General features: G+C 37.1%; 1 protein-coding gene across 1 annotated transcript; it reads left to right on the top strand.

Moving 5' to 3' along the window:
• The first annotated feature begins 16,694 nt into the window (after positions 1–16,694).
• On the top strand, positions 16,695–57,210 carry LOC306888051 (semaphorin-3D-like). Its single transcript, XM_079446153.1, has 18 exons — positions 16,695–16,956; positions 30,429–30,631; positions 36,791–36,951; positions 38,663–38,725; positions 39,247–39,366; positions 39,507–39,600; positions 40,483–40,611; positions 42,235–42,377; positions 44,622–44,736; positions 44,852–44,921; positions 45,142–45,286; positions 45,767–45,989; positions 47,096–47,184; positions 47,304–47,345; positions 48,184–48,341; positions 49,678–49,742; positions 49,945–50,081; positions 56,125–57,210. Exons 2-18 carry the CDS (start codon positions 30,460–30,462, stop codon positions 56,500–56,502), a joined length of 2,304 nt encoding a protein of 767 aa, XP_079302279.1. The 5' UTR covers positions 16,695–16,956; positions 30,429–30,459; the 3' UTR covers positions 56,503–57,210.
• The last annotated feature ends 14,879 nt before the right edge of the window (positions 57,211–72,089 follow it).

Raw genomic sequence — 72,089 nt, 5'->3', positions numbered from 1 at the left:
AATAAATATACAGTGAGATCTGAAACTCTGAGACCACACCGAAAACTGAAAAGCAAAAATCTAAAATCTTAAGTAAATTAAGTTTTAGGACCAATATTGGAAAGTAAAATAATATGATCTAAGATGAAAAAGAAAAATGTAAGATTCTGCACTGTTAGGTTGCTAAACAAATAAACATATTTGAAGCACAATATGCTTGTTTACATTTACGTTAATTCTATTTTTAAATACATTCATTTTTTTGTTTAATTTTCAATTTTCACTCAAATATGCTGATACGATTTATTGAAGCATTATTAAATTGTCAAATAATTTGACAAGTGGTATCAGACTGTACCGTATGTTAATCACATGCACTTACAAATAAATGTTTTTCAGTGCTACTTTGTGGCACAAAAAGAGATCAAATGTAACTAACCCTTAATATATTTAAGTTTATTTAATGAACCTAAATATTTCTAACTTAAAGTATATAAAATAAGTTATTTAAAAGTTACCACATAATGCAGATTTCAGGTTTTTATAAAAAATAAAATAAAAAAATCAGCAAAATTCAGCAAACACTCAAGAAAGAAAATAAAAATATTTAGAAAAAAAAAAAAGTTTAATGTGGAAACATTTAAATTAATTTATAGAGAATTTGAACATGATGAAAAGAAAAAGTTCTTTGTGGAATTTAAAACATTCTCAAAACAGCTGTAAAAAGTACTAATTGGAACCTTTATTATGTGCAGAATACACGACATGCATACAATTGTTTACAACCTTCTCTTCAGAAGAGTAATAATGGCAGTATATTGCTGTTTTCTAGGGAAGCGCCTCGGGATGCACTGGACTGTGTGTGTGTGTGTGTGTCTTTGAGCTCTCTTCCCTGGGTTCACTCTTCACAGGTGCACTGAGCTTAACCCACTTTGACCCTCTTAATGAAGCACTCTGGGGCTTCCTGTGACCCCTCACCTCTGTCTTTAACCTCTTTCTCTCTCTGCACACACACAACGGACATTAGCATGAGGAGCCTTGAGGATACAATAGCTTAAAAACAGCAGGACAGGAAGTGTGTGTGATGCGGCCAATGAGATGTTCCAAAAGAGGGCGGAAATGCAAAGAAGTACTATTGATTGAGTTATTTGAACTTGGATTACAGTGGAATACATTTTTGTGGAATAATAAATCTTATTATTAGTCTTTAATTATTAATAAGTCTTAATGGCATGTGGAATTTCAACAGTTTTTAATAAAGAAAACTTGAATTATGACTGGTGCCACAGAGAGAGGCATTTAATGTGGGTTAGTTAGGAGTACTGGTCTGATTAGTTTGTGGAGATTTACTATGGGACTGCTAGTGTTGTCAGACCGTGTGGCCCTTTCTTCCCAGGGTGCACAATGTTAATAATGTTCCCCATTTCTAACGAGGCCGGATTGTTTTAGATCTTTCATATACTTTCCTTCAATGTGTGGCACACACACACACACACACTTAAACAATTTAATAGTTTTCCTGCCAGATATGGCATCAGTAACAGAGGTTTAGAGAGGTGACAGTTCACCTGGATATAAAAAAAAAAGTTCAAACATAAAAAACAGTCCATTAATGATAAGTGGATATCAGGTTTCACACAGAATGTGTCATTAGGCAACTACTGGCCATTTTTAATAAAACCAACCCAAATCACACTCACATGTTCGTTGGCAGATGTATAAGCAATTATGGCATATTTGTTTGCACTTTATTTGACCTACTCCATGCAGAATATGCAAACTGTTAATAATTTGAATAAAATAAAACGGATCATGCAAATGGTATGTTATACTGTATTTACTACAGTCCAGAATAAGTTATTTCACACAACAGATTTTTTACATGGGCTACTCCACAAAACAAAATAACTGCATTTATAAAAATGACCCCGTTCAAACATTTACATACACTTGAATCTTAATACTGTGGTTTGTTACCTGGATGATCCATGCCTGTTAGTTGTTCATGAGTTTTTTTGTTTGTCCTGCAGGTCAGCTGCCCGCTTCTCTTCAGAAAAGTCCTCCAGGTCATGTGCATTCTTTGGTTTCCCAGCATCTTATGCATATTTGACCCCTTTCCAGCAGTGATTGTATGGTTTGATGTATAGATTCATCATTTCAAACTGAGGACAACTGAGCGACTCAGACACAACTATTACAAAAGGTGAAAACATTTACTGATTTATCCATCTATCCACCCTCCATTAACACCTGTAAGATATAAGATACGCAGTTAACACAGTTAACCAAAGGTGCGTTTTAAATTATATTATGACATTACAGTACAATTACTTTTGCAAACAGCAAAACAAAAAAAATGTGCCTTTTTATACTTGTCAGTGACTCCCAACAGCATATACAATGAACTTAGCAAGAGAGATGTGAAATGTGAAAGTTGTATATGTGGTGATTAAATGTGTAAAGGGAACTTTAATGGTTGTAATATATTTCTGTAATGAGGCAGATAACAAGGTTGTGTTTGTGCCAGAGCACTGCAATACCTGTACTGTGACTTTAACAAGACTAAATGTGGCACCAATTTAAACCACAGTGCTAGAAACCCTTTCATTGTATTTGCCTGGAAATGCCATTATTGAGGCACTTTTTATTTTTCACAGATGCAGCTGTAAATGTGCTGCCCACATCACAATGCATGTATTCTTTCCTAATTGATGTTGAAAAGTGTTTTATGTATGGCAGCAGTCAGTAGGCCTGGTATACACCACACCTTCTGTGCCTGCAATCAGCCAGTCCTCCAAACGTATGGCACTGAGAGTGTTAACACACACCTTTACTAAACCAGCCTTTCAGTAATGACCTCCTTGGAGACACACCGGCACACACACTCACACACATCCACTCTGCTCCCATGCCGCTAATGAATTTGAATTGTTCACAATTGTTTTTCCATTAAAGTTTGCTTTTCAAATGACTGCATCCTGTGAATGGTTTCTGGAGCAAAGCAGTCATATGATTTATGGAATTATTTTTATGGTGCTGCTTGGATTAGACCAATTCATAAAAATCTAAGTTTATAGAAGCATGTTAAAAATATCTATAAATGCTGTCTGGAAATAGCACTGTTGTTTTATATCTTTTCAGGACAGCAGCTAAATGCTACTATATCCAATTGTGATGTATCATACTTTTACATTTTAACATTTAATTGACATAACAAACATAACAGGCCTTAAAATAACTAAGTGCATACTTTCTCCATTACTTTCTCATTTTTATTTTCTTGATAATTACTGTTTTATTTTCTGTTTATTATTTTCTACTCCTGATTTGCAGATTTCTTCTGTATGCCATGCTTTTGCCATATTTAATAAAAAATAGACCTAATTTCCACTTCAAATAATTGCAGATATTCCTGGTTTGTTGATTGCTTTCAGTGAGTTTACAGAAGTTTGTACAAGCCTAACTGCAGAGGATCCATTGTTGAACAAGTGATGCAATGTTAAATTTCTCTAAATCTGTTCTGATGAAGAAACTAAATCATCTATATCTCGGATTGCCTGAGGATGAGTAAGTTTTCAGCTAATTTTCATTTTTGTGTGAATTATTCCTTTAAAATTCATGGGCCGCCACTGCTTTAAAACAACACTTTTTGAACATGTGCCTATAATTTCAATTACATTCATCAAATGTAAACGTTAAAATCACAGAAGCAAAGGGTCTAGTGAGATTTGACAGTGTATTATTATATATACAGCACACATTCATCATTGAATGAAATGTTAAACAACATATTTTCCACCATTATTTGCAATAAATGTAGACAAATTCCATTAATTATTCAGCTAAATGAGGACCTGAAGGTCTAAAGCTCAGCATAAGTCACTTGGCTGACTGTCAGGGGTTGTACAAATATCAATTGGAACACAAGCCACATAGTTGCACTGCTGCATACTTACACATTTACATGCACACATAGACAGACGTGCAGTCTTTAATGGCATTTTCTGGTCAGACAGAATAGAAAGGGTCATCTCTAAAATAATTCCCCCCTGACCTGTTGAGTTTACTTAACCAGGGACAGACAGTTTATCGCTGAACAGTTCTCCCCACTCCACTGAGCACAATTACAAACTACCGTCATTAGAGCCTCTCACAGGATACAGCTACAAGTCCAACTGATTCATGTGAGGAATGTGGAACACACACACATGCATTCAGCATGCACAAACCCACGCAGTCATTTGTATTTATGTCAAGAATACACTATAAAAAAGCATTGACAAATAAATATATTAATACTTAAATAAACTGTTTAAATAAAAAAACTGATTTAAATACACAATAAATACATATTTTATTAAAAATAAATACAAATGTTTGAAGTTGTAAATAAACAGATTAATGCAGGACATTTTTTCAAGAAAATACAGTTTTTCTACTGCAAAATTTCATGCTTAAGTGCCATTTCTTTGTAATTGTTTGTTAAATTTACTAGCAATTTCTGAGTGAAAATTGTTTCTACACCATTTTTTCAGTGTATGCATAGTCAGCAGTCATATGAAATCTGTTCACAGATTTGTTACTTAGAAATATCATCTGTGTTTCAGTAATGTTCTTGCTTCATACATAAATAAACGCCTGAGATATACCTGTGGGATCAATGACATTTTGATATTATTTTAAGAAAGAAAACACAGCGAGTGAGTTATCGCACTCAACTTACAGATCTGGTTACAGACCTGATAGGTACGCAAATGTATTTTACTGGCAGGCAGCAATATGGACAGCCTGTGGGGTCCTGTGCAGTTTCCCTCTAGAGTGCAGATGTCCGATAAGGCGAGAGAAGCATAAAGCTGTTAGACTGGACCACAGGCATTGCTATAACCCTGAATATACTACAGTATGCTTTATACTTGCTCCCTTTCCCACTGATGCCAATCTCTGCGGACGGAAGAATACAGTAAGACACATATTCTAAGGAAAGAGAGAGAGAGATTGGTCTGTGGGCTGGGTCACAATGTTCTTATCTTGCTAAATTATTAGTAGAGTTGACTATGTAATGTGTATATTGACTATGTCTCAATGCTGAAATCCCTCCACAGCAAAATTCCGGCAAATGACAGCTTGCCTTAGGCAAAAACTGTGTTTGCAATGAAAAATTAATTTGTACTCCACATCCTTGGCAATACAGAACATTTTGGCCTTAAAAAGATCCATAGTTTTTAAATGTGGGGTGTAACTCTTGTCCTGTAGATCATGGAGGATTATTAGGAGACATAAGAACATCTTTTTGATCGTAAGAGTGTTGTTTTCAGATGAGACAATTGAATGGAAAGTATTGAGGTAATACATACAAAGCATGTATTGTTTCTGTATGAGTATCTTCCAGGATTCACACTCACTTTGTGAACTCTCTGACCATTCTTCCTTACGTAACTAACACTTCTCTTCCTCCACTTTCTTGCCCTGCAGCCATCATTTAATGCTGAAACTTGACTCAACTTGACTTGGTATATGGTACATTACAAAAAAAGTTATTTTCTTATTTGTATCTCTGCCTTGTTTTCCAGTTTTGGGCATTTGTCAGCTTGACAGCATTGAAGAATTGTTGTATTATCAGCTGATCATAAGCCTGGCCAGAAGTCAAAACACCTGGTTTTAAATTTTACTATGCAGAATTCTTTGACTTAGATTTGACATCTTTGCTTTAGCTTCCCCTCCTCCCTCTGAGTTTAAATGGCTATCTGTCCATCATTGCAAAGCCCAGGCCACAAAAGGGCCAGCAGACAGTAAGTACCAGTGGGAGGAGGACAAAGCCCATTAGTGTCTGTCAGTCACTAGTTAGGCAGGAAGTGCCAATCCCATGCTTCTCACCCTCTTTCCTCTCTGTCACAAGCTGTGGGACTTTGACCTAGTGCCACTGCAGCCCTACTGCCTCAGCTGCCAGTTCAACAGAAGAAAGGACTGGAGGACAGAAAAGGAGGATACTGTGCAGTACATTTTCATGATTCTTTATATTCAGGATAAAATATTAAATTGATGAAATAAAAACAGATGGAATAAATAGATATGCATTTTAAATCATTTTTTATTTTATTTCAGTTTTCAGATTTTAATTGTTAATTAGGTTTTTTTTCTGTGCCTTATATATCACTGTCATTTTAGTATTTTGTTAAGTTGATGTTTCTTCTAGTGACATCATCCTTCAGGAAGTGACATCATTTTGGAGGGAAAACAACAGCACAAACATTAGTGAGTGAGTGAAGTGACATGTGCATTAAACCCATCCACGTGCACACACACAGTAGTGAACACACACACCTGGAGCAGTGGGGTGAGACTGAGACTCGAATCCGCAACCTTCGGGTTACAAGTCCGACTCGCTATCCATTAGGCCATGACTGCACCTTAGTAAGTATTAGCAATACATTCAGTGGATTCTGTGATGTAGTGGTATCAATTTGTTTGTCTTGCTCTAAAACATTTCTTCATGTTTGACAAATTTACATTTGATATGATAGAATCAAAAGATGGTTCAACATGACCCTCTCTTTTTAGCTAATAATCATCACTAAGAAATAGCTAACATTACCTTTTTATTTTCATCCTGTTTGGTTTGCATTATGCTGTTTGTCTTGCTATTGTGTAAAATGATCAAAATATAATAAACGTTAAGCGTCTGACATGGACCTGAACGTATTTCTGAAGGCTTTATAGAAATGCCTCCCTAAATTACAGCACAAACACACAGTATTCTTTACGTAAAAGTAAGAGAGTTCAAAAGGTACTGCATAATGCAGGAATGACCCAAGAGTTGTCTCATTATTCTGATTTGAAGGGGCTAGGGATATTCAAACTAATATAATGGAGGTGTAGACTTAATATGATTGGCATTATGAGAGATACACACGCACACTCACACACACTAAACTAGTAAGAAGGCAGAAAGGTTAAGTGTGTTATTTTCAGTGGAATACCATTGCAAGCACATCATCTCAGGTTTTGTGCAAATGGAAATGGATACCCTCAGCTGACAGGCTAATTAAATCATAGCAAATATGGCTTTGATATGATTCATGAGGAAAAGTGTCCACTGGGTTTCATGCCAAAGTGGAAAAGTCCAAGGCATGGGTGGAATCAGAGCTTGAGAGAGGACAGGATGGGAAGGAAAGGTGAACACCCTGACGAGTGTGGATTGTGAATGTGGGAACATTGTGGCAAGAAATGTCCATCTTTGTGATTTATTCAAAGGTGAGGGCACGTAAAAATGTGTGGTTTTAAAGGTTAAGTGTGCCATTTCTTTTATGGTAAAATATGCCTATCCTGTTTAAAGGAGTAATTCACCCCAAAATTAAAATTTACTAACCCTCAGGCCATCCAAGATATAAATTAATTTGTTTCTTCATCGAAACAGATTTGGAGAAATTTAGTATTACATCACTTGCTCAGCAGTGGATCCTCTGCAGTGAATGGGTGCCGTCAGAATAAGCGTCCAAACAGCTGATAAAAACAACACAATGATCCACAAGTAATCCAAAAGACTCCAGTACATCAATTAATGTCATGTGAAGCGAAAAGCTGCATGTTTGTAAGAAACAAATCCATAATTAAGGCGTTTTAACTTGCTTCTGGCCATAAAACGAGTCCATAATCCATCCTCCAGTGAAAAAGTCCATCCCCTTTTGTCATTTCACATCAAATCTCACCGACATATTTGTTTAGATCAGTTTTGGTCCGTTTTTGCTTGTAAACAGTGCTTGATCTGTGCATATTTCTCTCCTGATTCAAACAAGATTACTTTTTCACTGGAGAAAGCAATATTATGTATAGAAGACTTGTGTTTTAGCCAGAAGCAGTAGTTTAAAGTTAAACATGTCTTACTGGATTTGTTTCTTACAAATGTACATACTGTAACATTCCGTCATAACGTAAACAAGTGTAAAGCATCCCAGCGAGTCCAAAACACCAACATCGGCTCAATTAGGTTTGGTTGGGACTATAATTTTTGGTTATTTTCTGGACAAATGACAGTCAAGGGGTGTGGTTGGGAAACCTGTCATTATACACTTCACTTTTAAGTATTGTTCCGGGTTCATATTTATAAGAGATTTATAAGAACAACATGTGCATGTGTTTGTATGTGTGTTCCTGCAAATTTCTTAGCATTTTTTGGTTTTGTTTTGTTATCCAGACAGCTTTTGTTAACACACAGTATCTCAGGGCAGACATTCATTTGGGGTGTTCGTCTGGGTGAGACACTGAACACAGCCTTAAAGCAGAATTCAATAAAAATAAACGACTTTAGTCTGAACCAGTGGGTAGTTCCTGTCAGTTTATATTAGGATCCTTCTAAACACCCCAAGCACATATTTAAAGTATCAAAGCCAACATTTTACACACGGTATCCGGTTAATCCTTTCCATGTGAAACATGGAATAGTTTGCCCATATATGATGCATTGCATGCAGCTCATCTCCCGTCTTGTTAACGTATTGCTATTAATGTGAAGGCATTTGTTTTGAGCTTTTACATATGAGTCACATGAAAGCAGGTGTATGGTTGTTGTAGGTCATAGTGATGTAAAGCTAAACACATTTTTAACTCCTGCACCATTACTCAGAACACCTTACAGGTTTTTCTGACATCTTTTAGTGGCTAAAACACACACACACACACACACAAATTGTCGAGGCACATGCAAGAGTATGTCCACCAGCTGGCTGACGTTACACTTTAAACAAATTTTCTCTGAAACTATTTCCCAAACATCTCCTGCAGGTCAGAAGCATGTAATATCCCTTCTGCTGTCCCCTTTTCTCCGTTCCATCCTCCTTAGTTCTCCTTTTCTCATTTTTTCCTAAAAAGTCAGTTTTGCTCCACATGCACCCAGACATCTCATACTGGGGTCTTTATAAAAATCTCTCAAAGTCACTGAAGTATTTGATTTATTCAGCTCAAGTTACATTTGATATTTTCAAAGCTGCATATAGACAGAAAGGATAATTTTATTGTTCACAGGTTGTTCTCTCATAGCTTGGGAGACTCAGAGTTCACAGTTACTGTATGTTTCATCAGCTTTGTCTTAGATTGAATATTCCTAAGGCGAAATAAAGATAGGAACAAATGAGACAGTTGTTGGCATAGAGTCAGAATACAGAGCTATACTGCAAAATCAATGTGGCTCATTCTGGAGTGCATACTGAAATGTTGAACTATTTTCCTAGGAGAAACAATTATAAAAAGATCCTTTTTTTTTAGGGAAGTAGATAAATGAATCCCACATATGATCTCCCAAGAACAAACAAAATGATCTCTAGTGAACGCACAAGGTTTACATTTGGATTCTAGTGGAATGGGAGCTCAGAGGAAACTGGTTTTCTGACAGATATCGACATGTCATTGCTGAGGTATGTGGATAATACTTTATGACACACTGTAAACAAATAAACATAATTGGTGTGTGGAATTCAGATTTATATTTTAGCCAGACCTCATCTGACGTTGCTGTCAAAACACATATGCTTTACATTACTTTCGTGCGTCGTCATCTATTCAAAGATAAACACTCACATATAGATGTATTTCAGTTGTTTATCTGTTCTAGCATGATGTCAGCCAGAGCAGACACACCTCTGAATGTCACTGTACTATATATATGGGTGTGTTTATGTGCCTCGTATGTCTCAGATCTCTGCAAAAAACCTCAGCTGCACCAAAGAATCAAGCTGCCTGGTCAAGAAGAAAAATAATAAATAATCCTATGCACAGACGCTTGCCAATCGTGAAAAAGTGAGGGGTAAATAAACACATTACAGAATGAGATAAAACTTTGCTTGGCTGATTCCATGTTTTCAGTGCAATTGTGGTTAAATGGATTTTTCCCGTTAAGTGTTTACCTATGGAAGAGTGAGACTATGTAGACTGCCACACTGTTTATTTACAGCGAATTCACTCAGGGCTAGTTGGAAAACAAACTTTGCTCGGTTGCATACTGAACGTCGGAAAAAACACAAACTGCAGGTATCAGGGCATCTTTCTGCCTGCTTTTTCAAAACAGTGAGTGTTTTTAATGCAGTGCCACAGACGAGGAGTCGACTGGTTGGGGATTTGAACCGGCAAAATTAAACAAAGAAACTTTAATGTTCTGATCAAGATGGAAAATTGTTCTGATGGTTGTCGGTGAGAATTAGTGCAGGGCGTAAATTTTGCTTCTGGATGGATGGAGTGCATTTAATGGTCCGGTTCGGTCGTGAAGAATGCTGAAATCCCCCTTCAATCTCATGGGTAGTACGAGGAGGAATGTGTAATACTGTATGCCCATGGATTTCTGAAGGACTCATACTGTAAAGTAACTCTTTTTACTGGACACATACTGCGCGAGATTTCTGAATTGCCAAAAATGTCTGGGTTTTGACTAAACTCAGTTTGACATCAAAATGTCTTTGTTTACACTGTGAAATGACCCTCTCCTCATATGCACAAGCACACAAGCGTCATTCACATGTACTTTTAGGGGAAGAGTACTTTGAGTTGTTCAGAGTCCAGAAATCTTCAAATATTAAGATTTATTTAATAATGCTATAGCTGCTATAGCCCATCTGCTTGAGGGTTCGACGTGTTGTGCGTTCAGAGATGGTATTCTGCATACCTTGGTTGTAACGAGTGGTTATTGGAGTTACTGTTGCCTTTCTATCATCTCTAACCAGTCTGCCCAATCTCCTCTGACCTCTGACATCAACAAGGCATTTTCGTCCACACAACTGCTGCTCACTGGATATTTTCTCTTTTTCGGACCATTCTCTGTAAACCCTAGAGATGGTTGTGCGTTAAAATCCCAGCAGATCAGCAGTTTTTGAAATACTCAGACCGGCCCGTCTGGTACCAACAACCATTCCACGTTCAAAGTCACTTAAATCCCCTTTCTTCCCCATTCTGATGCTCGGTTTCAACTTCAGCAAGCCGTCTTCACCACATCTAGATGCCTAAATGCATGTGATTGGCTGATTAGCAATTTGTGTTACCAAGCAATTGAACAGGTGTACCTATTAAAGTAGCCGGTGAGTGTATATATTCCTTGTCCTCCTTGTAATAGTACAAAACATTGACCAAGAAATGCCCATATACTGTAACATAAGAATAGAATAAAGAGAATGTTTTGTTACAATTTCCTGAACATGTTCTTGTCAGAATTTCTAAATTGTCTAAAATGTCCAAAGCCAAATGTTTCTGTTTGTTTTCCTAATGATAATGACTGGAAAGTAATTTGACCAATAGTGAGCAGGCATTGCACATAATCGACCAATCCAATCATGGCATACAAGAAGGTGGGATCAACAGAGAACGGTCAAAGCAATGCAAATACAGGTATAATGTTTGAGGACTTTAAAGAACAGTGACAGGAAAACAAGGCCAAAACCCAGACATTTTAGGCAATTTATAAATCCTGGCCAGTACAGTAGGCCTACATGTCCGGGAAGAAGAGGATGTATGGTAACCCTACTTAAAATCAACACATAGTTTTTTGTATTATTTAGGCATAGTTTCATTATTAGATTTTCGATTATTAATTTAGCATCAAACCATATTATCATTTTCAATCTCTTTTAAGCAACATTCCTGTGTTTTGTTATATACAGAATATCTGTGTGTGGCATGTTTAGCCACCCATTCCCAAACCCCTAGTGGACCTTCATGGTTGATAAACCCCCCACAATTTCTACAATAATTGATACTTATCCTAATCATTGATAAGCCTGGATAACATGGCCTGTTGCATTGTAGGAGTGCTCAGCCAGAGGCCTGGCTCATAGACTGCACTAATGGCATGATTGGCTAATCACTCTTTCTCTCTCTTTGCACTAATAAGTTGTTCTGTGTGGGGAACGGGAACTAAAAGGTCCCTTGGTGTAGCGTGTTGGCTCTGGGCCCTCAGCACAGTAGATCACTGCTACAGATTACAGCAGAAATTACTCACAGATTTCTCTCAGCACTCTGGTTTAGGATAGATGGAAGCTCAGTTGGCTTGCTGTTGGTAAATGAAGACTGTTTTATATCATAATTTCAAAACATTTACTGCGCTTCCTAGATTATACACAGGGCTAAGGCCTAAATCATATTCTATGCAAATGTGAACATGAATGTTTCTATTTACACTCTTAAAAAGTTTCCAAAATGGGTTTTCAAAGATTTTTTTTTTCCTTAGAGAAAAGAACATTGAAAAATCTGAAAAAAAAAATGTTTTCACTATAAAGAGCCTTTTGTTCAATGGAAAGGTTTCATGGATGTTAAAGGTTCCACTTAATGGCAATAAAGAACCTTTTAAGGGTATATACAATCTCAGATGTACACATTGTTCCCAATTCTCTGATTTTTCTCTTGAGAAAAAGAAAGTTATATCTCAACAACGCCTAAAAAAGATTTGCCAAGATATCACAATCTGCAGTCAAATTTCAGAGATTTCAGTCATATGCTGTCCACATTATTGTTATTACTGCATGTCAACAATTGTCTCAGTTGTATTTGTTTTTATTTCTTGATAATACAAAGAAATATAATTCAGAACTCCACTGTGCTCCCTGAGCTATGAAAATCTCCATCTAGAATTTCCTTTGGATGCAAGATATATAGTGCACTGGCCTTTTAAAGGTTATTAACTAAAACTAAAACCATAAAGAATATAAAATTGAAATAAAATATATAAGACCATAAACATTTCTTACTTTTTTAGTTTAACTTGAGGTATTAAAATAAGTAAAACTTAAATTAATATTATGGTCAAGTCATATTTAAAAATAATTAAAAACTTAAAAACAAAAACACAATTATTTCCAGGGGTATAATCCACTTCTTACGTCGTTGGCAGTGTTGTGGGACAGCAAGACACTTTTCTCAAAAACACCCAGTTGTTTTTACACAGACTGTCCTACATTTTATCCAAAGCACATCCCAAAAAGGTCAGTAAGCATTCAGCACTGCCCTTGGTTTTTAGGAGTTTCCAGATTAATCACAATATTCCAGTTGCTTACAGTATATTTTGCCAAATAATACAACCGCATGTTACAGTCCCCAACAAGAAGGCTTTATGATTTGATTACAGTTTTTTTCCAACTACTTACACATGTTTTCAGAACTGTCACCTTTTTTCAAAACTCTACACACAATTCCCAAAACTGCACACACAAAGTGCAAAATACCTCACATCTCCTTCAAAATGTAACACTGCATTCAAAATACCATAAACACATGTCAGAATTAAGCATTTGCATCAAATGGTAAACACTTCTTTCATAATAGTAAATGTTTGGATATACCATGTAAACTGTTGTTCTAAATCTAAAGCTCTTTTGTCTTTCATAGGCTTATATCTACATTTCAATACAATGTTCTACTGCTGAGAGGGGTAACAAGTACACTGTAAACACCAATGCAACGTAGAAACAGAACATATTTATTAGGCCAAACATTACTGTTGTATACAGTAGCATACAACAGAACCATACACCTATATAAACCAAAAGTATATTCTTTAGAATACAGTAAAGAACACAATTGTGTGTGTGTGTGTGTGTGTGTGTGACCTGGTGTATAAGTGTTGCATTTTGATTGGTTGTGTTTGGAAAAGGAAAGCAAGTCACTTCCTGTTAGATTTTTGTGTTTTAGGTAGAGAATTATGTGTAGTGAAAAAAAGTGTTTTATGCAATTGAAAACTGAGTCAAAGGCTGAGAAATAGCTTATGGTTTTGGAGATTTGGTGTGTAGTTTTGCACTTTGAGAGGTTTCAAAAATTGTGTGACATGAAAAGATTTTGTGTGTAAGCAGTTGGAAAAAACTGTAATATACCCAGAAGGTCAGCTGAGTTTAGATTCACATTCTGAAGCTCTTTGAGTGCATGTCTCGATGAATTCATGGGAAGGGGAAAGTATAGCGGAGCACAGATTCAACCTCATGTATGCAATGCTACTCCAAATGTGGAAGTGAAAAATCACATCAATTGAAGAATGTCATTTCTCAGTGCGCTCTCTCTCTCTCTCCCATTCTGGCAGTCTTGCTGGCCAAAGTCTCATACAATGACTGAATTGTACACCGCATTCTGTACAGTAACAGGCTTCTGAATTTATTGCATATGTCAGCATTCATAAAGAACAATGTAAGTCACTGCAAAAATGAATGACATTAACTATCATTAATGACGTTTGTAGCCAGAGAGAAATGACTCATATAGAGACCTCGACCAAGCCTCGAATATACAGCGCAGTAGAGACCCCTTTTTCAGGGGCTTTGGATCCAGAATGATTTTTTCCACTAATTTTCTAAATCGCTGAAGAACTCTAAAACGTAAAACATGGTATAGGCTACTTATAGGGATAGTTCACCCAAAAGTAAAAATTCTGTCATCATTGATTCACCCTAAAATAGTTCCAAACATGAGTTTCTTTCATCTGTTCAGCACAAAAGAGGATATTCTGAAGAATGTTGATAACCAAACAGTTAAAAATAGCCATTAACAAAATAAAAAAATTAAGTATCCTCATAGTGTATATATATGGAATAATTGGCAGGCCATTGAATTATTAGAAAATAATGCACACCCGAGGTGGTGATGCGGCCACAACTGAAGCGGAGTGGCCGTTACACCGGGGGTGTGCATTATTTTCTAATAATTCAACGGACCAGAGTAAATTATTCCACTTATACGGTTACCACACTGCAATAATTTATGTTGGGGTGCAGTGTATAAAGTATTGCAGAAAGGATACATAAAGACATCAATCAGATGATATATGTACGCATATTTACTTTATATAATTACTTATGCATCGCATCCAACGACTCCATTGCTAATTCCAAAACGTCATTTTAGACCTAGTATTGGAGGCTTGAGCCATTGATAGCAGACTAATGCAGTTAACAACTAAGTTATGAGAGAGAGAGATTTAAGAGTGTGAATGACCTTTCTTGTGTCTGTGCATCTCTCAACAGTGTGCTTTCCGTACAAAGCTAATAAAACGTAATTTTGTGGCAAAAAGACTATTCTGTCGTTTTTATCCTATTGTTTACTGTATTTATTTGTTTGGTCAGTGTTGTTGTGGGTTTTGGTTATTTTGCCGTTTTAGGCTTAAGGACCTTTGAAATAACTCGAATCATTTGGCGAAGTGATATTGAGGTGTACTGCGGTCAAAACCTGCCTGGAACTACGTTCACCATGGGTTTCCCTGAAAATAATTGCACACCTTAGAACGTTCGTCAGCCAATCATATTCAAGCATTCAATGGCCCCGAAGTAAACACAGCCTCATTTGTAGAGAGAGATGAGCAGACTCAGTTAACTCACATAGCCTACATAACTGTAATCTCTGTCTTTCTTTCTCTTGGTTGATAATTAGTTCAAATAAATGCTGTAATTCATTCAAATAAATGTGATCTTACTGCACTATTTAATCTCTGTGTCTGATTTGAAGTGGGCAGAATGCTAGAGAGCTGACGTGCCATGACTGATGAAAATAACAACCATTTTTAACCCTTCCAGTCAAATATTGCGCTAAAAACATCATTAACAGATTTAAGTTGTCATTGCTGGCAAATGACCTGTATAAGCAGGATAATGCATGGCTAGCTGTGCATAAAATTTTTACACCCCACTTCAGGTCGTGCATTAAAATCGTTTAATGCACAGGTAGCCATTATCCTTATTCCATGGTCTGTCTGAATACTGGATTCTGATGCACAGGTAGTTCCAAGTCAGTTCAATCACCGTTCCATATTAATGCGCTGCTTTAATTGAGTCACACTAACCAATACTCATAACTCGCACACACACACACACACGCACACAGAGAGAGAGAGAGATAGAGAGAGAGATCGCAGATTGCATACACACACACAAACACACACACACACACACACACACACACACACACACACAAATAAACTTGTTGTCAAAGCTTCCCCACGATTGTAATTAATAAAATAGCTACTAGATAGCTACATTATTCCACAGCAATGATGGTAAAATTGAAAGACGCACAAGCAGGTACACACAACTGTTCTCTCTCTCTCTCTCTCTCTCTCTTTCTCTCGATCGATAATTAATTGAAATACATGCCATAATTCATTCAAATAAATGTGATCATACCGCACTATTTCATCTCTGTGTCTGATTTGAAGCAGGCATAATGCTGAGCTAAAGTGCTGTAGCTGTAACTGTAATTTTTACCCATTTGGTCAAATATTGCGCTGCAAAGAGCACTAGTTTTAACTTTCTAGTCTACTAGTCTATAACTTGGCAAATGACCATGGAATAAGCGGGATAATCAATATAGCTGTTCATTAAAGGATGCACTTAGCAGGTGCATTTAAAATCCTTTAATGCAAGGCTAGCCGTTGATTATTCCTTACATAAAAGTTAAGCCCTATACATAATAAACGTCGGCCAGTGCTCATCAGGTGCAGACATCCTTATACATCAATCGAGGCTTCTTGCAGTAGTCTCGATTAATCGACCTAATTCGACTTCACTTCATAGCCTATTTACATTTAGTCATTTGGCAGACGCTTTTATCCAAAGCGATTTTTTTTTTTCCCCCCATAAAATAAAATATAGTTTAATCGATTAAAATTGTCAGCACAAATGACAGTAGCCTATCTCCAACTCAGGGGAAAAGTATGTAGCCTGCTCTCTCGCGCCCCCCGCCCTCCAGTCTCTGCACGCGGCGCTCTCACCTCGAGCCAGCAGCCACGAGCGCCACTGACGCGGATACCTCAGCCAAATTCACAGAGTCCAGTCACACTCAGAGAACAGTTCATTAGTTGTTTTATTTGTTTTCGTTTTATGTGTCTCCCCTCATTAAGTTGAAGAGAGCTTAGTTTGGGAACAGTGGACACGTCTCGCAGACATTTCAAGCATGACTTTGGATAAAAACGGATCTTGAAGTGTCAAACTCAGACTTCCAGAAAACAACGGCAGACACCAGCTCTCCCAGGTACCCGTTTATTATTAACATTTCAGTATTTTATTGCATTTGATATTGAGCTGTTCAAACACATTTTCATGAAGTTTTTTGAGCGTTACTGAGGATATGACAGTGTGTGTCCTTTAATTTTGACGGATTATTGTCGAAAGCGATAGTCATTCGATAGCTGTGTAATATATAATGATATTATTATCATATTCATATTAAAGATACACCAGCACTACAGTGGCATGTCTGCTCTGAGTGACAGACTCCAATGTGTCAAATGAATTGCTGCTTTCATGAGGATAAATATGTGCAGCGCTGTTGTTTGAGGCTGTTAATCATGCGTGGCTCTCCCCTTTTCTCCTCTCCACTCATTTTTAGGTGATAGGAAACATGTTTCATTTCAGAAGATTTAAATCGCAGCTGCGCTTTATTAAACATTGTCTACACTTTAACAAGTGCATATTGTAGAACAGCATCTTCACAAAAACACATCAATTTTTCAACATGCATGCTTGCTATTGTATTTTATTATTTATTTACATTATATTTTATTTACATATTTTATTATAAACGCAAATATATAATATAATAATTTGAAATATAATTAATATATTAATAAAATTAATATATTGCTTAATGTTATAATTAATTAATGGATAATTAAATAAATACATTATATAGATACCCCTTTATTTACATTATTATTTTATTTATTATAAACATATTTATTTTATTTACATAGCTATTAAATAATACATATATTTAAATTAATTTGTTTTCATCATGCATAATTAAAATATTAAGCAATTTTCTGTCATGTGTCCACTGTAGTTTTATTTAATAGGAAATTGCCTAAGGTTTTATTAGCCGCTGTGAATTGTGTTTTGATTTAGCCATTTCTAGTCAGTGGCAGGTGGTATAAGAGGAATGGGACTTGTGAGGGGTGTATGATGTAATTGTAAGTTTCAGAAAAGTGCATACTGCTGCAGGCTCCAGGACAGAGTCCTGCTTGACAGTCTATGTGGCATTACATCACCAAAGTGTGGATTCAGAGGGCTTAGGGTGTCATTTGGCACAGTGGGTCATTAGTAGGTTTTGTATATAAGTTTCACTAAGTTTTAAGTGAGTTCTGTATATCTGCTCATTTGTATCAACTTTCTAGCATACTGAAGGCCTCAAAACATGGATCATTTTGATTTCATGGGCAACTTTTTTTTTTTTGTTAACAACTGTTTTAAGTTTTATTTTGTGGAAGAGTAGTACAAAACAAAGCAGCTGTACAAATTTAAAACCAACCCATTCCACCCCTTGGTAGACTCAAAAAAAATAAAATAAATAATAATAATAATAAACATTAATTAATATTAATAGATAGACAAATAACAATAAAATAAATTATTTTTACAGCGATTTTAGAAAAGAAGACACAACATTAAAAGCTGAATGCCATGAATGAACCGTTTTCACGTTAGATCCATGTATAGGAGAAGTAGAGAGTTCCATCGAGATAATGATCAGCAAATACACAGTCCAGGTTCGTCTGTCTATTGTGTGAGGAGGATTCCAACGGTTGACTAGCAATGTTTTTGCTGCTGTGAGAGCAGCTAACAGTAAAGATCTTTGTTGGACGGACAAGGTGAAGTCCCAAAAGTCATTCATGAAAAAATGGCACAGAGTCAAACATAGCTCAGTACTCAACAAATATGATAGGTCCAGTGAGAGCTGAGTCCAAAAAGGTGAGAGAGAGGAGCACTCCCAAAAAAATGCAAAAACATGCCTAAAACTCCTTGGGAACAGAGATTACACTTAGGAGAAGACGACAGATTCATATAAAAACTTTTCATTGGAGTCAAGTAAACCCTATGCAGCAATTTCCAATGAATCATTTGGTGATTAGGGTTTTTAGAAGACAATTTAAACATACCCCATACCTGATCGGAAAATAAAACATGCACATCCTCATTAAGATCCTTAGCCCAAACATAATAGATAAAGGTTTGTATGAATGCTCAAGAAGAAAGAGATAGATGACTGAAGCAGAGGGAGATTCCTCAGAAGGAGTTTGAGCAAAGGGTGAACAGGCAGTTGAGAGTTCAAAGGCACCCAATATGCCCGTAGGGCCGATCTAATGCGCAAATACATAACAAAAGGAGGTGCCTGGCAGATTATATTGAGTTTTAAGATTCTGGAAGGATTTTAAACCCCTATCATCATAGATATCTCCGAGAGTGTTTACTTTACTATGAGTCCATTGCGGACAATGAAATGGATTACTGCCTGACAAAAGGTTATTATTGTGGAAAATAGGTGAATGCCTATGCCATTTTGTAACTAGTTGTGAACGTCTTTCAACATCCCTCCATGTGGAGAGGAGAGGTTACAATGGGACCAAACCGAGATTTACACTGCCTAAGCGGATCACCCGAAAAAACAAGATGCTTCAATTTATATGGATAAACGATAGATTCCTCAATTTCTCTCCAAGACACAGAAGCGTCAGGATCAAACCAAACTGATAAAGGGCGGAGAGAAAAGGCTTGAGCATACAGTCTGAAATTAGGGAAAGAAAGACCATGGGCGACTTTAAATTAAGGAAAAGATGAATAAGGTTATAAAAGTAGATAAGGTTTATTTTCAAATGGCTGGCCAGATTTGCTGGTGAGGAATGTGTGATGGGAGTAAAAGCGTGTCTGTGGTGTTTGTCAAGGGAATGAAAGATGGGAGATTCTCAGTCTGCCTCTGGTCCTCCTCACACATCCGCGCCAACAGCTGATCTTGGATTGGCATTAACTCTCGACTCTGTGCTTCTTCAGAAGTGAAAGAGGACGAAAGCAAGCCAGAACGTAGTTCTGAGTGGATGAGAGGGGGCTCTTTCTCTTCCCAGCGGCATTTGCCCCGTGTTAACGGGCCGGATAATACCTCTCTGTGATGCACACAGACTTTATGGAAACTCTCGCTCACACACCCTGCGGTTTTATGGGGTGAGACCAAGAGAAAGTCTCAGTCATAAGCCACAGATGTCGTATACACACTTTACTGATTATATGTGTGTGTTTCTTATTAAGTATTGTTTAAAATAAATATTAGCAGTTCATATACATATATATTAAAAAATACTTCCTTTTTCAAATAGTAAAACAGCTGTTTTTATTTAATTTGCATACACAGGCACACATACCGTAAAGTAGGTCTATGTGTATCTATGTTCCCAATATAATGTTTTGCTTTGCTTAATTCAGCAAGCTGGACCTCTGGCATATATTTGGAGAGGAAAACATGATACCAGTGAGGGTGGGGAGCTGGATTTCCTCTGCTGAAAAATCAAAGTAGGGCAGTAAGTGGCACAGTGATGGATTCTAGTTGCTGTGTGTGTGTGTGTGAGTCCGTGTCTAAGTGTGTTTACTGTAAGTCCATGGAGCATACTGCCACCTGGGTGTTAAAAGGCTCTAGCACAGAAGTGCGACTGATTTCTTAGACTTATGTCTCTCTCTCTCTCTCGTACATTTTCTCTCTGTCTGTCTCGCCTCACTGTCTCTCCTCACTACATCAGCAGTTTATGACCCAGTAAGACAAGCCAACCTTGATTCTTTTAAATCCCAGGTTTCTTGACTCATTTAGAAGGCAGAAGGCTGAAAAAAAGTTTTTTATGAAGAAAAAGTGATGCTTGCCGTACTAAAGTAGCCGTCAAGTGGTTGCTGTGGCATTTATAGGTGGTTGCCAGGGTGTGGTTGGCCCATGTCTATATTATTTAGGTTTTCTCTGTGTTGCTCTTCAGTGTAAATTTCTTTTTTTTTAATCATCCACCATATGAAAATCATCTGATTGTTTAGAAAATGAATGGCACACCTCACAATTTGAAGTATCATTTAGTGAGCCACTTCAATTGTGGTTAGTTGAAGAAGCGCAGTTTCAGAGAAAGTTTAGAGTTCACTTCTTTGCTGAAGAGTAAGCGATCGTTACGAAAAATAGAATGAATTGCAAAAAATTTGTAAGGCAAGAAAAACACAGCAACTGCCACAAAGATTTGAGACAGCAGCTGAAAAATATCTGATTAAATTAATGCAAATTAGTAAACAGAACTAATTTAATTAATTTATATACAGTAGGTTTATAAAGAGCTTAAACCAAAATGTAAGTTTAGCAATTGTAAAAGATTTATGTATTCTAAAGCTTGTACTTCTATGTATGTCATTTAATTTAAAAGTTAAAAATTAATTGTCAAATTGTAATATTATAATAATCATAATTCTATTACTATTATCTGTAATAAATTAACGATATTATATATTATATATAATTTACATGAAATAAATATAAAAAATAATTAGCAGCAAAAGCCAGTAAATTTATTTAATTTGGAGCAAGAGTTACAGGATGAGCGGCTTTATTGCATCAGATGTCACTTTGCTCACAGCTGATCAGTCTAGTTTTGGTTTGCAATCTCTTACCCATAATTAAACCTGCCCTGGAGCAGGTTAGCCATGTAGCGCAAGTTACTTTGACAATGCACACTGCTAAAAAAAAAAAACATCCATCTTCTTGCACAAAGAGTCTTCTCAAACTAAATTCAAACTTACCTAATGCCGAGTTCACACTGCATGATTTTAAGAGTCATCGGATCACCGTTGATTTCACACTGCACGACTATCTGGGGTAGCATTCAGTTGTTGCTGTGTTCACATTGCATGATGGTTCGGCGACAGGAGGTTACACACTGCATAGTCTCGCGTAGCCAGACCTTCAGACTGACGGCTGAAGGTCTGGAATAGATGGCCGCTTTCATTGGCCAAGGCCCGCCCATGTCAAACAACCATGGGCGGTTTCGTTTAGCGTCACGTTTCAGGCCGTGGAAATGTCGCCACAATAACAAACCCAGAGGTGGGTAGTAACGAGTTACATTTACTTCGTTACATTTACTTGAGTACATTTTTTGGGTAACTAATACTTTTAGAGTATATTTTAAAATGGGTACTTTTACTCTTACTCAAGTATATTTTTAGAGAAAAAACGGTACGTTTACTTCGTTACTGTGGGCGACTCTCCTCTCGTTACTGTATCTTAATGCAATACAAGTAAAAAATACTTCGGTTTATTTCAAACGCGCCGTCTACTTTTCTCTGGGCAATGAACGATGCCCATTCGCGAATGATTCATTCTTTTGAGTCGATTCTGTTTAAAGGCTTGATCAAACCAGTTGGCAAACCAGTGAATCGGTTCGCGAATCAGTTCGAATGATTCGTTCAGTTCCCTGCCGCACGCGCTGAGTCTCTGAAGCGGTTCTCACTCAGATAACAGAGAGTTTATGAACATCAAGAGCGCTGAAGACGAGGCTTTGGATCTACAGTCAGGTGAAAGCAAATCTGCAAAGGCTTGTTTGCTAGAGCTATATGAAGATCTTTTATTAGATGAACACCGCGTGTGCTGTCTACTGTTCCACAGGTATAGGCCACGATACCACTATGACATCACCAGTTTGTTGTACATGTACCTTACATTAAATACAATGTATAATTTATACATTAAATAAGCTGTCACAGAGTATGAAATGAACACCCGTGGAACCCGCGTTAGCTCTGTGCAGCGGCGCGCGGCCTGTTCTAGACACAATTAATATTCATATTTTTACAATATTTACGCTTGCAAAAATATAGGCTACATTTGTTTACATTTTGCAGAACAGAAGATCCGTCAATATGCATTTGTTTCGTTATGTTCTGAGCAGTCATGTGAGGCGTTTTCAGAGGTTTCAGTGTCAGAGGTTATAGGATAATACATAATTAATTTACTTTATAATTTAATTCAGTGATTGAAATCAGAATTTTCATCAGCTGTTACTCCAGTTTTCGGAGTCATATGATCCTTCAGAAATCATTATAATATATTGATTTATTACCAGTGTTGGAAACAGTTTTGCTGCTTAATATTTTTTGGAACCTGTGACATTTTGTTCAGGATTCTTTGATGAATAGAAGCTAAAAAGAGCAGCACTGCTAATAAATCAACATGATTTCTGAAGGATTATGTGACTCTGAAGACTGGGGTAAAGGCTGATGAAAGTTCTGATTTGCATCACTGAAATAAATTACATATATATTTAATTAATTATATATACATATTTTGAACGGCAGTGTGTGTGTGTGTTTGTTTGTGTATACACATACACATTACATAAATGTAATCTATATATCTAAATAAAAAGACTATATTCAGTACCTATATGATCCAAAGTAAGTAGTAACTAACTACTTGAGTAGTTTTTTTATCCGATACTTTTTTACTCTTACTCAAGTAACTATTCAGACTATTACTTTTACTTTTACTTGAGTAAATATTTCTAGAAGTACTTTTACTTTTACTTGAGTACAGTTTTTGGGTACTCTACCCACCTCTGAACAAACCGATGTGTGAAACTCTCGGATGTATTTGAAAGTTTATATGCCGCAAACTTTAAATATTTCACCTACTTTTGAAAATCCAGCATCTAGTTGACCTTGATAAGCGTTCGTCGTCATATTTGTAAACACAACGGCTATTTTTGTTTCCCGGCGGACCGAAAATAAACGCGCATCTCCCGGAAATACGGTTTAATTCAACCAGTCAGATGACGACTTCGACATTCCTGAAGTGTTTCCAGAAAAGTGTGCCATATGCATCAGACGTTTAGCCAACGTTCCTTTGGCGTGACGTCTGAGGCTGAGACTACACACTGCATGACTTTACAATAGGAAGAATCGCCGACAACTCTGTCTGGTCCGTAAACTACAGCCAAACGCACACGAGAAATGATAAGGAAATAATGCAAGATCACGCTGATATTGTGGTATAAGTCCTCCCTCGAGACGAGGATAAACTCAAAATAACAGTCTTTAATTCAAACAAGGCAGGGCAAGACACACACACACACACACACACACAGGAACACTGGGAGTAACGAGTAGACCAGACGGAAATTTTATATACACAAATCTAAGTACTTGAAAGTGAAACCAACGTTTAGTGCATTTTATAATGAATTTATTTCTTATAGCCTACAAAAGCCCTCAAAGTGATGAAAAAGAAAAATGCAATAAATCTTTTGTAATTTATAGAGGAATACTGTTTACAGGAAAAACCTGTGTGTGTGTATATATATATATATATATATATATATATATATATACATATATATATATATATATATACATACAGGGCCTAAAACTAACTTTTTGCCACACCTGCCAATGGCCGGTGACGTGATAAAATTTACCGGCCATGAAACTCTTTTTGGAAAAACAGGCAGTTACTACTACAATGACTAAACATATTTACAATGTTTTTAATTTGTCCTTTACTTTACTTACAAGAAAAAAACAACAAAGAGATTTATTGATTTATATTTTTTTATCCTAAAAACGGTGAGATTCTTGTCCTTTGCATGTTTTCAGCAAACGGAGCAGTCTATCGTTTTACACCTGTTTCACACATACTCAGTTTGCAGAACGTATAGCCTCGTTCAGACTGTCAGCCCAAATCCGATTTTGTGCATATCCGGATGGAATCTGACTGTCCACACAGCATATCGCAACTGTTCATATCTGATTTGTGTGTCCATAAGCGCTTTTTCATTTACTGAATGTGCATTGGTTTCTATGGTAATACCATTGCCTTGTTATGCCTATGTGAAAAAACAACAGTAACAGCAATACAGTTTGCTATACAGATGTTGTCTTTCAACTAGCCTAACTAAAAAAAATCATTCTTTTTAAATATAGAAATTCAGATAGGAGTCTAAATGTCAATCAAAAATATTTTCAATACACAAATATCAACAAATATGAAGGAAGGAATTTTATTTCACTATTTACAGGGTATCTAAAAAAAATAATAAAAAAAAGATTTAAGGAAATGTATGACCCATTTTAAGAGCTGCACAAGTAAAATGAACACAGTATGAGCAGAGTTGGACAATGTCTATGGTAACATATAAGCCTGCTGAAAAATATCTGATTAAATTAATGCAAATTAGTAAACAGAACTTTATACTAATTTATATACAGTAGGTTTATAAAGAGCTTAAACCAAAATGTAAGTTTAGCAATTGTAAAAGCTTTATGTATTCTAAAGCTTGTACTTCTATGTAATTTAATTTAAGTTAAAAATGAATTGTCAAATTGTAATATTATAATAATCATAATTTTATTACTATTATCTGTAATACATTAAGGATATTATATATTATATATAATTTTGTACGAATTAGCCACCTCGTAAAATATGTACGAATTGCCGTGAGATCGGGCTGGGCAGAGAGGTAATTCATTTTGGTAGCCCGACTGGAAAACACAATAGCCCCGGGACGTCGGGCTAGCGATTTTGCGAGCCCTGACGCGGATCTGACACATATAATAAAGATGGGAAAAGTTAATCTTCCGAAATTAAGCAGTAATATCTTCTCAGGCAAACATTATTAGAACCGTGTCTAGAGACAAGCTGGCCAGCACACTGTAAAAAATTATCTCGCATTTTAGTTGTTTGAATGAATTTTTTTTAAGTTGACACAACTTGCAGCTTCTGAATTTGTTCATTCAACTTAACATTTTAAGTTTTCACTGTCTCAACTAGTTTGTAAGTTGACTGAACTAGAGTATTTGCCCCCGCAACTTAAAAAAAATTTGTTGAATCAATTCAATAACGATGTCACGTTCTCAACGTCACTTATTGCGAGATCTCGTGAAGACCGCTGAAAGACGTTCGTCAACCATCTTGATGAGCTTCTGCACAAAGTCAGGAAACTTTCTTGATCAACAAATTTGGTAAGTAAATATTTGTATTTATTGGTCTAATATGTGTCCAATTACGTATGTCTTATGCACAAGTGTAGTTTAAAGCGCCGTATTCGCTAGTTATATGTATAACTAAAACAGGCCTCATGAAATAGGCTATAGGTTTTGGAATAATTCTTATGTTTGGACACACCTCACCCCTAACTGGTGTTACCAGAGTTCCTGTTTTTCATTGATACTGTTTTAAGTGTGTGAATGTTTGAATCTAAAAATGATTGACTGACATGTTGCGTTCAGCCTTGTCTCCTTCAAAGGGCTCAGCCTTACACACCTGAACAATCTTGATAAAAACTCAGAACAATGTCAAACACCTCGTCCTTATCCTTCCTTCACACAGCCTAAACCTTACACCATCTGCCCTCTCTTCACCTGTGTGTGGATAACAGTACAGTTTTTAATCCATTCACTCCAAACACAGCTAATCGACAGGAGACATTAGCCGAGCACTTTGTCTGCTCTCCATTACAGCTATGGAGGTTCCTCTCAGGATGTATTGAATTACCCATAATTCCCTAAACCTGTCACTCACAGACAGACAGACAGAGTGTCAGGTATTCCAGGCATATAATGAGGTTTGGGAATGTTGGCAGAGAGGAATTTCTTCACCGCTCTCTGTCATTAGATATGCACCTGGTTCTCTCCGAGCTAAGTGCAGGTATGAAAGCTAAAACGTTTCATCCTTTAAAGATGAGAAGGGGGATTAAAAACTAATCATTAAACATGGACTTGGCTCAAACAAACAGGACTAAATACAGAGTTTCACCCTTTTAAAGTCTGCAGAACATTGAAAGCTTTTTTTACTGTACTCTTTCCTCTGTCTCACAATGTGGCGATATTTGATATATTTTTCAGTTGCCTTTACCATAACAGACAGAGTGCAACAATCCATGCATGATGATGATAACCTTCATGAGCGGCTGTGGATATATATATATAAAAAATACTGCCTTAATACTGCCTCAGACTTATAGACTGTAAGAAACAGTTGTTGAGGATTAGAAATTAAATTTGATATGACATCGTCTATGTGTCTGCTTTTGTGCCGTGTGATTAGGCGTATAAATTGAGGCCAAAGGACTGTCCAAATTTTCATATGAAAACTATTCGAGTTCAAGTAAAGGTCTGCTTTTCCTTTCTCTGCATATGTAAGCTGTCAGTCATTCAGTAATGTCCTGAGGCAAATATGATGTATTCACAACAAATGAGGGACATAAGATTTTACAAATGTTTTTGTTATAAGTATTGAGATGTGTTGTATACACATTACCAGGTTACAGAATCACATATAAACAGATTTTTGTGAAGTTATGACTGGAATAAATGGTGTTTTTTGTAAACAAACAGCTTTTTATTTCAGTCTGAGTAAATGCATGTCATTTTGTTTATTTATTCACTAAAAATACTTAACATTGTTTTACTTTTAACTGATTTTTCTTAGAAATGTTCAGAGCAATTTTCATGTTTACATTACAGACCATGCCACACATTTTGACAATGTAAACTTAAAGGTGCCCTGAGGAGTTTTCAGGTTTTACACATGAAGAAATGAACATCAGTTTTGTTAAATATCATTAAAATTTTACTCACATGAGACATAGACTCCAAACTCCGGTCAGCCTTCTAGAATAAATTTATTTGTGGGACGTGTGCCATGTTGAGATCACATGATCACAGCTGTTACTACTACTACTGTTTCTGATGATACTAATAGAAATGTGAATAGTAAAACATTTACTTTTACACCAATAGGTATAATGTCCAAGACCACTGGGACAAATAAGCCTCAACAAACAAAAACAAAAACATTTACATTTTGTGTGAATAGCATCTGTCACTATTTACACTTAACAGTAGTGTAAAGAAATGTTGTTTGTTGCTATTTATACTTGGTGCAAACAGAATCTACAACTTACACTCTGTGTAAACAGTCTTTGTCTTTTTTATATTTAGTATAAATAGCCTTGGCATTATTTAGCATAATTCAACTTCAGTCATTAGAGTACAATTAGAGTCATGTGAAATAATAAATGAATGCTGCCAAACTAATTTGGCCGCATTTAATTTCAATCAGACCTTTTTTTTACCATCTCTGGCAGCAACAAAACCATATTTCCGTTACTTATAACAATTCAAAAGCTAAAAAAATATTGTTATGTCTTAATGAACAAAACAGTAGCTGTACAGCTTGCAGCCTTGGGAGATGAAATTCTAAGATCCATGGGAGGTAAATGTAATATAATATAACTAAAATATTGAAGCCAGAAAAATATGGAGTCAAATGATAAGATATTATTATCTTCTCTAAAATCCAGTGTTAGTCCAACCGCCACCTTGAAAATGATACGAATTACTTGTAATGCTACGAAGACAAATTTTCGTTGCATGTTATGATTATGAAAACATAACATGGCCTTGGTGTCTGCGTGTGGTTATGTTGATATGAACATTATTTACACAGAGCGAGGGGTAACCCTTACACCCGACTACAACCACAGCGAAAAGATTGACCCATGCCAAGAATAACACAAATACGTAAGCCGAGCTCATAATAATGAACTTGGGCTGACCTTTTGAAATGCTGAACAGTAAAATAATGTAGTGGACTGTCTGTGGTAGGTGTAGGAATCCGTCCAGGAGAAGTTTGCAAGAGACAATAGCTGTGATGTCAAAGAAGAAAGCTCTATTGTTTTTAGAAGAACTTAGAAGACTCAGGCATTACCCAAGAGCCCCCATGCTGATATCCTTGTGACACGTGCTCTCTGAGATCGCTCCCTCAGCTTCTTTAAATCTGCTCTATATGAATGCAGTATGATCCATCATAAGCAAAGCTATCTCTGATGCCGCCTTGTTCTTTAAATAAACAGACAAATCTGACTTATCTTTATGTTAGAGTTAGAGATATGTCTGTCTGCTGTTGATAAATGTGCAGTATTAGAGGAACATTCCTTAGTGACAATGTATCTTTATCAGATGCCTAGATGTGTTTGGGTTTCAGTAGGTCTTTGAAATATATGAACACTATTTGCATTAAACTCAATTTTGGTGATTGATGTTCAATAAATAAATATGCTGTAATCTAAAAAAAATAATCTAAATAGATTCTTGGTTAGAATCAATCCCGTTTGTGTCATCTTTGCTGGGTCAAAAACGGATGAACCTGGTGCTGGGTTGTTTTGACATTCAGGGTTGTTGTTTTAACTCAACTATTGTTTAAAAATGATTATACTGCCTGGTTAAAAATGACCCAAAATGGGTTGGAACTAAAAGTCACATAACACATGCAGAATAATTACAGTAACAACACAGGAAACTGGAAAAAAATACAAGCAATAGTAAAAACAAAATGTGTGTGAGTTAGAAAAAGTGAACAAATGAATGACAAATCAAGTTAGAACTTATACAGTTAATTGAAGTTGATTTTTTATACTTTCAGTGAACACTGCTAAATAAATATTGAATACCTTGGGTTTAAGACTAAATGTAACCTGTTATTTTGCTTATTTTTTCTTTTTCACCAACCACAATAGTCTTTCAGTGGCCAAAGCATTAAGCTTTGAGTGCCATCAAGAAATACACAGAAAGTCTGTAATAAACGCTAGAAACATTTCCAACCTTGCATAATTTGGTTTCTGCTTATAAATGATTATCAACCCAAACTAGGTCTAATTCAATAACCCAGTGTTTTTTAGAGTGTATAACCATGTATTGTACAGAACTGTCATAGTCCTCATAATATATAGAGATGTAATGCATAATAATGGCGACATTACTCAGTAGGTAATTGGAAGTCTGACAGTAATTTATTGTCAAAGATGGTGAATTCGTTCCAAAATTTGTTGCTTTGGGAAAAGCTGTGCTTTAAAAGATGAATTTGAGATGAAACTTCTCAGGGAGGATTTTACTGTCATCATGCCAAAGCACAGCACGCTGTCAGCACGCTCAAACCCTCACTGAGAAGTCTTCTAATTCATTTCCTTTAAAGCAACACTGCTAATAATCTACGTAAATTCACTAGCTGGTTGTTGGACAACATAGTATAAGTCCCTCCATGTCCCCTTTTCATTCATTCTTTCACTCGTTCTTTCATTCAAAATGATAGGACCGTTTTGTTAGCCCCTGATCTGAAGTGTGTGAATCCTTGTTCTAAATGATTCCCTGCTGAAGGAAATCTCTTCATGAAGACAGACTACTACAGTTTTCTCACTCTCTCCCACAATTTCATGGCACTCTGTTGACTAATGAAGCAGAGATTCAGACATGATTGTCGCCCCAGCCGAATACTGTTTGTTGAAGAAGTGAGAAAGGGAGACGGAGACAGGGCAGATGAAAGATGGTGTGAGAAAATAAAGGCATTTGAAAGAAGGCTGAAAGTGTCTGCCCTCATCAAGCTGACCTTTTGTTTAGAGACAAACAGATTTAGAAAGAGAGGGTGAAAGTATGTGTGTTGGTGGACAAAAGAAAGGACTTGAATAGAGCAGCAGCTGATGCAGAGCTGCTAAAATGCATAGACATGCCTGAAAGAGACCACAGTAAAGCAGCTGAACATTTGCTTGGGATTTAACAAGACCTCAAACACACACACACACACACACACACACACACACACCCCTCCCACAGAGTTGCCCTGCCACTCCCTTAGATGACTCCATCTAACTGTCCACTCCATCACAGGTCAGCAGCAGCAGAACTCTCCTCTCTCATCATGAAGACTGCCGAGGAACCAGACAAACAAAGACAGAGGAGCAGACATCAGAGTCTACAGATGGGGTGGTTCTCCAGTGTCGGGTGGTCTACATTGGTGATGCTCTTCTTCTCTCTGCCAGAGGTGAACGCTATGAAGGAGAGCGTGCCAAGAGTTAAACTCGGCTACAAAGGTAAAGTTTGTCCTTATGTGACTTTCAAACTTTATTTAACATTCTGTTTATTCCAAAAAGCTTTTACATTGCTCTATGTAGATGATTTCTTTCTAAAATTATCTATTAAATCTTTAGTGTTTTGCTGAATTTCCATGTATTTATTTTAAGCATTTGCTGGAACATTTGTCATTTTTAAAGGATACATTTTGAAGTACATGTAGGAGTGTGATGAGAGGTTTACAACTCACTTGTATGAGGTCAATATTTAGACTGTGCATGTGACTGATTGAGTGTACATAAGGGATGTGCTGGATATCACAGTAGCTGTATGCACATTTTGAATATTGTTTTTACTGGAAGCACACATATATACACACTTCACTAAATGATATATGTCGTAGACATCTATTGTTTTTATATGAAGGTGATTTTAATTTCTATAGACCAAATGATTTCTAAAAGAAAAACCATTGTCTTTGGAAAAATATTATCTTTGCTCTATTTATTTATTTATCTATTTATTTTGGCCCTTACACTGTAGATATCCCTTCTATATACATATACAATATATACATTGTCTTATTTCATAATGGTGCATAGACAAACCATTTAGCAACGACCTAGCATCCACTTAGAACACCACAGCAAACATATTGCAATGCCTTGGCAACAACATACAACCATAGGATAAAGAGATTAGATTAATTTGAGATTAATCTTTGACAGTTTAAATGCTTTGCCAGTTAATTTAAACCATTCAAGTGCAATAAGTTGTTAACGAGAATTCAATATGGTTTTTTTGCGCCTTATTGCACTTAATTGATCAAATAAACACAAAACTGTCAAAAATGACCATTGTCATTAATCATGTAAACACAGTAGGTTATGTCTTAAGTGAATGTAAACAGTTAGATATGTTTCATAAAATAATGTCTGCGCATTTGCTTTTAAAGAGACAGCGGATAATATTGCCTGCTGCTTTTTGAGTCATTAATGTTAATCAAACAACAAAAGATGGTAATACTTTATTTTACGGTATCCTTGTTACACGTTTCATGTAATTACTTCTATAATAACAATAAATTATTCTTAATTACATGCAAGTAACCCTAAGCCAAACCCTAATCCTAACCGTACCCATATAGTTGTCAGGCTTGTGTTGTTTCTGTCCATGTGTTCCATGTTCTAGTTTTTCCCTGTGTTTCCTTATGCGCTTATTTGGTTGTTCCTGTTCTTGTTTTGTTAATTGATTATTCCTCGTTTAGTTAATTACGATCCCCTGCACCTGTGTTTTGTAATCATCCTGTGTATTTAGTACCTGTCTGTTTAGTTCGTTTTCGTCTGGTCTACTTGTTACACTCCCCGTGTTCGTGGATCTCTCCTGTTCACATGTGTGGATAACCCTTTGTTCAACACTGTTCGTTTTGATACACGGATTCTCGTTCCTCCCCGCTGTGTGCACCGTGACAGAAGACCAGACCAATACAGTTGAGTAAGCAGCGCTCCTTCACCCAATTTGTTTTCCCGGTTTTTAAAGTCTTTTGTTTTGCTGTTTTGTTTTTTTCCCCTCCGTGGCATGGAAGTCGCTGCTCATCATTTCGCCCAAGCCCACTGAAACTAAGCGTGGGTGTTCGGCGGGATCGCCTCGAGTGCTGCGAGTCCTCTGGCCGCTCGTCAGTCAAGTCTGCCGGCCGTTCACCTGTCAAGCCCGCCGGCTGCTGCTAACCCAAGCCTGCCGGCCGCTCATCAGTCATGTTCGCCGGCTGCTATGAAGTCGAGCCCCCGGCCCCGGCTCACTCAAGCCTGCGGGCCAATCCTCTGTCAAGTCTGCCGGCCGTTCATCTGTCCAGCTCGCCGGCCGCTCATGTGGGGGATATTTTCTTGGCACACTTTGGGCCCCTTAGTACCAATTGAGCATCGTTTAAACGCCACAGCCTTCCTGAGTATTGTTGCTGACCATGTCCATCCCTTTGTGACTACAGTGTACCCATCTTCTGATGGCTACTTCCAGCAGGATAATGCACCATGTCACAAAGCTCAAATCATCTCAGACTGGTTTCTTGAACATGACAATGAGTTCACTTTACTCAAATGGCCTCCACAGTCACCAGATCTCAATCCAATAGAGCACCTTTGGGATGTGGTGGAACGGGAGATTCGCATCATGGATGTGCAGCCGACAAATCTGCAGCAACTGCGTGATGCTATCATGTCAATTTGGACCAAAATCTCTGAGGAATGTTTCCAACACCTTGTTGAATCTATGCCACGAAGGATTAAGGCAGTTCTGAATGCAAAAGGACGTCCAACCCGGTACTAGCAAGGTGTACCTAACAAAGGGGCCCGGTGATAGTGTATATATATATTAGTGCTGTCAAACGATTAATCACAATTAATCGCATCCAAAATAAAAAAAAATATTTACATAATATGTGTGTGTACTGTGTATATTTATTATGTATACATAAAAGCACTCACATACAGTATATATTTTGAAAATATTTACATGTATTTACAAGTGTATATATATATATATATATATATATATATTCATTCATATAATTTATATATATATTTATTTATTCATATATATACTGTATATATATCTATATATATATATATATTAAACATAACCTATGTTTCTTAAATATACACATGCATGTGTTAGATATACATAATTAATATACCCAGTGCACACAAAAACTTTTATTTTGGATGCAATTTTTTTTATATATATTTATTATTATTATGATAGTTTTTTTTGTTTTTTTTTTGGATAGTCATTTAAAACTGTCTGTAATATCCTATGCATTTATGTATAATATATTGTTAAGTTTTTCTAATGCATTAACCTACACTTAGCGGGTCAGTTTGATCTTAAAACTTTCTGTTCCGCTCCATCTTTGGTCCTGTTTGGAGAGGATGCAGAAGTACAGTCTTTCACAATCCATCATCTGAGCAGATGCTCTCATAAAAACATCGGCACCATTTCTGTATCACTGCACTCCTTTAAAACAGAGTGTGTCATTATCCAGACGTATGCAGGGCTGTGTGCACACCTCAAGGCCGATCGGCAGTAAGTTCCTCTTGTTTTTTCTCTTAAAGGAACGCTAAAAGGGGAACATCTGATCTGCATTAGATATAGTACATCTCATAATGTTCTCTGGAGTCAACTAAACAATATTCTTTCTGTCGCTAACATCACTCCTAGCTGACAATGTCCAGTGAAACGCATCAAAATATTATATTCAGGTTGTGTAAATATTTATTTTAAAGACATGTCTCCCTTGGCACGGGGGACGGGTAATTGATTGTTTTATGAGTGGTATATTTTTGTGTGTTTGACATAAAATGTACATGCATGATGGTATAGACATGCATGGCTGAGTCATGAACGTGAAACATGCAAACACAAAGCCTTGTTTTGCAACAGGAAAACAGCAATTTAATAACTCACAGTATAGTTTACAATGAATTTATAACTATATGGCTCCCAGTTGGCTGTGGCTCTCTAAACAGATGTAAAACAAGCAGGTCATAAATATGGTCATGTGTCTTCCTAATGTACTGTATACAGAGTTACACTATTTTCCACTAGTTTGGCTCTCTTCTCAAACCACAGGCATGATATTGATTACACCTAAGAGTGTAATCCTTTACCGTCTGAGAAATCTTAAAAGAAGTCTTGCTCTGTGACATTAGTGGTCTGTTTTTGGCGAATAGCTGGGGGTACCTTCATTTGTCAACCCCTCAAATTGTGCATTACTTCATAGGTTTGCATTTCACTCATCAACCTTTATGCTTTGCCATTGCCTGAAGATAAATGAAGTACCTGTAGGGCTGAAATAGCTTGCAGTGTGAAGGTTGAACTGTACAGCACAATGTAAAGATTGAACTGAATGGACAATGCTTTCTTTATGTTTCCACATGGAGTCTGCATTTCTTATAAGAATAATTATTCAGCCACTACTATCAGCAAACCGCAGAAGTGTAGCATTACACTACAAGCTTATACAATTGGACTTATAAGAAGTTCTTGTTGTCCAGAGTCCGTTCACTCTGTGGCCATTTTGGCAACGGCCCGACTAGACATGGAAGTATAGCTTCTTTGTACTTGAATGAGATTAGTCTGAAATTTCCAAAACTGTTTGCCAAGCTTGCATTTCAAAATAGTTAAAATCACAAAGAGTATAACAAGGGTATGTAAATGTTGAATCGTCTGCTGAAATAAACAGTTTATTTATTTATTTTTTAGCTAACATGCTTGCATGTTCCAGGGCAGATGAATGAAAATTGTTCATTTTAAAATCTGCATAACATTCTTTCTTCTGTGGAGCACAAAAGGAGTTATTTATACCAGAATGTCTAAGATTCCCTTGTTCATACAATAAAAGTGAAGGGCGACCGCAAATATTTGGTGAATAATGACTTAAATATGCAGATCTGAGTTGTCTGGACTACTTTTACTACTTTTTTGGAGCTTTACAAACCTTGGTTCTCATCCCCTTCTGTTGAATGGAAACAAGTAGCTCAAACATTCTGCTAAATGTCTCCTTTCATATAGAAGTCATATACTGTAGGTTTGAACTTTATCCCTTTAAAGGCAATTGATCAATTTTCTCCTCATTATATTGTCTCTGATATTACTTAGGAAAGAACATTTAATCTTTGTAATGGAATTGTCAATGCACATCTTAAATATCCTCAAAAAACATTATCTAGCTGTAATTTACAGACTACTACTCTTAGGGGATGCGAGAGTTGATTCCCTGAGGGGTGCAGATAAAGCTCCAGAACTCCAGATAAATCTCTGTAGACTTCATTGCTAAGCAGGGATCTTTCAGCAGGGCTCTGACCTTAAGCTGTTTGCGGAGTAGATTAGTGTCAGCTAGTCAGGCATTAGCATGAATGGGGTTTTATTTTGGAGAGGGTTTTTTGTCTTATAAATATTGATCAGAAATGACCTGTCCTCGACCCTGCACCCCAGAGAATAAATAGTTAAGTCCTAGGATTTATTCAGCTTCTTGACGCTCTAGACTCATAACCCTGACGTCCCTTGACCCACCCCTCACATGGCTGTTTAAACGATATATATGAACATGGCAGACATGCAGGGAGGTAGCTGAAAACTGAGAGCTGGAAAGAATGAATGTGAAATGGTATGTATATGTGAAATTCAGAATTCAAAACAGAAGAAAAAGAGGATCAGAAAACATAAACGAATCTACAGACCTGCTTTCCTTGTTGTTTAAGTGCACACTGCCAGATTTTCTTGCTTTGAGGCTGCTGGCAGATGGTTATATTTGTGTGCAAGGAGAGCAGAACATAGGGTGGAGAAATGTTAGGACTCTGTCCAAGTCTACTAAAACTGTGTGCTTTAGTCCAATGCCATTACGTGTTTCAAAAATATCCTAAGAATTATGTATCTAGAGAGTTCAGCTTGTATATGTACCAAAGAGAGTATGAACAAGGCTTAACAACGTCACCTTTACAGATTTTCCACCTCTCTTATGTTGGTGTTGATAGCCTGGAACTTTTAAACTTATTTGTGTTATCATGACAACTTTTGACATATGTTCATTGTGTGCAAAAGCCAATCTGATCTCAGCTGTCTAAGCTGTTAACCGGCACTCTTCAGCGAGAATTACAGAATGTGTCATTGCTCCCTCAGAGAGCAGAAGAAGTGAAATATGAAACCTACAGCAAATGAACCGTCAAGCTAATCTGCCGCTGTGTCGACGTGTGAGAATTGATAGGTGGAGCGATTAGATCCAGCTGAATTCTCAGACAGCTCAGAAGCTTTTGGTTCATGTTTGGCAGGTGAAGTAAGGGCTAGAGGAGGGAGGTTTAGTAGACAGGCTGAATTTAAAGAGAGGATGAAACCTTATCAGTATAGAATCAGAACACATAGATGACAGATAGCCCCGAGGTTATAGAATAATAATATGGAATATAGAAGTAACGAAGCCTCTCATTATATTAGAAGAATGAGAGATTCAGGAGAGAGGGCAATAGCGGTGATATGATACAATTTTCAATTTATTGCTACACTGTAATGCTTAGACAAATGCACACTCGTGCACATACTCCACACATAAAGCTCTTGCACAAGTCTCTATTCAGATGCACAGGTTATTTAGTATGTTTGTGCATATAATACGTATTCACCTTCTTCAGAGCTGATCCATTCTCGAAGCGTGGTGCCGTTTGTGGGTTCCAGCGAGGGGCAGCGGTTTCAGACAGTCCTATTGGATGAAGAGAGAAGCCGATTACTGCTGGGAGCCAAAGACCACATCTACCTACTGGACCCAGACGACATAAATAAACACCCCAAAAAGGTAAATACACACACCTTAAAAGGCTCACACCTGCAGACATGCAGAATCAGGTCTCCGTGAAAAGGAAAGTAAAGACTTTACACTATGTGTGGTCTGGGGCGAAACATAACACATTTTTCCATAGAATAATTTAGAAGAGCATTCACTCGCTTTCAGACTGGTTGACAGATTTCTTTCATTTGAAAAAAAAAAAAAAACAGTTTTCAACAGATGTGAGAATTATTTTTTCCACAAGCAACAATTATTGTTTCTTGATTGACCATATTGTTTCGCCAAACAGTTTAGAACAGTGTTTTTTGTTTATTTATTTATTTTTCTCTTGTAATTCTAGTAAACCCTCTTTTTTATTTAATGAATAGAACTATATCAAATGCAAGTTTTGAGTGAAACATTGTGTGTAAACTAGATGTTTTGAAGAAAAATGGTGCTTGCCAGTGCAAACGGTACTGTTATGATCAGTGTGGTAATATTTATTGCCAGAGTGTTGTTCGTAGGTGGTCGCTTTACTGGTCCAAGAGCCTATCCCCAAGTCAGATTAATTTAATAAATTATGTTTTTATGTATTTGTCTGTCTCTTGTCAAACAGGTGCATGTTTTATTGTGAGGACAAAACTATTTTCCCTTTTTTTGTTATAAAACTGTTGACTTGTCGACTGGTAATACTCCTATGCTTGGACAACATAATCTGGTTTAAACTAAGAACAAATCAAAACTGTTTATACCTTTTTAATCTCACAAAAATGCCTGATAGCATTGTGTGAGTCTCTGGGTATGTTTAGCTTATGAATACATTCATGGTAGTAGTATGTTTGTGTCTCTGTGTGTCTCTGCCTCAGGAGTGCCTTTAGTTCACTTTATACTTTCACTTTAAGAAGTTCTCACAGTTATTTTACTGTTACATCTAGATATTCCCACAGCATCACCCTACAGAGCTCCTGAGACGGCCCTACCAAAACATTTTTTGTCTTTCTCACATACAAGTAAAGACACCCATACAGCAAAAATATAAATATATTGAAATATATGACCAAAAATGGCAAAAACAGTAAGTGGAGGCAGAGCTTCAAATGCAAAAAAAGGGCCTTTCTGATGTGTTGACCTGTGTGTGTGTGTGTGTTTATGTAATGTGTTTGTCTGTTCATGCACTTGTTCTCATTTGTATAGTGGAGCGTGCGTATTGAGCCCATTTTCAGTTTGCGGTAGGCACGCCAATCTTCAAAGCACCATCATGTAAAGTCGTCTCACGAGCATGTGTAATCATGGGTTGCTTATTACATGTAGAGACGGCTCTGGTAGGTCAATGTCAAAGGTCAGGCCTGTGTGTGCTAAGCGCTTAAGCTTTTTATAACATGTATGCAGAGACAGGGCCTGCAGCCCCTTCATCACTCTTTATCTATACGTCATCCTCCCTCTCGTGAGCTTAACCCAGAACTCATGTTTGTACAGTATTTCATGTGTACAGCTTTTCATCTGTTAAATACACAATGGATACACAACTCTGTTTAAAATCCTACTTTGAGTCCCAGCTTAATCTTTGTCTAAATCAAAGTTTTTGTACAGTTTACACTTCATGGTTGAATTACCTTTCTGAAACAATTCCATGAGAGACAATTGTAAACACTTATGCTGACTATATAAATGACAAGGTATGTGATGCTTGTATTTTTACCTGAATTGACTTTCTTTTTGTGTGTATGTTTCTCACTTCCAGCTGAGCTGGCCAGCTCCAAGAGACAGGGTGGATATGTGTATACTGGCTGGCAAAAACCCTCTCGTAAGTATCAGTAAAGATATATGTCTGTTGAATGAACATTTCAATACACAGCCTGTCCTCTCTAACTCAAACCTGTCTTGTAAAAGAGAACTGTAAACTATTTGCTTCAGACCTCCACTGCATTTCACTGCACGTATCATGATTTCCACAAAAATAAAGCTGCACAACTGTTTTCAACATTGATAAAAATAAATGTTTTCTTACCAAGCTTTAAACAGTAGTGTATATTATATCACTTCATCCCAAAATGTTTTTTTAGTGAATGTATTAAGTCAGTCCCGTCAACCAAGGTATTTTTAAACAGAATATTGATTATATTGTCATCTGCAATCTTGCGAAATTCTTTTTGTGAAACACATAAGAAGTATCCTGATGATACCTTTCATGATAAAGACCACTTTGTTTGATATTCTGCTATCTAATGCAATGACATTGATACACTAAATGTGTTATAAATATCCAAATAGTTTTTAAGACCACTTCACGTGCTCACATTCTCTCTCTTTCTCTCTCTACCTCAGACCGAATGTGCTAATTTCATTCGAGTTTTACACAGCTATAACCGGACTCATGTCTACGCCTGTGGTACTGGATCATTCCACCCCACCTGTGCTTTCTTAGAGGTGAAAGGTCACAAAGAGGCAAGGAATAAAATTATTGACTGTTTCCACTCGTTATATTGAGTTTCTTTTTGTTTGATTCACTGTTATTCTTGAAAATGTGTTTAGTCATTTCTCCTGTATGGTAAATAGTAATGGTGAGTGTTTCATGTAATCATTAGGAAAGCTGGCTGCACCTACACAGCAACACTATGGAATCTGGCCGAATGAAATGTCCTTTTGATCCACACCAGCCTTTTGCTTCAGTACTCACAGGTGAGCCTGAATCTAACAGATCTTCCTTCTCTAAACACAAACCTGATGTAAAGAGCATTTTATTCTTTGCACATGATCGGCTTTCTTCCACGAAAAACCTGGTTCCTCTGTACCGTCTCTCAGACATTTGTTTTTGGCTTCAAGTTAAACCGTTAAACCATTATGTTTCCAATGAAGGGCTGAAGAGAAATGTCACAACCTGTCAAGAGAGCCAGCTGTACTTTTTTTCAACAGTCAACTTTACTTTTTTTTTTTTCTTGCGTTCCCTTTTTGTGGGTTGTATCGAAGTCTGAATTTTTCCAGCTGAACACAGTTTGATTAATTACAGCCATTAGTCATTACAGATCCTTCCTTCCTACCAGAAATTGGATTGCTATAATATAATCTTCATAAAAAGACCTGAACTAGGAAAGTTTAAATAAATAGTTTACTCAAAATGGAAAATTGTCATCATTTACACACCCTCATCTCATTCCAAGATTGACTTGCAAAAAACACTAAAGGAGTTTTGAAGAAATTTAATGCAATGAAAACATTTTGTGACAAGCTCCTTGGAGATTTGCTCCAAACCACATGCATAGAGAGAAGGGTGAGGTAGTGTGGAGGCCCAAACATCAAATGATAACTCAGATAGAAATCGCTAAGTGATTCTAAAAACATAAACCCATTTTAGCTGTCATGGATATTATGGAGACGGTAATTTATTTATGGAACATATTGTATGAGCTCAGTTGGGCTTGTACAGTATATCATGTGTGAGGAAAAGAGAAGAAGAGAATGCTGATGCCGATGACTTTATGGTCAGCTGTAGTAAACGTGCCTACAGCCCGACTGACCGCAGCTCTATGTTTATGCTGAGATGCTCCCTTTTTATGTTTTCAGATCAGTATCTCTATGCTGGCACAGCGTCTGATTTCCTGGGTAAGGACAGCACGTTTAGCCGCTCTCTCGGCCCGCCCCCAGACCAGCAGTACATTCGCACAGACATCTCTGAGGACTACTGGATCAACGGTCAGCGCTCCCCACCAGTCTGCTTCAATACACTCATACCAGCACTCAGTGAATGACATACAACCTGTTTTTAGTTTAGTTTTTAGGTTGAATGTATTGTCATTGAAAAGTTCTGAATGAGTTTAATGAGGGAATTTTGCAGTGATGGTTTACATGTTGCATTTTTGTTTTTGAAAGAAATCAGTTATGCTCACTAAGGCTGCATTTATTTGATCAAAGCATACAATAAAACATCACGATTCTGTAATAGTATTACAATTTAAAATGTTCTATTTTGATGTTTTTTCAAAAAAAAATTTTTTCCTGTGATGCAAAGCAAAATTTTCAGCACATATTAGTCAAGTCTTCAATGTCACATGATTCTATAGTTTTATTATACTAATCTGGTGATTAAAAAACATTTCCTCTTATAATCAATGTTGAAAACAATTGTGCTGTTTAATATTTTTTCAGGATCCTTTTGTGAAATATAGAAAGTAAAAAAAGCATTTATTGGAAATAGAAATATTTAGCTTTTCATAGAAATAATGCATCCTCTCTGAAAAAAGTATTAATTTCTTCTTACTTACCCTAAACTTTTGTATACCCTAAATTCTAGTGAATATAAAAATAGCATTTGGCCACACACATACACATAAGCTCACATACAAAACATAAGTGACAGAATGGGAAAAACCAAAACCACAAAAAATAGCAAAGGCACAGTCATTAATATACTGATTCCACAAACTGATTTATTCTCACAGTCTGTGGAAAAGTTATAACGGTATTAAAATGTGCCACATTTGAGGCGTTGCCTGTGTGTCTAGGATATATAACTCGCATAACTCGCATGATTAGAAGAAAAGATCCTTAAATCATAAAAATTAATGCCTCAAATCACTCAGCACAGAAGATTAAATTTATGGTCAGGTGTGTGTGAGTTAGCAGTGTTTACAAAAAATGCATTGGCTGTTATTAACTCGACTTGAGGTTTTCAGAGATACCGATAAAAGTGTCAAATAGCTCATAAATATTATCTTTGGACATCCAACTCTTAAATATCTTGAAAAACTAAATGTGATGCAGTATATCTTCTGCTTAGACTCTGAATAACTCTAAGAGTAGTAACACTCCAATCCTTTATACCAACTGGTGGCATTTTCCTCTCCTCTTCTCTCCACTCTATTTGGGTCTGAGTCATTTGCAGAGTCCAATATAATACAGTCATTGTCTAGTCACTGAGTTAATGGCTGTCTTTCTTCCACCTTTGGTTTCTTCCTCAAAGAGGATGCAATTTAATGGAGTTTAAACCCACACAGTCTATTTTCAAATCCTAAACACCCATTAACAGTCTGCTGTGAGTCTAAAAGGAAATGCCTAGCATTTACACTAAACAGTAGGATACAGTTTTGTCTTTATACTCTGTCACACACAGACACACACACAGACACACACACACACACACACACACACACACACACTCTCTCTCTCACACACACACACACACACACACACACACACAGACAGACAGTGAGTCTTAGCTCTGTTAATGGTCCTCCACACTTTCTTGTGAGTATAATAAAGTGATTGGTTGATTGGCATCACAGAAATAAATTAAAGCTCCCTCTTTTGTCTCCACAGAGGGCAAGTTTATTTCCGCCCATCCCATCGCAGACACCTACAACCCTGACGATGACAAGATTTACTTCTTTTTCCGCGAGGCATCCCGTGATGGGAGCACTACGGACAAGAGTGTGCTGTCTCGTGTCGCCCGGATCTGCCGGGTAAGACCTGTCCTCACGCTGCCTGATCAGAGAGGAACTCACCTCATCTCTCTGATCCTTCCTTAGCACATAAGATTAAATGTGCTTCCCCTGGGAGGGGAGGCTTCCTGGTACGTTCCCCTTGATGTGATCTGCTGAAAGCAGACCAAACCACTGTTGTCAGGCAGGGTAAATCATAGCAGAGGTCTGGCCATGTAATTGCTGCCCAAGTCGTTGCTCGTGATGACAGTGGAAATCCCTTGCGTAGCGAAATAAGTTTGCTAAGTGACTTCATGTTAACACATTGTGTTCTGCCCATCCCTTAACAACAGTTCACTATGAAGGCTGGGGGCATTACATAAAAACCATCCATAAATAAGTCAGATTTGAATTCATCTGAAGTCAAGATAAACTATGGGAAACAACATCACACTGACCGCAAATGCATAATTTTTGCATCCCTGAAGAACACTGTGGGAAATTAACTCTATTCACTAGGTCGCTCTCTAAAGAAAGTGCATAATTAATTCCCTTCACAAAGGTTTCTTCCACAAGGCTGTCATCAAAGCACACAGAAGATGGAAGTAATTTTGCCGTTTGCTATCCTGGGTGGCGATTACTCATAAAAACCTTCAGTTTAATTTAATATCATTAGCTACATTTAATCTTGTTTTGAACTTTTAAAACCCTCAGCATGTACACATGGATAATCAATGCAATAAACAAATGGCAAGCATTTTAAACAAAAACATATGGAAATACATCTGTAGATTTTCTTTTTCTGTTTTTTATTTAATGAAGAAACTAATGTTTAGTCTGACTATACATTATACTGCTTATTAAATACTGTTTTGAGTTAAAATTATTGTATCATGTGAGAAGAAAGAGACCACATATTTTATTATTAATGTTTTTTTTAAGATTTATTTTTGGCGGTTTTGCCTTTTATTTGATAGGATAGTAGGTAGACTGGGAACAAAGTTGGAGAGAGAGAGGGGGAACAGGATCGGGAAAGGTCTGCGAGCCAGGACTCGAACACCGGATGCCCAAAGCGTAACAGCGCTACATGTCGACGTGCTGCCCACAAGGCTATCAGCGCCGACATATTTTATTTTATGTGACACTGATTACTGAAGTAATGGCTGCTGAAAATTCAGCTTTGTATCACAGGAATGAATACAATTTTAAAATATATTAGAATAGACAAGTGTTTAAATTGTAAAAAGATTTCACAATGTTACTGTTTACTGAATTTTCTATCAAATTAATGCAACCTTGGTGAACATAAGAGAGTTCTTTCAGAAGCAATAAAAAATCTTTCTGACCCCAAACTTTTAAATGATTAATATATAAATGATGCAGTTTATATTGTATGTTGAAAACAGTTATTGATATGCAAAAATATTTCAATGCAGAATGCTCCAGTTGACCAATCAGAATCAAATATTGTAGAGAGCTCTGGAGTCATTATAAGTAATTGTCCATGCAAGTCACCTGTCAGCCGGCAATTATAAAAAGTCAATGATTTAAAGCAGTTTCCTTAATGCTGTAGGCTCATCCTCCCGGACTGCATGCTATAAAAATTCCAAGCTCTATTGCAAAATTCTTGGTCTGAAGCGGGTGGGTTTTTATAGCTTTAGGAGTGAGCTGTAAAGCTATCCGAGGCCAGATTCCTCACTGGATAACTGGCCTAACACTAGAGAGAGCATCTTTGAAGATTAAAGAATTTGGATAACACCACTCCTAAACCTCTTTTAGGTCCCCCCCACCCCCCTTTCTCAAGTGTGTGAGTTATTCAACAAGGATAATGGAGAGAAGTGGGTGTAGGTGAAATCATTGGAATCCTTTGATTAAACCCTTCTGGCTATAATGAGGAGATTCATTTAAGTGTTCTTAGCATGTCTTCTCATTCTAAGACCTCTCAGTGCTCTATTGTGCATCTAAAGACATAAACCTGCACTTGGAGAATTCACAGAGAGGGTCGTTATATTCCCATTATAAACTCCTTCACTCACTCTTCTCAATTTCTTGAACTCTTTCTTTGTCTCGTGTGTGCGAGTTTGTGTACCTCTGAAGTCTGTGTATAACTGAGAGGTTTGTGTTTTTTGTAGTCTCATGCTTAATTAGATAAGCTGCTCTAATCAGAATTAAATGCTGGTTTTTAACTCTTATTATAAAGACTATAAAATTTAGGATTTAAATGATAAACATGCTTTCAGCATGATATAATTAAGAGACCCTCTATGCTCTTGTGTTTGCATACAGAATGATGTTGGAGGTTTGAGAAGTCTTACCAACAAGTGGACGACATTCCTCAAAGCAAGACTTGTGTGCTCCATTCCTGGACCGAATGGAGTGGACACACACTTTGATGAGCTCCGTGAGTGATGTTTTCTGTTCCTGCTCCCTCTCACAAAAACATATTTCAGTTTTATCACACTTCTTAGCATTTAAAAAGATGTTCATTGTGATTTTTGTGTGTGTGTGTATTACAGAGGACATCTTTCTCCTCCCTGGCAGTGATGAAAGAACACCAGTGGTGTACGGAGTGTTCACCACCACCAGGTGAGACGCAGCTCCTACAGTGAGCATGTCAATATTTCATTGCTTTTGGTCCGAGTACCATAGCTTGAAATCCATTGTGAAATGTTGATTTAAAATGATTTTAAATATAATTTATAGATTAATATAGCAATTAAAAACATATTTATTTGGATAAAGTTGTCCATTTGTAATGCCCTTTCTTTTACTGTGGCATTCATGTTGTTTTGTTTTTTGGGGTCAGTTCTATCTTTAAAGGATCAGCTGTATGTGTCTACAACATGGAAGATATCCGTGCTGTGTTTTATGGACCGTATGCTCATAAAGAGGGACCAGACCATCGCTGGGTGGAATACGAAGGCAGAATCCCCTACCCAAGACCAGGCACTGTTAGTAACACTCTATCAGGGCTGTTTATCGTCTCACTTTTAGACACTGACACTTTGAGTGAGGAGTTTTATACATTACCACTAGAGGGAGACATGACATTATATATATACCTAATACTTTACTTACTTGTGATTCAAAATACTGTTTACACCAGGGGTGTCCAAACCTGCTCCTGAACGGCCACTGTCCTGCAGAGTTTAGCTCCAACCCTAATTAAACACACCTGAGCCAGCTAATAAAGATCTTCAGACTCACCAAAAACTCCCAGGCATTGTGTGTTGGAGCTAAACTCTGAAGGACGCTGGCCATACTGGAGCATGATTGGATGTTCCTGGTTTACACAAACACATCATTTATTTTGATGCCAAAGGCAATTACATTTCTTCATTTGAGTGCATATTTGTTATTACTTCCAGGATTTTTTGCTGTTATATTTAAAAAATGTATAACTGTCTTTAAATCTTATTTTTCTTTCGCAGTGCCCCAGTCGGACATATGATCCTCATATAAAAACGACTAAAGACTTTCCAGATGAAGTCATCAGTTTTATACGGCTGCACCCGCTAATGTACCGCTCTGTGCACCCAATGACGGGCCGGCCGATTTTCACTCGTATCAATACGGAGTATCGGCTTACTCAGATTGTAGTGGACCGCGTGGCAGCTGAGGATGGACAGTATGCTGTTATGTTCTTGGGCACAGGTAAAAAAGACAACACAAAGGTTACTAGTGATATGTAACAATTAGATATAATGTTGCATTTTGCACCAATTAAGAAAATATGATGCATATTTTATTTTAGTATTTTAAAAAGCTTTAATGATCTAGTGAAGTGGCTACAAAGGCTGTGTCTCATTTAGAAGACTGCGTCCTCCGGAGGTCAAATCCTCTGTAGGTCGCATCCTTTGTAGGATGCGTAACGTATACGAAGTGTCCTCAACCTAGAATTAAACGAGATGGCCTTCGTATGACGGGCGCTAAAGGAACCCGGAAGTATCGCGTTGATTTGCTAGCACATTAGAGCATCGTTGTGCTCTCACACTACTTAAATGAAGGAAATTTATTTCTAAATTTGGAAAGTAATTTGAAAAAAAAAGAAGATTTTATTGTTTTATTTTGCTCAATGTTTGAGGAGCTGCAGCGTACATACAACAGACATCTGTTAGAGAAAAAAAGGTGGAGGATATTAAGAACAAAGTTTATCCATTTTTACTGGAGGCACTTTAAGTTGAAAAGACTACATTTGCGCTTGTGTGTACATCTGCCGGCGCCGGCATTTTTCAAATTAACGACGGTTGTTTATGGCGACGCAAAGAATTGTGGGTTATCTGTAGCAGCGAAGGATACACTTATGCATCCTCTGAATTCCTGTGAAAGAAGGACGAATTCGAAGGTTGCATTCGGAGTGTCCTACTTGCTTTTCTGAAATGAGACAGCCTCGATGACGCATACACCCTTCGAATGAGACCTTTGGAGGACGCAGCCTTCTAAATGAGACACAGCGATTGACAGCATTCTGCTTGTTTTACATAACTGTGGTGTCCAAAATGCATTAAAGGTTTGATATACTTTAAACTCTGTACACAGAAAAAAAATACTGGTGTAGAAAAATTTTCACTCAGAAATTGCTTGGAAATTTCACAAATAATTACACATTGTAACAGACTGAATTAAACTTGAAGTTTTGAAGCAGAAAAACTGAAATAGTATTTTCTTGTAAAACACACAAAAACATTTTTCTTGTAAAACAACCAGCAGATGGCAGTACAGCTTAAGATACAAAAATGTGTGCTTTTGTGTCTGTACAGATACGGGATCGGTTTTGAAGGTTGTCAGCATCACTCAAGAAAACTGGTCCACAGAGGAGATCATCTTAGAGGAGCTTCAGGTGTTCAAGGTAAACGTTGCAAAGAGGACAATGAAAAACAACGCACAAATGAAAACAATATAAAAAAAAAAAACACTAATAAACAAAAAGTTCACCTTCTAACAATATTGGTGCATTCATTTATCCAGAGTCCCTCACCCGTCCTCAACATGGAAATCTCCTCAAAGCAGGTAAGAACAGAAGTTCAAACTTGGTTCTGGTAAACTAAATATTTAGCTTGTGAAATAAAGAAAGAACATTATCAATTTCATAAATGATTTCCTCAAGAATTGACTGGCAGCGTTAATCAGCCAGCTGTTTTAGACATTCTACAAGACTGTTTGTTATATTTAAGAAAATCAAACTCAAGCCTCAGTCTCATAACAGATGTGTTATGGCCTCCATTGTTTGTACTGTTTTATCAGAGTCTCACAGATAAGTCTGTTTCTCCTGTTTTTTGGCCATTCCTTTCATTTTCCCTTTACACTCCCATTTGTCCAATTATCTCTTAGTATCTTTTGGAGTTCATGGTTAAGTTGACCAGTTCTATCCACAATTATTATTTTTTTTAAAGGCCTTTTTCTTTTTAATAGCGGAGGATTAATAGAGATAAGAAATCGTATGGATAATACAGGGTTTGGATGAAAACTCTCATTTATCTAATCTACACTTTACTCTAATTTGTTACGGTGAATGCTACCACTTGAAATCAGAAAATGGTTTCAAATAAGTTCCTGAACAGCATTTGCTTTTACAAGGGTGTTTTACGGGAAGCTCTGCTGTGACTGCCTGATTTTTTTTCAGACTCATGCTGAGAGAAAAGCAATAGCACCACAACTTTTATTGTGCTTATTGTTGTTTTCTTATTTCTCTGAGTCACGTGTACACATGCTTCTTTTTAGAGTTTGTTTGACCAAAAAGACAAATTATGCTGATTGATAACACTGTTAGAGAGTTTGCTCCAGTAAGCACTTTTTTTTGTCATTGCACCTGGTTTAGTACTTTGTGTATGTGTGTTTGTGTGTGCAGCAGCAGCTGTTTGTTGGAGGAAGCGACGGGTTGGTGCAGGTGTTCCTTCACAGGTGCCATATTTATGGGCAGGGCTGTGCAGAATGCTGCCTGGCTAGAGACCCCTACTGTGCTTGGGATGGCACTCAGTGCTCCAGATACATTCCAGCGTCCAAAAGGTAACACACACACACATGAACCGATAAAGCCATTGTCCCAAAGAGTCAATGCAAAGCCTTGACTGATTCACAGAGTCAGAACTTCTGTTTAACTGTTCTGTCTTCTTATCGGCACACACAAAAACACAAAGCCACATGTGTCCTACGATATCCCTGAGATGTGCACCGTGTACAGTTTGGTGCCCTGTGGTTTTTGGCATAGCAGAAAGTTAAAAGAGAGAGAGAGTTTTGTGGTGCCCTCTTTCTGACCTACTTCTCCAGGGTGAGTTGTTTCCTGGAGTTCAGCACAGAGAAGAAAATGATAAATATTTGATTTTTCCTGTGCCATAGGGTGTAGTGGGACTGGACTGGACAGGCAAATTGATTAAAGTTGCTTTGTTGTTGAGATGATGTATGTGAGCTGCCAGAGAAGTTTTCATGCCCTTTCTCTCCCTGGCTCTCCGGTCCGCCACTGACGCAAGGAGGCCAGGTCAGTCCTGCAGAGAAAGCGAGCGAGAGATAGGGAGACACACAGAGAGAGGAATTTTAGATTGTTTTGGAGATTATTTGGCTGTCAGATGGCTTTGTTTGGAATATGCTTTGTGGCTTCATTAAGATTCACTGAAGTTTGTTGTACTACAGAAAGAGCTGAGGGTATTTTTATTAGAAAAATCATGGTGGTACTGCTTTTGTGTTTAAAATGAAATAAAATACATAGCATGACTGCAGTTTCTTGTTCTGAAGATTAAACTTCAGATCAGCCAGTTTGTATTTCTTTGTTTTAATTGTTCTTGCTATTTTGGATTTATGATTGATTTATCCAGCGGTTCTCAACCTTTTTGACTCTAGGCCTTCCTTTGTCTACACAACAATATTCATAGACCCCATGACCCACTCTTCCAGCTGTTTGTGATTTTTCTCAATAAGGAATTTTTATTTTTTTATTTTTTTAAATATCTCCCTTTGAGATCGCATGACTTTGAGATTTGTAACTTTGTAGATCGTTTTATGGCCAAACATACACACTACACACTGACTAAAATTCAAAAAGTGAAAAAGCATAATAGGACCCCTTTAAAGAATATTTTTTCACACACCGTTTCTACCCAATAAAATATTTTATAGCTTGGCATAACAAGAAAAATGCATATCCATTATACAAAATCTGTATCTGAAAATGTTATACTGACAGGTTATGTTCGAATATTAATGAATGGATGCTGAACAATATTAAAAACTTAAGATGTATATGCCTTAATTGATCAGCAGCTCGTTAAATATTTTTGTTGTTTAAGAAGTCTACAATATAATCAAAATGAATCTGAATCTAAACAAGGCTTTTTACTTGTGCTTACAGGAGGGCCAGAAGGCAGGATATCAAACATGGAGACCCATCCAGCCATTGCTGGGACACAGAGGATGGTAAGGAGGCATATGAGGGGTGTGTGTGTGTGTGTGCATATGGAGCATAAAAGCACTAAAAGCTCTGTTTTGTTTTAAGATGCTGCATTGTCCTGTGGGGCTCACCTAATGGATCGCAACACGAACCCAAAAAATACCTTTACTGTCTTTCTGATTTGCTGATCACTCTCTCTCTCTCTCTCTCTCTCTCTATCTTTGACAGTGTTAGGGAGGAATGTCGAGGAGAAGGTGTTGTATGGAGTAGAGAGTAACTCCTCTTTTCTTGAGTGCGTTTCAAAATCCCAGCAGGCCTTGATCCGCTGGTTCATACTGAAGCCAGGAGCGGACCACCGTCAAGAGGTATAATCAACAAGCATTGTCTCAGTCTGTGCCTTTGTGTGTGTGTGTGTGTGTGTGTGTGTGTGTGTGTGTGTGTGTAACTCACACACTTTCCTAGCTCTCTCTTTCTTTCTTTGGACAGGTAGTAAGTAGTTAGTTACACTACAAAAGTAAATATTTCATAAGTATTTATTATTTATATATTTCAGTATTTTACTTTAGATCGAATGCAAAGAATACAATTAGTTGGTGAATTGTTTATATGATCAATTATTTTGTTTACCTGAACCATATTAACAAAACTATAAAAAATTCAAAATGAATGATTGTACCATAAAATGGAGTTAAAAATGACTGTTTTGTTTGGCAGTGTTTTAAACATCACTTAGCATAAATGTATAAAGTATAGCCTGGGTGTATTCCAGTCATAGTTCCTCTTTCATAAAAATATATTTTCAACATCACAGGCTTTTTATGATTGGAGACACTCTAGAAGCTGATTTACAGTAACGGAACCCCCTGATGCTTAGGAAAAATAGATGTTGCATAATTCTGAAGATCATCTTACTAAACAATGTGTTATAACAGACAAACAGAGAGCTGGAACAGTTCTGCTGGTAATCGTGAAAATGGCCTGAGGCTCAGAAACTGAGGGAACACAAACAGAGATACAGAACACAGCAGTACTGTCAAGAAGTGACCTTCACTGGTGGATTCATCTCTCTTATTCAATGTTTTACTCCCACGCATTTAATCTCATCTCATCTTCACTGCTGTCGATTGGGAGTCACGCACCTGGGTGACATGCATACTTTAGAAACACATACAAATACATTCGTCTTTCAGATATCCCTGTCCCTTTATACTGTCTGAAGGAAGTTTATTTGTGCTATCTTCTAAAACACAGATTTATGCTGCATTTGTGAACAGCAGTCCTTCCAAGTGAGTAGTAATGGAGCTATGTGTGAAGTGGAAAGTTCATAGAGCGGATACAGACGGCATTTTAACCTTGTGTCATGGGTGGCTCTTGTCTTTATTAGCTGTGATGAATAGACGGGGGCCAAGACCTGACTCTGGTGTGGTAGATCAGCATATCCTTTTATTGATCCATCTCAACAACAATTAATCCCAACAGGAGTATGTGTGTGTGAGAGAGAGACTTGAAGACACGTATAGGGAGGCATGACAGCAGAAGGTCAAATCTCAGCACAAATGTCACAGGGTAGATGCAATTCAAGAAACAACTTGCCGTTTCCTGCTTTTAGAAATATCCTGCAGTCCCACGTCTCATTGATGAAAATGATGCATTTCAAGTTCAAGTGCAAGTTTATTTGTATAGCGTTTTTGACGATACAAACCGTTGCAAAGCAGCTCTACAGGAAATTAAATTTCCACAATATATTTATATATTGCAGAACCTTAATATATTTAACTTATGGCAAAATGTGGCAATTCTGTATGTTGTCTGAGCATTCGCATCCTCTGAGGTCCTCTGAGGGGTTGGTATTATCTTTTCTCAGGTGTTCGGTCATCTCAGATCATTTAAGGGTTGGATTCAGACTGATGTTTCTGTAATTCCTAGTTACCACGGGATGCTAATCCCGTGGCAGAAACAGAGAAACAAATAGAGACATAATTAGCGTAGCTGCTGTTCCATCTAAGCAAAAATGGTTTGTTCAACCCAAGCTAAAGAATAATAATAATGTACATTTAATCAGATATAACTGCAGTACAAGATTATAAGATGCATTTTGTGAATGCTTGGCTAAAGAGATGTGTCTTTAATCTAGATTTAAACAGAGAGAGTGTGTCTGAACCCCGAACGTTATCAGGAAGGCTATTCCAGAGTTTGGGAGCCAAATGTGAAAAAGCTGTACCTCCTTTAGTGGACTTTGCTATCCTAGGTACTACCAAAAGTCCAGAGTTTTGCGACCTCAGGGAGCAGGTTGGATTGTAGCGTGGTAGAAGACAAGTTAGGTACGCAGGAGCTAAACCATTTAGGGCCTTATAGGCAAGTAATAATGTTTTGTAAATGATACGGAACTTAATAGGTAGCCAGTGCAGAGACTGTAAAATTGGGGTAATATGATCATATTTTCTTGACCTGGTAAGAACTCTAGCCGCTGCATTTTGGATCTGTAGCTTGTTTATTGAAGATGCAGGACAACCAGCTAGCAGTGCATTACAATAGTCCAGTCTAGAGGTCATGAATGCATGAACTAGCTTTTCTTCATCAGAAACAGGTAGCATGTTTCGAAGCTTGGCAATCGATACGTGGGAAGCGGTCCTGACACGATGATCGTCATCGCAGGCGATGTGTTGTGTACCATCTCGATCAGGCTCCTGAAGTCCCTCTTCAGTGTCTCTGTCTGCCACAGCTTAGTGCCGTTAACCCCCGCGTGCAGCACGACAGCACCGATGTTCTCGTCGACCTTCAGGATCGCGGGTATCAGTGAGTGTGCACTTTACCTTTAGCTAACGTAGCACGGACGTGCCGGACAATGGAGTCTCCGACGATCACAGCGTCGCGTTCCGTCTCGCAGAGGGGAGTGAAGCGGTTCAGGGTGGAGATCTCGAAGACCGGAGGCGGCGGAGGGGGAGAGGTCGTCGCCCGGGGCCTGGCTCGCGTCTTCCGCTGCTGGTGCACCCAGGGTCCGTGGCGTCCCGGCGCCGGAGTGAAGTACATCTGGGAAGATCGCGTCCTGGGTGCACAGGGTCTGTGCAGAGAAACACACGGAGTAGAGGTGGTGGGAGTGTTAGCAGCGTGCTGTATACTTACCCCGGACTTGTGAGCATCAGCCCAGGATGTTTGGTGCTCTGATTGGTTTTGTTTTAGAATGCTATAGGGGATATATTCACACGTTATAGAAACGAAAATGATAGCGTATAAAATTGTTTTTAAGATCGAAAATAGACGATAAAGAATCAACTTGATGGAGCTCAAACTCAAAACACACAGTCACAAATCAGCGCATGCTGCTCTTGTTGTGCAGCATGCTTTGTTTTGTTTTAGTTTCCCTTCCTGCTTTTCTTCTCTTCCTTTCTTTCTCCTGTCTTTCCCACAGCACAAAACAACTCCCTACCACGCAGCTGGCCAAAACACCTGCAACACACGCACAATCTCTCACGTGTGGTGCAATCTTAAAATATAAGCCCACACTTCACCTCGTAAAAGACAACAATGGATGATAGAAGAGAAAACAGCGCTTGGGTGTTTGTGTGAATGTTCATCGAGTGATCAGATATCTGGTTGCAATAACAAAATGGACCCTTCATATCCCACATAGCTGAGAACACAACAAGAGAACTATGGGATGGGATTGTAAAGAATTTATTTATTCTGGTTCTAATTCTGATTTTAGCTCTTTAACAATTCTATAAAAACAATTCACTTGTTACGTAATTCTTAAAAAAATTAATCTTGGATTGATTTTGTTGTAAAAAAAAAAAAAATTCTAAAGGCATGCTAAGGTGATACACACACACTTAAAAATAATTAGGCCTATGTTTAAGATTTATGTATATTAATTGCAACAAATCAAAATTATTATGCAAACCAATCTCATACTTTTTAACTAAATTAATCTTGCTTGATCTTGCCATATTTGAACCATGTTCGACTAATTAAATTTGATTGTTTCACATTTAACAGATTTACTGTTTGCTAATTCTAAGTCATTTGAATAATTACATTTTGAAAATGTGATATTTCAAATAAAATCCAAATCATGCAGGGCTGACATGACAACAGCAAAGTTTTAGTCTAAAGTTTAAACGCATTAAGTATGCAGCATATTTTCTTATGACATGCTGACATTCTGGAACAATTAACAGAAACAAACATCATGCAAATCTTGCCAGTATTGTTTTAAAAATCTGAATAAGAACCTGTTATTGACTCACAATTCTAAACAGGACTGTTCTCGCTCCTTCTCTCCCTCTTTTTCCTTCCATGCCTCTATACATTTTCACTACCCCCTTTTACAACTAAATATAATTTCCCATAGGACTTTGGGTCACCGGCAGGCCAGCTCATATGTGAGATGTGAGACAGATCCTGTGCTGAAGGTTCCAGACCTTCTCTCTTTTTCTCAAAACCCACAGCCAGACCCAGCGCTGTGCGGTGGGTCCACAGACAGACAGAGGCCTCGTATCGTGGTTTTAATGCCTTTGGCCCAGCACTGAGACCGATGCTGCTCTTAAACCTGCGTCTGTGATCAGAGGCCAGTTTCCTCCTGCCCCCCAGTAAAACCTTCAGCGGGAGTTACACGCCAAGATATACTGCTGAGATACAAAACACAGACACACACATTCACTTAAAACACAGCCACACCAGAACATCTCCATGACATACACACGCTTTTCATCTTGACACTCATGTGCCCTTAGCCTTTATGCTTTTGTTCCAGCTGTCACAGGTGCTGCAGACAGTGTGAAACCGCCCTATTTCCTCTCATTCCTGACACGTTTCTGCAAGGTATCACTTAAAAGTCGCACTCCAAATTTAAAATACAAATATAAAGAGTTGTTTAGTGCAATCATGAATATTGCATGTCCCTGAAGTGTCCTTTAGATGGCAGAGAGATTAGCATAAATCAATGCAACGGTAAGCGGTTTGTGTGCGTTTTACATGGATTCTGTGTCTTTGAAGCTTTCTTTCCCTCCTCTTCGTACTGCACAGCTGTATTAATTTAGTCCACGACAACAGCGTGACTAGCAGGAGAAATCAGCAGGCTCAAAAACAGCAGCTATGAACGGAAGGGAAGGGAGGTAAAAAGATGGAAAACTGATATTTACAGAAAGAAAATATAAGAAAATATTAGCATGACTCAAAATGGTGGAGATGACTTATTTATGAATAAATTGTTAGTTTGAATCAGTTATTTTAAATGATTCAGTGAAACTAAATCGAAATCTGTGAAAACAGCTCTTTTTTGCTTGATGAATAAAGGAATTTAAATCAGCTTGATTTATACAACAAAATAAAAAAAAAAAGTGATATCAGCAACATTTAAAGCTACACTATATAACTTTGGCCCATTATGATTTAAAACTAAATCTGCATGCCTCTTACTGAATAACTTTGCATAGATGAGTGTGGTTCGAGGCATCGGTGCACAGATGGATATAGAACATCTCGTCTTTTTTTGTTGCTGCTTTTACAAACATTATTTTGAAAATGTGTTATTTTGAATGATCCGTGGTCAATTTTTCTTGTTTCTTACGACAACAAACTTTCATCTTAACGCTACCCACAGCCTGAGCTACTTTTTTCTGTGTAGAAACACAATGTTTACACAGATGGGCAAATAGCATGCAAATAATTAGAAATTTCCTGTGAAATCTGACCAGACACTTCTAAAACATAAATCGTTATTATAGATGTATCATATATGGGTAAAGATCTGATTTGGAAGATGTTTTTTTGCACTCTGAGTAAACAAAAAGTTACTTAAAAGCTACAAAACTATAAAAAAATACCATACACAGGGACTTTTTAAATGATGAATCAAGTGGATTAAAGTGATGAACAAATTTTTGATACGTATGAATTAATCAGATTTCACAAACAAAGTGAAAGTGATTTCACAAACAAAGTTTTAAAAAAGTATGCACTTAACACAGAGGACTTCCTATGTCAGAGGTCACCAGAAAGATGGACACCTTGGATATAGATCAGTGCAGTAGATCATGCGAACACTTTTAAGTTGAAAGTAGACCCTGAAATCACAAGACCAAGGGCATAACACCACTCTGCCCCCATTTTCTTCTTTCTCACTCGTTAGCATTAACATGTGGTCAGCTTGTCTCATTTGTCTAATAAGATTCTAATGATCAATCAGATGGTGTAATATGAGGTCAGCAGGAAACGGAGCACAGAGGTTAAAGACTGATCTCTGACCTTGAAGGAGTCTTGCTGTGGGCTCCTGTGCAGAATGATTTATGAGAATAAACCCAGCAAGTGACACATAAATTCACTGTTTGTCTGTGTGTGTCCAAGAAAGTATTTGTTGATATGGTTGATTTTTATGAAAGAATCAGTAATTCTGTGTATTTGTTGCAGATCAAACCGGACGAGCGTGTGCTGATAACCGAGCGAGGTTTGCTGATTCGTTGGCTCCAGCGTAGCGACGCAGGTTCATACTTCTGCACCTCCCAGGAGCACAGCTTCACCCGTACCCTCCTCCACCTCTCTCTTCACGTCCTGGACCACGGACAGATCCAAGCACACCAACCTGCTACACGGGAATCATCAGAAAATCCGTCCGTGACCCAACCTCGCCAGCGCTATAAGGACTTCTTGCGCATGTTGAGTGTCCCTGTACGCTCTCTGGATGAGTACTGCGAAACTCTCTGGCACAAAGAGAAGAAGCAAAAACAGAAGGGCAAATGGAAGCACGTTCAAGAGCTCCGCAAGAACAGGAACCGACGCCACCATTAGAGGCACCAATGAGGCCTGGAATCGAGTGTGAGGTTAGACGGGTCACAATGCCCATGGAGCCTCTGGATGTGGATTAAATGAACTCTAAACCAAATACAAAGACAGAAATGCATCATCTCTTGACCAGTCAAGCAAAAAAAATTCAGAAATATCAGTGAAATGACACATTCATCTTGTTTTCGTTTGGATTAGTCCCTTAAAAAAGTAAAGCACAGATTCTTTACCATTTAAAAATTAACCTTTTGCAAAAATACCCACTTGAACACCAGTCATCTTGAACATACGTCAGAATCTATTAGTTTTGTTAAGGGCAAGGTATGGTATACTAAAATGATATTCCTGTAAATCTATATACAATGTTCAAAACAAAGATTTTTCCAGTCTAAAAATGTCTGGATTGGGATGTTTTTCAAAGCAACATAACACCAGTTCATTGCGATTTAATTTTAACCAAGAATAAAATAGCATTCATGTTGAATGTATGTAAATATGTATACTATTTGTACATGAGATTGTGCATGCTTTAGGATTATTTACATAGAATTCTCTTTCGAAATTACATTTTAATCAAGCATTTATGTTTCACTGATAAAATTACAATATTTTTGTATTTTTGCAAAGTGTCTTACTGTAGGTAATTTGTTTACGGCATATGACAATATTTAAAATTACCATGGAGTTGAAATAAACTGTTGTTTATTTCTACTTAACTGAAAATTCTGTCTTCCTTTCTCCAATTCACTCAAACCAAGTATTTTATTTTCCTTCGGGTGAGCACAAAAGGAGATTTAGCTGTTTATGTTGACCATGGTCTTGTCAAGCTCCAAGAGTGGCAAAAAATTGGTCCATATGACTCATGCACTATATATTAAGTATTCTGAAGGTATATGATAGCATATGAAAAGAGTTTGTGGTGAGTAGAATTGTAATTGTAAATAGACAAATTTAAGGCTATCAAAAAAAACTATAAATAATAATAAAATAAAATAATAATAATAATTTGCTATGGCACAGGCAGCAAGATATAATATATTCAATTCATTGTCTTCACTTCAGTATTTTATGATTTAATATAACATCATATGTATTTAGCCATTTTTTTTTATTCACAAAATACCACAGACAATTATTTGCTATTACCACTACAAATAGGTAATTAAATTATTGCGTTTCATTTTTAATTTCATAGTATATCTTGTTATTTTATGTTTAGGTATAGATGGAGTGTTTATACCAGAGTATTTATTCCAAGTATGTTATTTTTGTCTCACTCACTGTTCATCCCCCAGGCTCTCCAATATCTGTCTCCCTCAGGATCCAAAAACCATTTAAGGGTTAAACACAAGAGTTCAATACTTGTGATGTAATATAGATTAAACGACCTGACCCCATATCTCTGCCACAGCCTCATAATCACATGTACGCGCAGACACACACTCCACGCACAGTTATATCTCGTATCCCATCTGAACGAGAGTCACGCAGCACTGCTGTTATGATTGATCTGAGAGATTCATTGCCGGACGGTGTTTCTCTGAGGTCAAGCTGCCTCAGATCAGGTTAGAGAGGGAGTGAACTCCTCACACATACTTTAAAATAGAGCATGACCTCAGATAACCTCACCGCCTGAAGCATGTGTGCTTGTGTTTTCAAGGTGAGGGCTCCTCTCCAATCAGGACTTCTCATCTCCACCGTTTGGTCAATAGTGCATGCGGTGCCCTGCTGAGGAAGTCAAGGTCAGTAGGTCACAATCGCACACACAAATCCACACATAAACCTAATTAATAGTAATTTTACACAAGTAAACAAGTCCTGAATGAACCACATCATGCCAGAACACCAACACGGGATCCGTCTTTGCTCTGGGTTTGACAAAAAGGGCTTTCTGTCTGATTCGGGGCACGGACGCGGACGGCAGTGACAACTACATGCAGAGTGCAATGAAATGGAAATGACTGTTTCTGGGCTGATGAGAGAGCTCATTTATCAGTGCTAAAGTCGTGAGTAATACCGCTGTCTCTTCCTGTACCTCCCGCCACGGCCAAGACAAGCAGAATGCTCTCATGTAGTGGTAATCGCTGGAGCTCTTTAACCATACAAGAGCATCTATTAACAAAGATGTTCTGATTCAAGCTGACGCAGGTCAAAGGTGGAGCTGGTTGATGGAACGAGAGAGAAACAGACAGAAAGAGCATGAGCGGTTCAAATCGGATAGATTAGGCTCAGCTGGGTGTTGTCTGTATAAATGAGTGTCTTTGCCAATAATCATATATTTAAATACTGCTACTTATAAGGAAAACTACAATTAACGTAAATTTTGGTTGGAATTAAAAAGTTTAATATTTATTTATTTTTTTACCTTTTTGTCTTCATTTTTTTTCAATTTCCCTATTTTATTTTATTTTGTTTTGTTTTGTTTCACATTTACACGCAGCCACAGAGCATGATGGAAAATTAATCCCATAAAAATATTGAGCAATTACGTCATCAGGTGTGTTCAAATAACTTTTAGTTGGATCAAAATGGTGATGTACCTTTTGTACATAAATTTTTTTTTTTTTTTATTTAATTCAAAATATATTTTTTTATTAATTTTTTAACTCTATGTCTACAAAATGATGACTAAAGAATGCGCATAGGGTATGTTTATGCTTTTTTGTTATTTTATTCAATTTATAAAGGTTCTGTAAATCGAATAATTATTCTATTGCAATTGTACAATGCTATGGTATTTTGTATTTGCAACTTAGATTCATTGAAAAAAAAACAACATTAACTTTAATAATTAATAATCCTACATGTTTTTTCAATGACGCCCCCAACTTGGAAACTAAAGAAAATCCCATTCATAATTACGACTTGCATTCAACTTCTAAATTTTATCTTACATGATTTGAAGTCAACATATGACCTGAAGGCCACAAAAGAGCAAGTCTGACCTGATGGGCAAGCTCTATGTTTTGTTGGTAGAAATCAGCGTGGTTGCCTCAGTCATTCATGTTCCTTCTAGTCTTTTGGAAGATGTCAAGACTAAATTGGGCCACAGTTTTGCTACTTGGCTCTGATTTTGCATATTTTACCAATGTTGGCTGCCAGCTTATGAAAGTAAAGATGTTTTTTCCCAGCTACCACGTGTTGGGTTGGACTGTGATCTGAAATGTTTTATAATCATCTCCTTTGTTTAGTATTGCTCACTGCTCATTTCATCATTACAACATCACATTTTCTGTGAAAAGCTGGTGCTTTAACAAAACCAATAATACAATATGCTTAGTGAATTTAAAGTGCTTTAGCTGCACTTTCTTCAGGTAAAGTTGAGTATAAAACCATAGTATGCGCATATGATGCTGAACAGTTGTGTAGACATTGATTTTGTGCAACTGACAAGTACAATGAATGTTTGATACAGACCTATAGCATTGTATGGTGGTAGAATTAATTGACTAGATGCGCAACCCATAATACAGACTCTGTTGTAGGTCAGTCCACTCTTGATCCCAGAAAGTGCACATGTTTGCACATATGAGTGTCCTGACTCAAACTATAATGTATCTTACACTCTCCCAGTGGACACACACGATGACCGTGTCCTCTACAGGACAAAGACAAAAAGATGATTTATGAGACCTGGAGCGAAAGCACACACCATTTCAAGCAGCATTATCATAACCATATAAAGTTGCTTCTGCTCCAGCTGAGATCTGAGTATTTGAGGAATTTGTGGTTGTATCATCAGTAGTTGCATTGGGTGTTTTTGTGTGATTCTCTCCCGCAGTGAATCTGGCACACAGGGTTCACAAATTCCTTACGGCAAGCCTACGGTTTTGTGGAGAGGAGAAAAGACGGATATAGATAATTATATGATCTTCATGTGGAATGGATGTTTTACAGTATTCTGCTTGAATTAATTTATCATTGAAAAGGGAGAAATGAGCATGGTTTCTTATCTATTATTCTCGGTTCTGTTGTTGAGTTTATAAGAGCGCTTGCTCTCTCGCTCTCTTTTTGTTAACAAAGCTGATGAATATTTCAGACCGTGTGTTTGAGAGTTTTTGAAGCTTCATGGTTTATTTAATACACAGAACAAATTGGAGCACCTATCGCAAGAAACCAGTGGAAAACTAGAGGCCAGTTGTGATTCTTGCTACTAAATAAAAATTTTCTTTTTCCTAGTATCAAGCCTAGTATCAACTGATGCAGACAAGTATTTTCATTTTAGTAATAGATATCAATGTAAGCAGATAATAGTAGTGAGATGGACATGAAAAACAAATACATTAAATTGAATTGGCCTACTCCACAGGAAGTTGAATTGGGATGACAGGAAGTAGAATTTATTCTGGGAAATGCATTCTGAGAAAATATGTGTATATAAATACTACCGTTTGTCTGCAAGATTTTTTTTTTTCCATTTTTGCAAATAATATTGTGAAATATTATTACAGTTTTAAAATATTGTTTTCTATTTTAATATATTTTAAAATTTTATTCCTGTGATGCAAAGCTGAATTTTCAGCATCATTCCTCCAGTCTTCAGTGTCACATGATCCTTCAGAAATCATTCAATATGTCGACTTGCTCAAGAAACATTTTTTTAAATTATTGTCAAAGCTGAAATCAAGCTTTTTTTAATACAGTTTTTTAAATATTTTTTCTGGAAATTGAGACATCCCCCCCAGAATTAATTGATGAATAGAAAGTTCAAAAGAACAGCATTTATTTGATTTTCATGAATGTTTTAATGTCACTTTTGATCAATTTAATGTTTCCTTGCTGAACAAAAGAGAAAAAAAAAAAAAGAGAAGAGAAGAAGACTTTGAAACAACAGCATGTAAATATTATAAACAAGGACTATTGAAAAACTGTATTTTTTTATATAATAGAGAATCCTTTGAGCGGATTTGAATAATTTATCTGCATATAAGCTACAAAAACACACACACGTATGTTTGAGTGCGTTTGAACACAGGAGCTGACAGGATTGACTTCTCAACACAAATGTCATGGAAAAAAGTAGAGGATTGAGATATCAAGGAGTGACAAGCTGTGTTTGGCAGAATATTACAGGGCAATTACACTGCTCCAGATGTGTAAGGCAGAGCTGACAGACAGAAAGAGAGAGAGAGCAGCTTCCTTTATGCCAGTGACAAGAGAGGAATATTGATAGTGTCCTGAGGGAAGAAGGGAAGAAGGAATGTATGATGGAGAGAGAAACAGTTGTTACCTCTGAGGGGGTAATGACTACCTGTGCAGCTCACAGCTGATTTATGCCCAATATCTCTTCACCTGAGCGCTGCCACAACACGCTGAAAACACACACACACACCTGTGGAGTGATGGCTTCATTCACAGGATACATTTGTATGTCTGTGTTTAGGAAGCGTCTTAATTGTACACGTACGTATGCCCTGATTTGTGACTGCGTGTTTTGAGTTTGAGCTCCATCATGATTCTTTATCGTCTATTTTCTATCTTAAAAACAATTTTATACACTATCATTTTCGTTTCTATAACATGTGAATATATCCCCTATAGCATTCTAAAACAAAACCAATCAGAGCGCCTTGTTATCACTAGTTTTATTTTGATTTCTCGAGTCTGCTATTAGCTCATAGCCCGTTAGCATCGGCAGCGTGGCTGCCGCTAATCTCGCTTACATTGCTAATACTCTATTCACACACATTACCATTGTTTCACTGTTACTTGCTTAAATGGCGGATTTGTGTCTACCTTTGAGTGCAGGTGAGGACACATTCGAGCTGCATTCGGTGCAGCTGGAGCTGGAGGCCGTGGAGAAGCAGGCCCAGCTGAGAGAGCGGAGAGCCGTTGCTGGAAACATTCCAGGCTGATGCTTACAAGTCCGGGGTAAGTATACAGAACACTGCTAACACTCCCACCACCTCTACTCCGTGACCCTGTGCACCCAGGACGCGATTTTCCCAGATGTCCTTCACTCCGGCGCCGGGATGCCACGGACCCTGGGTGCACCAGCAGCGGAAGACGCGAGCCAGGCCCTGGGTGATGACCTCTCCCCCTCCGCCGCCTCCGGTCTTCGAGATCTCCACCCGGAACCGCATCGCTCCCCTCCGCGAGACGGAACGCGATGCTGTGATCGTCGGAAGCTTCATTGTCCGGCACGTCCGTGCTATGTTAGCTGAAGGTTCTCGATGTTTCTGCGCAGGTACCCGCGATCCTGAAGGGCAACGAGAGCATTGGTGCTGTCGTGCTGCACACGGGGGTTAACGGCACCAAGCTGTGGCAGACAGAGACACTGAAGAGGGACCTCAGGAGCCTGATCGAGACGGTACGCAGCACATCGCCCGCGACGATGATCATCGTGTCAGGACCGCTTCCCACGTATCGACGAGGACACGAAAGGTTCAGTAGACTTTTTGCTTTAAACGAATGGTTATTGTCATGGTGTAAAGAACAGAAACTGCTCTTTGTTAATAATTGGAATCTTTTCTGGGAGCGTCCTAGGCTTTTCCGTGCTGATGGCCTGCACCCCAGCAGAGTCGGAGCAGAACTCCTGTCGGACAACATCTCCAGGACGCTACGCTCCATCTGACTAGTAAGCCAACTCTCAAATAACTGCTATGCTGACTTTTGTTCTACCCACTTAAAATATAGAAGTACTTGCGTTGTCCAATCTATACAGACTGTGTCTGTTCCCCGAATAGCGAGATCAAAATATAAATTGAATGCAGGATCTACCTCTACACAATAGGGATGGCTCGATACCATAATTTTGGCTTCGGTACGATACCAGAATGTAGTACCTCGGTATCGATACTAAATCGATACCATAGGTGACAAATAACCAGCCTCAAAAGATAAGTGAATTAAAAAAATATATATTATTAATAATAATAATAAATACTGATTCATATGTTAATAGCTTTGTATCAAACTGTAACAAAAAACCTACAGGGAACATAGGTTACATTTTGATGTTGGAGAAAAAAAAAAAATAGGCTAACTGAAGTAATAAGATGAAAATATATTCAAATCTTATCTTTTCAGTGCAAACTAAATGTCTCCTAAAAAAAAAAAAACCTACCGGAAACATAGGTTTCATTTTGAAGAAGTTTGAAGAAAAAAAATAGCACTGAAGTTGCGCAATTGATGCAACAAATGTTGCTTTATTGTAAAGTGTTATTCTAACAGTCAAAGTAATATTCAAGATCATGTTATTATTTCACGCTCTCAGATTGTTTTCAGATTTCAGACTCAACCAAAGAAAAAGCATTAAATATAAATCTCACTCTCTCGGCTGCTTCATATTAGTGGTCAGATTAACTGAGCAAATAGAAAAATTTGGAAACATTGAACAATCTGACAACAAAACCATAACAAGTGAGTCAGCCCATAAGATGAATAAAAAACCCTTGTAAACAAAACAAGATTGGGGTCTTTCGAGAAAAGAGAAAAAAAACAAAAAAACATTACAAAATATTAATAATAACAACAACAACAGATAATATAGATAAAGTGAAAAATAAACAAATCAATCGATATAATATACAAATATAATATAACAATCAAAAATAAATATATACATCAATAATAAATTATATAAAAAAAAAACTAAACAAAAAAACAATGTACCTGAAAGTAGCTTATTCTAATGTCCGACTTTTAAATGAGCATTTTGTAGGTAAATACACCGTCACATTCTTAGGCCAAAAAACGCGTTGAGAAAAGCAGACCAAAACAGCACACTAACTCAAGTTCAATGGTGAACAGTATCTTTGTGATCGATTCGTTTTTGGGGTTTTTTCCACTTGTTTAACTAATTTACTCACCTAACAGATATTTTGAATAACTTGACAATCAACTCCACTCAGAAACCATCGGCCTGACCTTTGACCCTGTGCTCCCAAGGTTTATGGGTAAAAGGTTGTGACAGGGTAGCACAAGCTTTTCATGGATCACTCAACACAGAGAAACAATGTCATTTGCACTAACACTAGCCTGATGTAACCTATAATGCATCAAACATCAAACAGTCTGTGTCCAACAATAATTGTCTTGAAATTTATTGTTGATTTTTATTTTTATTTTCATTGTTTGTGGCTGTAGCGACATTATAAAAATAGTTCCCCCAACATGAAAATTTGCTAAAAATCTCCTTACTCTCAGGCCATCCAAGAGGTAGACGAGTTCGTTTCTTCATCAGAACAGATTTAGAGAAATTTACATCACTTGCTCACTAATGGATCCTTTGCTTGTAGTGAATGGGTGCCGTCAGAATGAGAGTCCAAACAGCTGATAAAAAAACATCACAATAATCCACACCACTTCAATGCATCAATGAATGTCTTGAAAAGCTGTGTGTTTGTAAGAAAGCACTAAGTCCAACACTGACATTTTTAACTTCAAATTCTTGCTTTTGGCTGTAACACGTGTTCTCTGTCCATAACACCCCTTTAAAAAAAAAAAAAAAAGTAATCTCGTCTTAATTAGGAGAGAAATATGCACAGATCAAGCACTGTTTACAAGTGAAAACAGTCCTAAAAAAAATTAAAAATCTAAACAAATATGTATTTAAACAGGAGATTTTTTTTTCACTAGAGAAAACGTTATTATGGATTATTTTTGGACTCGTATTTTGGTTTAAAGTTAAAATGCCAAACACTTACTTTTCACTTACCAAGATGTCAACTGGATTATTGTGATGTTTTTATCAGCTGTTTGGACGCTCATTCTGACGGCACCCATTCATTGCAGAGGATCCATTGGTGAGCAAGTAATGTAATCCTAAATTTCTCCAAATCTGTTTTGATGAAGAAACAAACTCATCCACATCTTGGATAGCTCAAGGGTGAGTACATTTTAAGCAATATTTCATTTTTTGGTTGAACTCTTCCTGAATTTAGAGGGATGAATTTAGAGGCTCAAGTTGTCAGAAAGTGTTTTGGCTCACGGCTGGGACTTAGTGTGCTAAAATGGCTCAAAATCATTAAAGCTAAAACAATAAATAATAAAAAAAAAAAAAAATGAGTACTTTACTTCCTGTCTAGGTGACTCATCTGTAGACAGAACTACAAAAGATTATCGTTTGTTGCTGCTCAGCAATCATGTTAGGCACAAAAAACATAATGAGAAAAATATTCTATCAACCACTAACGAGCTTTAAAGCAGTGCTGAGTGTATAAATTCTGTCCCAGATTAAACTCTAGGAATGTTAGCTTGCATAAAACAAGTGCAGTTTGACAGGATTTTGGCCACTTTTCAGAGCTTCAATCTGGAAACCACAACAAACCTGAGTGCATGTCAGAGATAATTTAATTCAAACGTCTTGCTATCGTAACCATTCAGTTTCCTATGCTGATTATTTAATACAATCACAATATCACGTGTATTTCATTGGCCTTGCTAAAGAAAAGCTCTCTTTTTTTCTAATAAAATAATAGAGCAGAAAATTTTGTTGAATGCTGTCAGTCTTATTCATTTAGATCCACTGGTCTTCCAATATCTGTTGGGGCAGAAATATCAAACTCTTCTAGTTTCACTTGTCCAAAACTAAAGAAAGCAAACAATCCAAAAAGACAGTAGGTTTGACAATTGATGTGACTTTAAAAGTGTAAATTATTGACACACACACATGCACGCACGTGTGTGTGTATGTGTGTGTGAATCATTTCCACTTTTAAAGTCACATCAATTGTCAACTAATTTCTAGATATATAAATATAATCTAAATCTAAATATGTACTGAAACACTACACAAAAACACAGTACAACTCGTAAGACATCAAGACACTGACAAACTAGCCGTAAGGTTTCGTGTGACAGGTTTTCGAGTGTGATTCAGTAAACAGCAGTGAGTAAGTGTGTTCTTGTGCTCTATTGATCACTGATACACTCTCCACTCTTACTCACTCACTATAGGCCAAGGACAGAGATCAGATTCACCCTGCACAGGAATTAAAAGCACATTGACTGGTAGCAAGTTTCTGAAGAACACCGCAGAACTGGTGTCAGATTGTCTTTTACAATATCCCTTACTTCTTTTCTTCATGCTGTCTTCCTTTCACCATCTCTTTATATCCTTGGACGATGGTGGGTATAGCTGACAATAAAATCCTGCCTAAAAAACATATTCAGAAGTACTGATCTAGTCAGTGGTTTTCACTTATTCCTGGTATGACTATTAAGAGACTGTGATAGTCATTTTATTTTACTTTTATCTACTTTTATTTTGTAAATACATTGTATATGTATGTGCATGCACACACACACACACACACACACACACACACATACACACATACATATATAAAGTTTAAGTTTTAGAGTTATTTTTATGGAAGCTTGTTTCCATTCCAGAGTTAAGAAAGTAAATGACCTCATGTTCAACAATTGTGACTGTATTTCTCACAGTTTGTTATTATATCTCACAAAGTAACAACTGATTAGTAATAAACTGATTAACTCTGTTTATGTTTGCTGATTTAATCCAGCAGATTTGCGCAGGCGGTAGGCATGAATAGCCGCATTCATATTTTGTCAGTGTAATGAAATCAAACAGCACAAGGCAGGCTGATCGCTGGATGTATTATTAGTCAGCTGATAAGGGTCAAGACATTTTGTCCAGGCGTTTCATCTCTGCAATTATTTCAAGACTTCTCATAAACCTGCACTGTTGAGTCCAGGAAAGCAGCCCACTCTATATAAAACACCTTCACACATGTCAGTGGTGTTAGCTGCATTTTAATCACACCTTCTCAGCTAATGCACACTGAAATATTAGTTTCGAGTATCTTTGAGAGAAGCTATAGAAAGGCATATGGACATGAGACTTAAATATAGCTCTTTAATGCCATGTTTATATGCATGTCTTTATGCATAATGCTGTAAACAAATAATTTTTTTTATAACTACCTGTTCTGTTTTATTGAGGAAAGCCTCCAAAAAGCCCTTGTAAAAAATGCTAATACTTTAAATCCACTGCGTGCTAGAATTTGCATGAATGTTACATAAGAGAATAACCCCAGCTGAGTAAACATAGAGCAAACAATGCCAAAAGAAACACTCAGCATGCATTGTTAAATCAGGTAAATGTTACCGGCAGGAAAAACACATAAAGAGCTGCTTTCATTGTACTTCAGCCTTAGTCAAATTCATACAGCTTTGGCGTGTTTTACAGATTTCCGATTATTCCGATCCGATTATATTTATAGCGAATTATTAAATTTAGGTACTTTTTTTGGTACATGAGTTTTTAATACCTTTCATGTTTTTTTTTTCTTTTTTCTTTTTTTCTTTACAGGCTTAAAAAAAAAAAACAAAAAAAACAACAGTCTCTTTATGCTCATCAAGGCTGCATTTATTTGATCAAAAATAACTGTTTTCTAGTTGAATATATTTTAAAATGTAATTTATTCCTGTGATGCAAAGCTGAATTTTCAGCATCATTACCCCCGTCTTCAGTGTCACATGATCCTTCAGAAATCATTCTAATATGCTGATTTACTGCTCAAGGGACATTGTTTTTTAATTATTATTAGAAATGTTAAAAAGAATTGTGTTGCTTAACATTTTTTGCAGAGACCAGGATCATTTTAGTTCAAAACAACAAGAATTATTATAAATGGCTGTTTTTGTTAAGGTTTTTAACTCTTTTCATAAAAAAAACGTTAATGTAACTTTTGGTCAGTTTAATGCTTAATAAAAGCTTTAATTAATTTTTTTTTAAATGCATTTAATCAAACTATGAAGTTTGGTAAAAATGCACAATAGGGGCACTAGTGAGTAGCTTTGTGAATAATAAAATTAACAAATGAGACTCAAAATGACTTTGTGGAGTATACAAAGGTTGTGATACCACAAGTCCATATCAAGTGTTTACAATTTACTATAGTGTATCTCTGACAAATAGTGCACTAAAGCCAGGAAGAGGTTATTTGTCTGTTTTGGGGCTTGTTTTATCCCTCAAACTGAGCAATTTTGATTAACTTAATGGCCTCATTACACTCCAGTGTCATAGTAAGTAAGCAATGACTCTGATGACCGTGGAATTGGTAGAATGAGACATCTCATCTCAGAGGAGCTCTCTAACCACTGATTTATCACCGCTAATTAACGTCTGCGAGCGAACAGATGTTTTCATTTCCATTAATGCACCTGAAATGACACAATAACAACCATTTGTTGAGTGAATGTTGAGAGAACCTTCACTGGGACAAATATGAGCCTAAGCAGACTGATAGATATATTACATTTAGCAGTTTCCATACGCTTAAAACAATAGCACATTCAACTAATGCCATTTATTCCACGCAGAGTGCCAACAAGTAAAATACAATTTAACAAGGAAAGCAAAATGGTGTTTTTGATAGCAACTGCGTCCACAACACAGGTGCGAGAGAGTTTTTAGGAGTCTGTGAGAAGAAGTGAAAGTGATTAATGAGAGCTGTACGCATGCCACCTTTCTCTCTCTCTCTGGCTGGTTTATTGGTGGGCTGCTTTGGTTGCGGTAATCTGAAGCAGATGGCGGTTTGTTTGAAGTCTATGCAGATGGTCATCACTGCTCCGCTCTTCAGCACCTGAGCCGTGAGGGATCCAGACACCACACAGAGGCCTAACCTGCCAGAAAAGCTAAATTAACATCGTGCAAAATGACCAAAATAACCTATTCTGAAGGATGAGTCAAAACCTCGAGCGCTAATCAGGTCTGGTAACCCATCCAGTGTGTCAGCCATGATTAAAGATCTCCATGCTGTATAAAAAAACACGTTGTGTTTAATATAATCAGGAGTGGCTATTTTAACCAAAAGAGCCATATTAACATAACAGGAAAGCTTGTCCAGACCTATGTTATTTTAGTTTTGCATTAACCTGCATTTTTCCTGGAACATCTCCATTAAAAACTTCTTTTAGTCTTAGAGTATGGTAAATTTGTGTCTGGAGCTGACCTACGATATTAGGTTGTTTAAAACAAACGTGTACTCATTGACAAAGTCTGTGCAGAGCACTATGCATTCTGGGATTGAAGCCAAACGCAGCTCTTCCAGTCAAGCAATGCAGATCCAAAGGATGTTTTAAGGCCATATGCTGCATATATAGGAAAATGGACATTCAGAAGGGCAAAAAAAATACTGAAAGTGAGCAAAGTTTTCATTATAGTTAAAGGTTATCTAACCCATCTTCTGTTTGCTGAAGTGTGGCTGAAGTGTCATTTCATAGTCTAGAAAGCATGAAGGATACAGTCACGGGCATGGCAGAGACTTTCCAGTCCTCGTCTGTGCCAAATACCTCTCTGATGAACGGCACTAAACAGTTTGTCTGCCCTTCACGGTTACGCTAAGATGCAAAATACGATTAGTCGGCACAATCGTCATCGCTTTTTTTCTGTTCACTTGGTGTCATATGTCACAGTGCTCTGAGAATATCACTTTGAAATGTGTTGTGTGGTTCAGTGGAGCTTGATCTTTAAAATGTGACATCTAACATCTCGTTTCATTGGCTGAGCAGACGATAGGATGTACTTGGCAGGAAATGGCCATTGTGACACGCTCAATAGTGTATTGCCTTTTTCCTATTGTTAAAACTGAGTTGTGAAGGACAGTGAGACCGAAATGGAGAAAAACTTGAAGTTCTACCCCATTGCTCTGCTAAACTTAGAGTTACATCAAATTTGTGTCTGGAAGACGTTCAGAGTTCAGGAGACTTAAATGACTTAATGATCAATTTTGTCTCAGTTATTGGCATGTGTTAAGAAAATGAATTTGGATGGCATAGCTTGGACTATTTGTACTTTTATGAGAAATGTTGGGAATTATATTGTTTTTTTTTTAAGAGATCTGGTTTGTGATTTAACTTTCTTAAGGGTGAGAGTGATCCTTCAGCTGGAAACCAACAGGACTTTTAAAGGGTGCCTTTACACCTGTTGTTTTAGTATGTTTATTCAGGTGGTGCTACTCATAAGGTTTGGCAAAATAGTTGCTCTGTGTCTGGATATATTTGAATATGAATTTGCAATCCATAAAATTGCAAAAAAATAATAATCTAACTAATATAAAAATTGATATTTCTCAGTATAAGAACAGTGTAATGTTGTTGCTTATAGTTTTTCCTACTTTTTTTTTTTCATGTTGAGCAAAACTTTTATATCTTTGTTTCTCTATTAGGCAAAGAAAAGAATAGAATAGAATATAAATAAATCTAATGCAAAATTTGTAGGCTATTTGTCACTCTTTATGTATATTTAATTTATGAAAATTTTATTAGTGCTATTTTTCTTATTTCAGTAATACTGTATTACTTTAGAGGAAAAAAGATAACATACCAAAATCACAAAAAAATATATATTGTATGGCCATGGGCTTCTGTATGATTTGGAGCAGTTATTATTCATTTTGTAATTACATTTATTGCCCCAGTCTATAACTTGAAATCACTTTATTGTTCTATTATGCTAATATCTGTCATTATTTACTCACCCTCATGCATAACTTTCACAATGTATAACACAAAATTAAAAATCCTGAATACTGTGCTGGTAGCTTTATTAATAATATGAACTGTAATTGGGGACTGGGGCTTTTGAGCTTCAAAATGAACACCAAAGTTAGCATAAACATATCATAAACATGGCTTGTATGTTCATATTTAATTCATATTGAAAGCATGACTTGCTTTGTTTTGTGAAACATAGATGATGATATTTGGAGAAATGCATTTAAGAAAAATTTATTTTATCCATAGAATGGATAGAAGTCAATATTGTTTGGTTCCAAACATTCTTCAAAATATCTTCTTATGTTTCACAGAAGAAGGAAAGTCATACAGTTTTGGAATGCCATGAGGATGAGTAAATGATAGCAGAATCTTATTTTTGGGTGGAATATTCCTCCAACTTGTTATTTACTGAAAATCCCGTATGGATGATTTTATGATACATTTATAGTGCTTTGCATTGTTTTAAAGCTTCAGTAGTTCATTACTATTATGCAAAAAAGCTACTAGTATAATTTATCAAACATTCTCTTTTGTACAGTGGAGGACAGAAAGCCAAACAGGTTTGAAACAACATGTGTCATCATTGAACAAATGATGACACATTTTTTGGCTGAACTATTCCTTTCCACACCGAATTACTGTCTTGCTAAGAAACTGGCATGAAGATTTTCCTATTCATTTGAAATAGCTGCCTCCACATCTTCCATCTCACTCTTTCAAGAGGACAATGAGAGGGCTTTGCAGTGGATGCGGTCAACTTATCAGACTCACACCTGCATCCTGATTGACATCTGAGCATGAGTCTGTCCATTAATCAACCCCTCTCACTCTCTATCACACACACAAACACACAGCAGAGTTATTTGTCCATCGCATGCCATGTCTTGTCATTGAAAGATGCCATCAACCACTTTATATAAGAGGTGCAGATGGGATACAGGACTTTGCTTTTAAGCACACACATACACATGCTGATAGCTCGAGATAATTGGCTACTGACACTCTAGAAGATGTGCTATCACATCATTCACTAGCACACAACACCTACACACACTTAACACTAATGTACTTACACACACACACACACACGCTGTGCCTCACAGCTCAGTCAGTAACTTTTT

The sequence above is a fragment of the Barbus barbus genome (assembly GCF_936440315.1).
Source record: "Barbus barbus genome assembly, chromosome: 22".
NCBI lineage: Eukaryota > Metazoa > Chordata > Actinopteri > Cypriniformes > Cyprinidae > Barbus > Barbus barbus.
The sequence above is the reverse complement of the archived record's forward strand: the minus strand, read 5'-3'. Positions and strand labels throughout refer to the sequence as shown.

Bases quoted from the DNA above. Each gene is read 5' to 3' on its own strand.
- LOC306888051 (XM_079446153.1), top strand. From the start codon at position 30,460: ATGAAGACTGCCGAGGAACCAGACAAACAAAGACAGAGGAGCAGACAT. The intron at 36,952-38,662 runs GTAAATACACAC...TCTCACTTCCAG, and splicing joins TAAATAAACACCCCAAAAAG to CTGAGCTGGCCAGCTCCAAG. The intron at 48,342-49,677 runs GTAACACACACA...TTGTGCTTACAG, and splicing joins TACATTCCAGCGTCCAAAAG to GAGGGCCAGAAGGCAGGATA.